The sequence below is a fragment of the Oxyura jamaicensis genome (genome assembly GCF_011077185.1).
Source record: "Oxyura jamaicensis isolate SHBP4307 breed ruddy duck chromosome 6 unlocalized genomic scaffold, BPBGC_Ojam_1.0 oxy6_random_OJ106710, whole genome shotgun sequence".
NCBI lineage: Eukaryota > Metazoa > Chordata > Aves > Anseriformes > Anatidae > Oxyura > Oxyura jamaicensis.
In genome coordinates, this window is record NW_023304047.1 from 1 (window position 1) to 70,209 (window position 70,209).

The 70,209-nt window shown below is 44.3% G+C and overlaps 2 protein-coding genes, 2 long non-coding RNA genes and 2 other non-coding genes across 9 annotated transcripts in view; 4 read left to right on the forward strand and 2 right to left on the reverse strand.

Annotated features, from left to right (window-relative positions):
* Positions 1-445: 445 nt before the first annotated feature.
* On the forward strand, positions 446-22,612 carry LOC118157582 (eukaryotic translation initiation factor 3 subunit A-like). 4 transcript variants are annotated; one of them, XM_035311980.1, is made up of 18 exons: positions 446-675; positions 1,672-1,843; positions 2,869-2,973; positions 3,768-3,866; positions 4,425-4,541; positions 4,858-5,043; positions 7,692-8,039; positions 8,592-8,696; positions 9,573-9,686; positions 9,968-10,090; positions 10,968-11,121; positions 11,957-12,141; positions 13,720-13,811; positions 17,070-17,741; positions 17,772-17,887; positions 19,241-19,415; positions 19,781-19,950; positions 21,335-22,612. In XM_035311980.1, the coding sequence occupies exons 1-18, from the start codon at positions 539-541 to the stop codon at positions 21,574-21,576; spliced, it is 3,312 nt and encodes a 1,103-aa protein (XP_035167871.1). In that variant the 5' UTR covers positions 446-538; the 3' UTR covers positions 21,577-22,612. The 4 variants fall into 4 exon arrangements, with proteins under 4 accessions (XP_035167871.1, XP_035167870.1, XP_035167872.1 ...); XM_035311979.1 differs by having other exon boundaries at positions 17,070-17,351; positions 17,382-17,887; XM_035311981.1 differs by having other exon boundaries at positions 17,070-17,300; positions 17,421-17,887.
* LOC118157586 lies at positions 3,464-3,587 on the forward strand. The gene has a single exon (XR_004746684.1). It is a non-coding gene; the product is annotated as a small nucleolar RNA SNORA19 (small nucleolar RNA).
* Positions 4,208-4,340, forward strand: LOC118157585. The gene has a single exon (XR_004746683.1). It is a non-coding gene; the product is annotated as a small nucleolar RNA SNORA19 (small nucleolar RNA).
* Positions 22,613-26,805: 4,193 nt separating the features above from the next.
* On the reverse strand, positions 26,806-28,025 carry LOC118157581 (nanos homolog 1-like). The gene has a single exon (XM_035311977.1). It carries the CDS (start codon positions 28,023-28,025, stop codon positions 27,264-27,266), a length of 762 nt encoding a protein of 253 aa, XP_035167868.1. The 3' UTR covers positions 26,806-27,263.
* Positions 28,026-47,807: 19,782 nt separating this feature from the next.
* Positions 47,808-70,209, reverse strand: part of LOC118157583 — a 23,908-nt gene continuing 1,506 nt past the window's right edge. The window contains exons 2-4 of the long non-coding RNA XR_004746681.1: positions 62,478-62,483; positions 59,924-59,930; positions 47,808-47,820 (exon numbers count right to left, since the gene is read on the reverse strand). This is a non-coding gene — a long non-coding RNA (uncharacterized LOC118157583). The remainder of the gene's footprint in view (positions 47,821-59,923; positions 59,931-62,477; positions 62,484-70,209) is intronic.
* The window catches only part of LOC118157584, a 16,095-nt gene continuing 641 nt past the window's right edge, over positions 54,756-70,209 (forward strand). The window contains exons 1-2 of the long non-coding RNA XR_004746682.1: positions 54,756-54,866; positions 69,107-69,207. This is a non-coding gene — a long non-coding RNA (uncharacterized LOC118157584). The remainder of the gene's footprint in view (positions 54,867-69,106; positions 69,208-70,209) is intronic.

The following is a 70,209-nucleotide window of genomic DNA, read 5'->3' on the forward strand; positions in this document are numbered from 1 at the left end:
AGTTTTTTTTATTGGTTTGTAGATTGAAAATCTGATTTTTTTTTTTTAAATTAAATAACCTTTAATTCCCAATTTGTAGCAGATAAGAGGGGTTTAAAGGGTTTGCAGTACATCCAAATAATTTCTTTATTAAGAAAGAAGTCTTTAATTACATGTAGCTGGCAGAACTGGAGATCACAGCTTTCAGTGGTATTAAATAAAGGTAGTCTTTGTGGAATTACAGAATGACTTGGATTGGAAGGGACCTTGAAGACCACCCAGTTCCAACCCTTATCATAACACCCACTAGATCAGGTTATCCAGGCCCCCCCCAGCCTGGCCTTGAACACCTCTAGGGATGGAGCATCCACAACGTGTGACTTATTGGTCATAGTTTTATAGTCTTTAGTGAATTTTAATTTTTTTTCCCTTTTTGTGGGGTTGCAAAAACTTTCTAAAAGTAGTGTGTGTTTTTTTTTTTTTTTAGGAAGCTTTCAAAGCAGTGGAGGATATTCATGGGCTATTTGCCTTGTCTAAGAAACCACCCAAACCACAGCTGATGGCAAATTACTATCACAAAGTGTCAACTGTCTTCTGGAAATCAGGAAACGCTCTTTTTCATGCATCCACACTTCACCGACTGTATCACTTGTCGAGAGAAATGCGAAAGAATCTCACGCAAGAGGAGATGCAGAGGTGGGCAAAGATATTTAATGTGATTTTTGATTCTGTTTCTAACCTTGTATGTTCAAAAATAAGCTAAGTTGTACCCCCAAAAGAAGCAGATCATATGTATGGCTATGAGCAGCTTTGCCTGAAGTGGCCAGTACTAATTGCCCCCCCCAAAAATAGAGAAAGGTATTTTACAAAGCTACAGTGTAAGTAATGTGAACATCGGGATCACCTTATTTAAGCTTCCATCTTTGTTACTGACAGGGAATCGAAGCAAGCTTAAGTATCTAGTTTTTGCTTTTGGTTTCTATTCTGTGTGGTGTTACCTATGCCAGTAATAGGGAAGTCTTGGGAAGTAAACTTTTGCTTAATATCTGCAAGTGTGTTTAGCCAAATGACCTTTATTTTTTTGGTGGTAAAGTATGGTATCTGGCAAGGGTTTTGAAGCATGCAGAAGCATTGGCTGCAATAAACTCTGAAACTCATTTACAGGTATTTATAGAATCAGAGCCTGGTGGAAATAAACATTGTAGGAATTCTTACATTCTTGTTCATCTGGTACTAAGGTCAACATTTAAATATTTAATGTTACTTGCATTGTAACATCAGAAGGCACCTCTAGCAATAATTTCTTAAAAAGCAATGCAATCGAAATGACTTGTATGGATTTGGAATAAAGTAAGCTTGGAAGGCTTGGAAAGGTGCTGCTTTCTGCTGTTTTCATTATTTTATACTATTTTGATATTTTACAGAGCTTAAATCTATTTTGTCTCTGTGTATATATACGTGTATAAGTAATGAAAGCATGTTATCAAAATCTTTCCTCTGATTACTGAAGAACACTGTGTACTGTATTTACTGCACAGTTGCCATCTTTTCTGTTATTGCTGTTTTTTTTTTTTTTTCCTGTTCTGCATTATGGATGCTGGGCATTCCTACTCTTGAACTGTCATGTATATGAAAATGAAGTAATTAGTATTCTCTTGGAGTTCATCTTTTGTGGTTATACTTTGTCAACAGGATGTCCACTCGAGTCCTTTTGGCCACTCTGTCAATTCCTATAACTCCTGAGAGAACTGATATCGCCCGCCTGCTGGATATGGATGGCATCATTGTTGAAAAACAGCGGCGTCTGGCCACCCTGCTAGGTCTTCAGGCCCCGCCAACACGTGGCAGTCTTATTAATGATATGGTAGGTGGCGGTGTTTAGATCAGATCTCTTAAACTCAGAGTCTTATTTTTGGACTTTTTTTTTTGTTCTAGAAGCACTGCATCTAGTTAAGGGATGGCAGTTTCAAAATTGAAATGGTTTTGTGGTTAATGGTTAACTGTAACTTACATTATAGCATGTTATAGTTGAAAATTCAGGTTCACAGGAAGGACTGTTTGGAAATGGTGATAATGAGAGGCCCAAATCCTTCTGTGCAGTACAGAGTAGTCTTTGGTGTTGTCCTGTATGTCACCCAAGCAACTAATGGCTTGCTTTTCAAACCCTGAGGGGTCTTAAAAGTGTTGTGAACCCCAACTTTTTTTTTTTTTTTTTTAATCCCTTTAAATAGAAGCCTATTTGTTTATTAAATGTAGTTCCAATAAGCTTGGGGCAGATAAAGAGTGGAGCATAAGGACTCTAGCTTATTATGATAACATCCTTTTGCTTCATTAGAAGAGAGGCCAGATTTATCTGTCTTCAGACCCTTCTGGGGTATTCACAAACAAATTAGGCATTCAGTCATAGATCTTTTCAGAGGATGCTTGAATTTCTTCCTTTCATTTGCATACATAACTTAAATTCAAGGTTTGTTTTACTGCTTATATTGATTTTTCTTCTGGAACTTCTCCAGTTTGCCTTAAAAACACAATTTAAAATGTCTGTTTTTTTACTTATGAACTGAGACATACAGTTTTTAGTTTGGATGCGAGCCTATGTCTGTGTAGTGGGACTGTAGGTCTCTAATATGTTGATGGTGGCACTTCAGTCTAAATAATTACTTTGCTGCTATGTTTTTTGTCTAGTTTCCCATTGTTAAATATGGTTAGATGGTATAGTGTACAGTTATTGTCACTGTAATTAGAAATGTTTTAATTTAAAAAAAATCAACTGTATTAAGAGGTACGTGTAATGCCTATTCAACTTCTGAAATACGAAATTCTTAAGATGTAACTATTTGTTGTATTTATTTTGAGATCTTTGTGTTTTGTTGTTGTTGTTGACGGTAGGTGAGGTTCAACGTAGTGCAGTATGTTGTTCCCGAAGTGAAGGAACTTTATAATTGGCTTGAAGTTGACTTTCACCCGCTCAAGTTATGTAGCCGTGTCAGCAAGGTAAGTTTTGTAGCTGTGTACATAGCAATTGGTCTTGGCTAACAGTCTGTTACTTAAATATCAATTTATGGTAAATATCAGCTAGCTTTTTCTGTTGCCAGAATTTTCAGTAGGAGGCTTTGTTCGGTCAAATTCCATTAAAATTGTAAGTGTATAGTGGCTGATATATGTAGCACACTAGCTTATTGAAGTAGCATAAAAATTCATTCAGACCTCTAGGGTGCTCTGTAAGGGCACAGAATTTTGGAAATATATCTGAAGGTCTTGAGAGTGGAAATGCTACTGAGTTAAATTTTACTTAAATATGAAGGAATGAGACAACTGTGCAGGTGTGCATACAAGTGGCTTGTGTAGGAAGTGTAAAAAATATACCACAGACTTAGTATCTGAACTATAAAAACTATACCCTGGTTTTTGCTACCTAAATCTAGTGTATTGGGAATTACATGAGATCTTGTTGACTGTGTTAATGTAAATTCTGCAATTAACGAAGCACTTCACGTTCTTTTTCTTTGATAGTGGGAACAAAGATATTTGAAGTGCTAAAAAGAACTTGAAGGTAAATTAGCAGTGTGGTTAATGTTGCCAGTACTGTCAGTCACCTTCATACAAAAAGCGTTAGCTATCATAAAAAGATTCTGATAAAAAGATTGACTTTGGTAAAACAACCTAGTATCTGGACACAAATGGTTTCGTTTCATGAGCTGTAAAATGGGAGTTTTTAAGGCTTAGTACTTTAATGTTGAAGTGTTAAGTGTTGGTGCAGATTAGGTAACTTTTTAGAATTTTGATAGGTTCTGAACTGGGTGAAAGACCAAGCTGAAAAGGAACCTGAACTGCAGCTGTATGTTCCTCACCTGCAAAACAATACTATTCTTCGCCTTCTGCAACAGGTATGAATCAGGAAAATGTACGTTCCTAAGTGTGCGCGAGTTAGAAAACGCTTTGGAAGAACACTAAACTGGAAACTTCCATGCTGAACTAAATTTCTTCTGTCAATTAAAGACCACTAAATACTTTATATAACCCATATCTTCAGGTTTGTACATCATTTAGGTACAGCCAAAGTAACTGTACGTAATAGTGGTTGAGTACGGTGATGCTGTCCTTTGCCTAGATTTTCTTCATGACAGATCTATGAAGTTCTGTTTAAGGTAATTCGTTGTCTTCAAGCTTTTTGGAATAAGGTTTGGGTGTGTGTTTTTTTTTTTTTTTTGTCTAGGTGTTCTCTGAAATGCACATTTCATTGACCTGCTTTCATTATAAGTGATGAGCAGTGTTATTTCTGGTGTGCTAAAGAAATCCGTAAAGGCTAATTAGCAGCATAGCTGTGTGTAGCTACTGCTGCCAGTCTCCTTTATACAAAGAAGCCATGGGGGATGGCTTTTAATCTTAGGTTACATTTGAATACAGTACTGAAAGAAAATCCTAATGTTTCTTTTCATATATAGGTGGCCCAGATCTATCAAAGCATTGAATTTTCTCGTCTGGCTACCCTGGTTCCTTTTGTAGATGCTTTCCAGCTGGAACGTAGTATTGTCGATGCAGCCAGACATTGTGACTTGCAGGTAAGTGCTGTCAGAGCACTTCAGTGAAGTGGTGAGTGGATTCATGGGTATTACGGTGAATGAAAACTAGCTGGTAGACATCCAGCACAAAGAAGATAGTGATTTTTAAAAAATAAAACATGGAAATTAAGCAAAATTATATTCAGTACTATTTTTCTTCTACTGATTTGGCATTTCCCTTAGTTTGAGAAACATTTTTTAAATTTCTGCTTTGTTGACCTCCACTGGTCATAGGCAGAGCAACAGAGAAAGCATTTAAAAGCAATAAATAATACAGTCATATTTTATTTTTCACACTTTGTTTTTTTTTGCAAAGGTTCGCCTTGACCATACTACCCGGACACTGAGCTTTGGCTCGGATTTGAATTACTGTACTAGAGAAGATGCTCCACTGGGCCCTCAGCTACAAAGCATGCCTTCTGAGCAAATTAGAAACCAATTGACTGCGATGTCCTCAGCTCTGGCTAAGGCTCTTGCAGTTATTAAGCCTCCTCACTTGCTGGTAAGTAATCCTAAATGTTCTGAAAACATTGACGAATCCTGACATTCCCCCAAGTGTGTTGTGTGATGCTTACCAGTTGCCCTTATGCAGCCTTTTATTAGTTTTGGCTCGTCTGATCTGCTGCTAATTCCAGTAATCTGCTTTCTCTGCAGTGGTAATGATATTTTAACTGTTGTCCCCTCTCAAATACTTTATCCTTGAGGTTAATATATACAAATGCAGTATGCCATGAATTCATTTGTTAATGATCAGATATCCTTCTGCATCTGTTGCATAACTGTTCTAATTAAAGTTTTCTGCTGTAGCAAGATAAATTTGTTTTGAAGTTGAGAGATCATACATGAATATTACACCAAGAAGTTGCTTGGTTTGCCTTTCCCTGACATAGGAAAGGCACTGAGCTATCTAATGATTAATTTAATGGGACATTGCAAGGATCTGAGTAGAAAAGTTGGTGCTTCGGTATATTTGCTTATTTTCAGAAGTGTGCTGCCCCCTTTTCAGAGCATTGTGATAATGATCTCTGATGCAGTTTGTCAATAATGAGCTCCATTTAATACATTGTGCATTAAGTAGAAATGTAAACTAAGAGCTTGACACTTTTTAATAATTTATTTTCATGAATGTGCGCTCTCACGTTAGAAGTCTCTATTTTTTTGACATTTTTTTTTCTTCTAGAAGTGTTTTTATGCTTCTGAAGAGCAAAGAACGGTTCCTAAATGCACCCAGCTAGTTAGTATTTGGTCATAACTAAAATAATGTCAAAATGTACACAAGAGGCATGAATTTAAATTGTTGGTTTTGCATATCAAGTTTAGAATATACCATGTAATAACTTAGCTATAGCTGGGTCTACAGAGCTACGGCTTGTTTAAAATTTTGCATGTGTTTTTGAAAATCCAGAGCCTGCTGTCTGTTATCTTTCTGGAGAAACTCGCATTTTAAAGAACCTGTAATGTGACTTCATAGTGGAATCTAAAAAAATGAACCAAAGATCCCACACCTGAAGAACTGACTTGTCTTTCTCTCTCATTGGGGCTGTTGGACTCAAGGTCGGACTCACTGATGAGCTCACATTTCAGGTTCTGCAGAGCCCTGTAGGAGCGACGTGTAAGTCACACTGGGATTGCCAGCGTGCTTTGGTTGTGGCAAGTTTAAACCTTCACTTGTCCTAAAAGAGCAGGTGAAATTTCTTTCCTTTGCTACATGCTCATGAAAGAAAGATTGTTTAGCAAATGTAGAAAACATTTTTTCCTTATCGGAAAAAAGACAGCAAGCTGTCCATATTGGATGCTCTATCCAAGTTGGAAATAGTAAGTTATATTCCTAAAATATAAGCACACAAAGTAGGACTGTATCAAGACACCAAATACTAGCTTGCTTGTGTTAGCTTAAACGCATGTTAGCTGTTTTGTAGTGTTTAAGATCAGAATATTTTCATGTAGGTTTTCCCCTAAAAAGAGTTTTATTCAGATGAATTGTTGGTTTAAATAAAATACAAATAAAGCATATTTTATCCTTAATAGATAGAAATGACAAGTAGTCTTCTACCTGACACGTCAGGTAGCTGAATAAGACAGACTTGATCATGTGATTGATACTAGCATAATTACTAGTATTAAATATTGATCTATGGGATTGCAGAAGCTTTAGAACAAATGGATATCTTTGTTCTTCACTATTCAAATAAAAACGTGACTTTTCAAATGGATAAAAACTCAATTTCTGTCAAATTTATAAAAATTTACAAAGTCATTAATTTCATATGAAGCTTTTTATTTTTGTGTTTCTGGCACCCTCATTTATCTTTAAGTGCTTGCAGATCTGCAACAACTTAGGGATGTTGGGTTTTTTTTGTGTAATGCCCTGGAAGGGGCAGATTACTAAAAATACCTCTGAGCTAACTCACATTTCACGAACAGCACAACTGAGTGCTTGCTGTGAGCTGATGAGGCTGCAGTGTTTGCTGGAGTGGTTAAAACAGGCAGCACCCTCAGCTAGCGCAGTTAGACCTTGCCAAGTGCAGAGTGTGAATCTCTACAAAGAGCTTATAGACAGCTCAGGAGCAGAATAGTGGGGTGGTCAGAAGGAAGCTTAAAGAATGGTCTATATGCAATCAAGTGCTTTTCATAATTCAGTTAAAATGGCTCTAAAACAAAACCTAAACACATTAACAACAAAGGAGTTTATGGTGGTTGATGATCTGAAGGGTATCATCCAACAAAATGATCCCGTTTCTATGAAATACGCTACATGTAGTGCTCTATATTACATATGTAGAGAGAAATGAGGTAGGTCAGGTCCCCCCTCCTTTGTCAAGTATAGAGTCTTACCTGTCGCTAGCATATATATGTGCAGTATTTCTGAACTAACTGTGAAAATACCACACCTAAAACAGGTACTGCAGAACATTGTCTGATACAGACAGCTTCTGACTCCATTTGCACGTGGTTCTGTTGAGTTGACTCTACCTCATATGCCGTGTGGAGGACTGATTAGATTTGCCCTTACAGTCACATTTCCATGCAGTTGGCAAGTTTGGGGAATAAAATTAATTTTGAGATTTCTTTGAGAAGCATTTGCTATGCTTTCTGCCCTTTTAAAGAGATGCTACATTCATCATTGTCTTATTCATAATTCAAATTCAGCAAGAGAAGGAAGAGCAGCATCAGCTGGCAGTCACTGCCTTCTTAAAGAATTCAAGGAAGGAGCATCAGCGTATTCTTGCACGTCGTCAAACTATAGAGGAAAGGAAAGAGCGTCTTGAAAGTTTAAACATTCAGCGCGAAAAAGAAGAACTGGAACAGCGTGAAGCAGAATTACAAAAAGTCCGGAAAGCTGAGGAAGAGAGACTGCGCCAGGAGGCAAAGGAGAGAGAAAAGGAACGAATCCTGCAAGAACATGAGCAAATCAAAAAGAAGACTGTTCGGGAGCGCTTGGAGCAGATTAAGAAGACTGAACTGGGAGCTAAAGCATTTAAAGATATTGATATTGAGGTAGGCAACTTATTGAAGTATTGAGTAATTTTTTTCTTTTTTTTTTGCTAGGCTGCTTGAATGTCATGGTTTTTACCAGTTTAATACTGTAATTGGTCTTAGAAACAGTCACCTAGAATTAAGAATGACAGTTTGGCGTTTAAATATTTAAGTTGCTCAACAGTGTAATAAGTTGAGCCTTAATACTGGATTTGCATGGGATCTATTTTACCTGGAGGAATGAAATCCAGCTGTTTTTATTCCTCCTTCCCTCTCCCCCTCCCTGTTGTTGAAGCAATATCTTATATATGAAAGAGACCTTCAGATCCCGTTTTGTTGTGCCTGGACTTTGTCTCAATTAAAAATCAGGATACAAATGCTTTGCAGAGCTTTAAATATGAAATAAAAGTTACCCAGAAGAGAGGAAAAGAGACTGAGTATGCTTCTGATGCATTTTTTTTTTTTTTTTTTTAAGTTATGGGGAAAACTGCAGAAGCTTAAATAAATAACTAAATCTGCACTTGGACAAAAATGTTTGCTTTATTTTGTATTGATAACTTTACTTGGCTGTAGGATCTTGAAGAATTGGATCCTGACTTCATTATGGCGAAACAAGTTGAACAGCTGGAGAAAGAAAAGAAGGAACTCCAGGAACGTCTGAAGAATCAGGAGAAAAAGGTACGAACTACTAAGGCTACAAAGCTGTGCAGGCAACATTTTAGTCCCACAACCACAACATTTAGTGGTTGTGAACTTGAGTGTATGTATTAACATTTTGAATACCATTTTTTAAATATACGAAGCTAAAAAATTAAAAGCAACTGTGTTTCTAGGATTGATGCACAAATTTGTCACGTTTATTGGAGTTGATTAGAAACTGGGCCCTTAAGTTGTGTGTGAACTGGGTTGTATTTGGGAAAACTTGTAATTGAAAAGTCTTCAGAGAAGATGAAATGCCAGGAGAAAGTAAGGCCATTAGAGGAGCTAAATTAATTATTGTATTATTCCTTACTGAAGCAGAAGAATATCCCTTGATAGAGTCCTAGCTTGCAGAAGAGGATCTGCCTGTAACTTGTGTAATTGTAAGTGTGAGGAATGTCCTGCCAGAGTAAATAAAAATATACAACCTGTGCAAGGTGAAACTACATGGGCCCAGGGCTTCTACATGTTTTCAGGAAAGAACCAGAGGTTATATGATGCTGGTGGTAATTAAGTTCACTGGAAACTGATTTGATGCTAGAAAGTTGTGAATGTGATGCCAGTTAATTCATTGTGAGGGGGAGCTGAAAATTCGCGACGCTGAGAGACTACTAGGAGGAGTATGGTACATATGCCTGCTTCTTCTGCATCCTTTCCTAGGAAGGCACTTAGGTGCCAGTGCTTGAGCCAGGTGTTGAGTTAGATGCAGCTCTGAGCTGGTCCTGTGTTGTTATGTAACAAAGAAAGATATATTGGAGGAATTTCCAGATACTGTTTTTTTTAAGGAGATGTTGATGATTGTGTTCCACATTTCTTTGCATTATGACATTCTAAAGGTATGTTATCTTTATTTAGATTGACTATTTTGAAAGGGCAAAGCGCTTAGAAGAAATTCCTTTAATAAAGACTGCCTATGAGGAACAAAGAGTACGTGATATGGAGCTGTGGGAGCAACAGGAAGAGGAAAGGGTAAGAACTTTTATTCAGGTGATAAAAATCTGTTAGCTGTAAATGAAAAGTAGAAGTTTGGCACTGTCTTTTTCCTGGCTCAACCCTAGAGAAGAAGGGAAAAGAAGTTGGTATGAAAAATTAAGTGTTAGTTTTCCGATTTTATTGTGCCAGTGGGCAGCAGCCTCTTTTGGCTTGGGTCTAAAAGAGGAAAAGATCATTTGAGTAGTGACTTGAGGTAGACTGAATGCAAATATCTGAAGTAAAATCTTACTATATAACTTTTTATTATCTATTTTTAGATCACCACTTTGCAGTTGGAGCGTGAGAAAGCCCTTGAGCATAAGAACAGACTCTCAAGGATGTTGGAGGATAGAGATTTATTTGAAGCCAGGCTCAAAGCCTCGCGACGAACAGTTTATGAGGTACGTGGCAAATGATATTGTAATAAAATGTTGCTCTGAAGTGAGGAACTCAACTTGTGGCCCAGTGATTTTTAATGAAAATTACAAACAAATCAGAATCTACAATGGCTCAGAATTATAAAACAACTTACAGCTTTAGCTATATTCTTGCACCCATTCCTAGGTATTACTGGCGATTTTTGAAACAGCTTATGTGGAAAATGAGTATCTAAAAGATAGTTTTTTTAAAAAAAACACAGTTATTAAGAGATTATTGGGTACCATATGAGCAGCCAGCTCTATCTGTAGAAGTCCTTGGACTTACCATGGTGGTGGCATACTTTAATAATGAAGCTGAGAAATGCATAGAAATTTCTTGCCTGGTTTTTATCTTTTTCTTTGAATTTGGAAGTTATTTTGATAGTCCAAGTATTTGGTACTTGAAGTTACATTTTATGTTTGCAAAATTTAGTAAATGAGACCAAGAGGGTAGGGAAAGAACAAGGCCTTTGTTTCTTGCTCTGCCTTTTGAAAAGTCTGTTTTCTGAGACAGTAGCTTTGATTATTCGGCTGTGTTGCAGTAAGAACTGATTGGAAGAAAAAAGCTGTGTATAAGTAACTGTATATGATGCTCTGCTATAGGTAACTTACTGAGGTCAGTAACCAGGTCATGTATTTACTTTCCTTAAAAATGCAAATAGATGACTGAAGTTGTACATGCTCTGTCTTACAAGTAGGAGTACATTCCATTATATCACATTTGCTGCAGAAGAAGCTTAAAATGGTAAACAGAAATACGTTGCAGTTAGTTTATTTTTCTCTGCAACTTTATTGTGTAATTGTCCACCTCTTAAACATTACAGTTCTGGTGGTTTCATGTGTGTTCTTTGTATTTCAGGATAAACTCAAACAGTTCCAGGAAAGGCTAGCAGAAGAGAGGCGTAATCGTTTGGAGGAACGCAAGAAACAACGTAAAGAAGAAAGACGCATTACTTATTACAGAGAAAAGGAGGAAGAAGAGCAAAGATTACGAGAAGAACAACTGCTTAAAGGTATGATCAAGGATATTATTCTCTTTTCTGTTTCCACAGTACTGAAGGAAGTCTTCTACTCTTCAGTCAGTGGTAAAGGCTCTGTTGCTATTAGTTACTTTACCTTTGCATTTTACCTAGTACACCTTCTGAATGCATGCATGTACAGCATAGAGATGAAGGCAGAGCTTCACAGGGGAAAGGAAAAATGAAAGCAAATGAGTGCTTCCTGCCCTCACATTCCCTCAGACATAAATAAAGGAGGAGATAAAGTAAGAGGGAGGCTAATGAAAAATCAAGTTTTTGGTTTTACTCATTTAACTTGCGTTCTGATCCCTTCTTTGCATACATCTGAAAGAGTAGAAGGGGAATATAAGATAATAAAAGATCAAGAACCCAAGACTTTGTAAACAACTCGCTTTGTGAACTGTTTTCTCTGGTAGCCCGTTTCAAAGCTTTCAGGAGAGATAAGTAACCTGAGGTAAATCTCTGTCCTACTTGTAAATTGGATTACAACTAAGATTTTTTCAGTGTGTGTTTGAATTCACGATCACAGAATATTTAAAAACAAATAAATAAATCCAGAGGTCCTGGATATCAAACTTAGGATCGTAGCAGCTGACTTTTTCTGTAACCTCTTCTAATTTAAGTGGCACGTTTGTGGTCTGTATGTCTAAGTAACACGTGGATATTGGAATGTTCTTCTTACTGTCCTATCTAGTAGCTATTGTTCAAGGTGTCAGGGTCATGAATGTATCAAGGGTTCTTTTCCTATTGCTTTGGAATTTGTAACCTTTCTTTGGATATAGCAAAGTAATGTAATTCATAATACATTCTTATTTTTCCAACTCTGCAGAGCGTGAGGAGAAGGAACGCATAGAGCGGGAGAAACGTGAGCAGGAACAGCGTGAATACCAAGAACGTGTCAAAAAACTGGAAGAACTAGAGAAGAAAAAACGTCAAAGAGAAATGGAGATAGAAGAAAGAGAGCGTCGTCGAGAAGAAGAACGAAGAGGTCTGGATGACCCATTTTCAAGAAAGGTGGGTAAATACTTGCAGGTGTGTTTTCTTGACTGATCCTTTTTCTCTAGATTATTTGGAAAACGTTGGCAACACTGTAAAATAAGAGGTTAAAATATGTGGTGGCACAAGTGACTAATAGTTAAATTATTAGCGTCCCTTTTAGCTCCTTATTGGGATCTGTAATCTGTAATAAAGCAAAGAAACTACCAAATCATCAGGTTGTTCAAAAACTAAATAAAGTCCTGATGAATGAATAAAGAGTTACACAATAAATTTTTTTTAAAAAAAAGCGACTTCCCTTTTACAAGTTAAAGTATTGGGGAATGTCATTATCCCAATCCAATGGGAGACAAAGAGAAAGTTATTTTGCAGATAAAATCTTTAATGATTTTAGAAATGGAAATGAGTACTATAAACCTTCTAAACTCCCACTTTTTTGATCCTTATCAATAAGAGACCTAGTTTTAAATTTCACCCACCATAGCCATTGTCCTTGTTCAATGAATGCCTCATTGAGTAGCACTGTGAAAACAAGCAAGCAGAGCTTGTAGAAATCGTTTTGATTGTTTACCCGATAGACTGTATTATCACTGGTATTTTTCCACAGAAGAGGTATTCTTAGCACTTGACTATATGGAAAAGCTGACTCAAGTTCTGAGAAAGATATCTGTACCATTTGAAAAATGCCACTCACAGTTTTGGAATTCTTTGTTCGCCCGTGTTTGTTGGGATCATTTACATAAGATTATTGAAAACATTGAGGTATATACTCAGAGTAGTGGATGTGAGATCTTGCCCTACTTGTGGTTTTCCCCGTATTGAAGCGTAAACTTTGGCAAATTAAAACATTTTTCAAAGAGCAGTAGCAAGCTGTAATACCCTGCTTTAAATGTGTGATTATTTGAAATCAGTTATTTTGTGTGGTTTACCTAACTTGCTGCTTATGGTGGAATTCAGGAATAAATATCCATTAGGAATACTTCAAATGGATTCTCTTTGTCCAGCAATGGGCAGAGATGCTCTTGTCTTAAATACATACATACATATATATGTATATATATAGCTCTGCCCTGTAAGCATTTGTGTGAATGCCTTGAGGTCCTGTGTTCAGTGCTATATAAACCCAGAATAAAACAGTCTCTGCTGCATGGAGCTTACAGTTTATTCAGTCACATTTTCTGATGTGATTAGAAAGCACAAAACAAAGTTTTTCTTAAATCATTTCTACAGCTGTAACACAGCAGGAAAGTGAAATTGTTATGTCTTTGTGTCATCAGCTGGTAGCTATGGCTCACTGAAGCTGTCATTCATAGACTTCTTCGTAAACTTTTAATGTATTAACTTAGCATGCATCCTACCCTGTTAGTAAAATGTGTGGCACAAAGGGATCTTAATGTTTTAAAACAGCCATAAACAACATAGTTCGTTAAGAACATGCTTTGGTTGCTCGACCTCCTGATAGTTTAGTATTCCCTACAGTGTAACAACGGAGTTTTTAATGGCGCAGCATGCCCTGAACGGTGTAACTTTATATGCTGAAAGTCTTTATTCTAATGTATACAAGAGGATGTTCCTAATTTTCTTTGATATATACAGGAATCTCGTTGGGGTGATAGAGGGGAGTCTGAAAGCTCCTGGAGAAGAGGTGGTGAGACGGAATCTGAATGGCGACGAGCTCCAGTGGAAAGGTAATTACTGGGCTCAGTCTGTGGGGGCTCCCTTTTGTTGGTACTACTAACGCTGCACTAACTGAATGCCTTTACAGTTCTGCAAGTTACCCTCTGATTGCTTTGTAAGAATCTCAGAATGGGAGGAGATTTTATCTTGGAACTGATTCAGATAACGCTCCTCCTTTATTTAGGTTAGATACATGGAGGCTGGCTGAAGGCCTTCTGCATCTGATAAACTTGCTTACTTGGTTTCTTTTTAAATTTAAAACGTTGCATCCCACTCAGACATTGGTGTCAGTTGTATAAGTACAGATCAGGGAAGGATAACAAACAGATGAAGAGTTCCTGGATGATGGAACTGTTTGAGATTTTTCCATTTAGAAAGCTGATAATAATATTTAAGACAGGTGAAAGTCAAAATTCAGCCACTGAAGTCACAGAATGGCTCACAGAACAAAAAATGTGTGCCATAAACTGAAACTAAGTTCTGAAAGACTGTGTTGAACAGAGAAGGTAAGAATATTCTGAAAGCACTTTGCACCTTTTTTTAGATGCTTGTTCACATCTTTGCTTTTTAGGTGTTTTGGATATATTCAGTGATAACGAAGACTGTTTATATGGTTTTAGAAGAAAAGGTCTTTAAAATTGGTTCATCCTTCTGCTCCACAACAGGATGACTTGTGCATAAACTATTTCTGATGATGCACGTCTATTTTTTTTAAAAGCCTGTGCTGATGAAAATACCACTGCTTGCTCTGATTGGCAGTATGTTTTATTGCTTAATTAGCCTTACAGATTAGATATTTATAAATGTCTAACCTTAATGTTCAGTGCAGCAATTTCAATCCATTACAGCTTACTCTGACTGCAGTGGAAGGAAACCAATTTGCTGTTTCCCTCTAGTAATTTCTTTTAACATATTGGAAGAGTATGATCTTCTGATAAACAAAATAGTGTTTCATTCTTTCTTTAAAAGCTGCGCTGCCCTTCTTGGTAGCAGTTCCCTTTTTCTCCAATCACAAAATCAAAAGTGGGATGAAACTCTCAGGTGAAGCATTTAACTACTTGCGTAAGTGTTTATTGCATCTGTTTATATGCTTCAGTGATACATTTTTTAAAAAACAGAACAATGCTGGTGACACATTCACTTTCCAATCACATATTCAGGTTTTTCTGAAGAAGTGTTACCTTTGTTATTACTCAGCTTCCGCCCAAATTGAGCTGAATGGCTGCTGAGGAGGAAAAATTAGGCATACTTTGGATTTCCTTTTGCCTTTTACTAAAATACTGAAAAGAATTTAAATCATCTCTATGGAATTTTAAGTAAAACAGAACGTTTCTCAGTTATTTCCTTTCTCCCAGCTTAGAAAGCTAACAAAAATAAATGGCAGTGCTCAGGCATAACTGCAGAAGGTGTTATTCTGCATTCTTTAGAAGCCCCTCATAGAACTTCAGTTGGAGCTTAGCAATAAAAGGAAAAAAGGCAGAGGCAGGGAATGAGATTTAATCTGCAGCTAAAAGTTGTTTGCAAAACTAGCACGCAGGTCCTGGCAGTTGTGGAGCAGCCAGCTGTCCTGTGCAGCTATCCCCAGAGCACTGCATTCCAGGTGATCGGCTCGTTTCAGTGCTCTCCGTCTTTTCCAAACCGTGACTCCAGTTACAAGCAAAACCGGATGACAGAAATACGGAAGAGGTCAGCAAGGACGGGCTGTCTCAGACAGCTAGCGGCTGTGTTGTGATACATAACACTGTCTCTTGGACAGCGCTGGCTTTTTCACAACTGGACTGGAAGTAGTGACTTTGATCCTTCAGTGTGCAAGAACAGTAGTTAGCTATAGGAAGCAAGAGGGGAAGATAAAACTACTGATCTTGCTGTGGTAGATACAAAGTTTTGTCAGGGAGAGAAGAAAGTCATTGCCAATATCAAAATATTACTAATACTGCAGCTGGGAAAGAAGATGTTAACATTTCCTATGTAGGAGTTAAAGTACTATGTAGGAGTTAATTAAAATCTGTTTTTTTTAGCAGAAAAAGTCATGGTATGGTGGTACCTTGTTTTCTCTCTAGAGCACAGAATATCGTTGCAGTGCTCTCAGGAACTGGGCATTTGTTGGAACAGGGAACTGGCAGCTAACGTAGATGTAATATATATGGAACTAACGGAGTCACTGAGAGGGGCAGGGCAGTGCTGCAGGCTGCCAGACCTCAGCACAGATCATTAGAGTTACCTCTTGTCTAGAAGCACGTAAGTATTTGCTGATAGCAGTATTAAGCCAAAGTAAATAGAAAAGGAGAGTTGACCTCATGCCTCTGCTATTTGTGGCTGAGTTAAGAGAAGCAACAAAAAAAAGTTAGAAACCTGTAACAGCGGTAGACACTCTGGTGCGAACTTTCCCAGCATGTTTCTGTCTAGTTTGGAGAAGCTGTTGGCATGCTCCCAGCTCCAGAAGATCTCTGCATGTAGCACTTCTAGAGGCTACTGAAACACGAGTTACAGATTGCATTGTACCAGTATCATTCCATTGTGTTCTTTGTATTAAGGCATCCCTGGTTGTTGTTTCTCTGAGATGTCTCCTATGCAGTATCGTGCAGGCAGGTTTCACATGTTCTGTGTTTTGCTTATCTGATGCTGTTTGGCTCAGTTTCAGTAAACTTTTCAAGTGGGAGTTGTGAAAGTTCCAAGCAGGAAAGGACGGGAGCTGAAATACGAACTCTAAAATTGTCACATGAGGGGAAAAATCTAAAAATGGAGGAGTCATTCCATTGGCAAATGATAGTTTAAAAATGATATTATCCGGGAACCACAGAATGGTTTGGGTTAGAAGGGACCTCAAAGGCCATCTTGTTCCAACCCCTGCCATGGGCAGGGACACCTCCCACAGCCCAGGCTGCCCAAAGCCCCACCCAGCCTGGCCTTGGGCACTGGGGGCAGCCTGTGCCAGTGCCTCACCAGCCTCAGAGTGAAAATCAGTAATAGTTTATGATTCTAAAATCGTTTTTTCTTTTAAATTAAAACTCTGAAACAACCTCGGTATGAATGAATTAAATATTTGTTCTTACGAACTTTATAAACATTTCTCTACATATCTGTTACTTCAAAATAATCCACAGGTTTTTTAGAGGAGAAAACTACCCATTTGAGTCTAAATGGAAATTAATACTGTCTTGTTTTTATCTCACAGCTCAGTAGTAGTTGTATCCTCCCTTATTCTTCCAAAACTTAAAAACATCTTCTAGATGTCACTTTCTACTTGCTTATTCCTTGTGATTTTGTAGAGACTGGCGTCGAGGAGAAGCAAGAGATGATGATAGACCTTTCCGGCGAGGGGATGACCTGCCCCGGCGGGCGGATGACCTGCCCCGACGAGGGGACGATCTGCCCCGGCGAAGTGCTGCAGAAGAGAAGGACCGTCCCTCGGTGGAACCGAGTGAGGACAGGCCACCTCGGCGCGAAGGGGATGAAGAGAGGCCACCTCGGCGCGAGGGGGAGGAGGACAGGCCGCCCAGGCGTGCCTTGGATGATGACAGACCGCCCAGACGTGCCTTGGATGATGACAGGCCGCCCAGACGTGCCTTGGATGATGACAGAGGGAGCTGGCGGGCTGCAGATGACGACAGGGGTCCCAGGCGCGGACTGGATGACGACAGGCCTCCCAGGCGTGCTCTGGACGATGACAGGCCGCCCAGGCGCGGGCTGGATGACGACAGGCCGCCGCGACGTGCTCTGGATGATGACAGGCCGCCCAGGCGTGGCCTGGATGATGACAGGGGCAGCTGGCGTGCTGCGGACGACGACAGAGGTCCCAGGCGCGGGCTGGATGACGACAGGCCGCCCAGGAGGGCACTGGATGACGACAGGCCGCCCAGGCGTGGGCTGGATGACGACAGAGGCAGCTGGCGGGCTGCGGATGATGACCGGGGTCCCAGGCGCGGGCTGGATGATGACAGGCCTCCCAGGCGCGGGCTGGATGACGACAGGGGGCCGTGGCGCAACGCCGATGACGACAGGCTATCCAGGAGAGATGATGACCGGGGGCCGTGGCGCAGCAGTGAAGATTCCAGGCCAGGTCCCTGGAGACCATTCGGGAAACCAGGTAAAATAACCTAATACGATAATCTTGCCTCCAAAGCACGTGTTAACCCAGCTGAGCGTGGAGGTGTCAGAGGGGAACCATCTCTGAAAATGTCTGCGCTGAAAATCGCACTAATATGAGCGCTCCTTTACTTGGTGTAATTAATCCTTTCCGTTTGGCTGAATTACGCAAACAAAGCACACACAGCAAAATGCAGCAGCGTTTATTGCTCGCCTCGAAGATATCTTAAGGTCACACAGTAACGCTGGTATTTACTGTATGCAAAAACAAAATACACAAGTTTAATGCTTTGATGGGAGAGAAATGATAGCACTAGATGAGCACGCCTTGGTCTCTTTCCCTACTCTGTCTGAAAGCAATGCACTAGGAAGGGCTTTGATGCATCATTCAGGTGGGTCTGGGTTTGGTAAGGTGGTTGTTTTTAGTGTACAAAACTATTCCTGTTCCTACCATTCCTTTTTTATTTTTTGCCTTTTTGTATACCTTTCTGAAAATCCCGCTGTGAGTAGCAGTTCAGACTAGCTGACCTTCTGAGGTCCCTCCTGACCTGCACTACTGGCCTGTTCTTGGATGATTTATTTCTAGTCCGAAGTCTTGCGGGTGGTGACTGCTACACCTCCTTCCTGATTCTGTTCAAAACCATTGATGATAGTTGAATGTTTGTGATTGATTTCCTGGTTCTTTTTTATTCAGACTTAAATATTTACAGCTGCCACATCAGCTCTCTAAAGCAGGCATTAATTCTGTAATTCAAGCTAGTAGCAAAATTAGCATAAGTCATGATATTTGCACTGCAATAGCTTTCTCCTTATTCCAATTTTTTTAAAGAAGGCTGTGTAATAAAGAACTCTTATTCATGAGTAAGTGAACAGCATTTCAGGGTGCGCTGTGTAGGCTCATAGTGAATGACAGCCATTTTAAAGCAGTGCTTTAAAGAGCAGCAAGTTCTTACAGATTTGTTTGCCTAAAATTTTCTCAGCTGTGGATTTTCGGGAAGGAGTCTGCAGTCCGAACCACCCCATTTCCTTCTTTCTCTACTTGCTTCGCACAAGACCTTTAGGGTGATGGCATTTTGCAGCCAGAAAACACGGGGCGTATTCAGCTCTGTGCTCAACTGACACAGGCAGTCCTGGTGTGAGGTATTTATTTCTGCCTTTAAATGAGGCAGTTTCTACACAGCTTTGTCAATGCTTCCTACTCAGAAGTGCACATTTCTGACAAGCATCTTGAGTAGGATGCTCAGGTGATCCAAACTTGAATCAGCAGTTTCTCTATGGGAAGTAAACGATTCTTTGCGTATAGACAGGGACCAGATGTCAGTCACTCACAGGTTCCTCTGACTGTTGCTTACAGGGGGATGGAGAGAGCGCGAAAAGGCTCGTGAGGACAGCTGGGGGCCTCCCCGAGACTCCAGGCCCCCTGGAGACCGTGAGTGGGACAGAGACAAGGACCGTGATGAAAACGAGAAGGACCGTGAATTCGACAGAGAGAGGGATTTTGATCGAGATGATCGTTTCAGGCGTCCCAGGTTTGACTCCTTTGTTTAAACACGTGTTGAATGTTTCTGTTTAAAAAAAAAAAAAGTGCCTTGCTGTTTAAGAAATAATGGGACATCACCTAGTGAGAAGAACAGTGGCTAGGTTGTATGAAATGAAGTGCGTTAAGGCAACAAATGGACAGTGGCATTCTGGGTTTTACTGCTTTCAAGTATCTTTCTCCCTCTGTACAACAGGACAATTTCATGTTAGGCTCCAGAAAAAGATAAAAGATTTTGGAAGTCAGTGTATTAAAAAGAGACCCCTGGGCCTGAAAATGTGTTGTAATTTATTATCACTTCTTTCTGCAGCAAAGGTAAAATGTTAACAGTTAGTCGTATGTTTTGAATGGCAACAGGGATGACGCTGGTTGGAGAAGAGGACCAGCTGAGGAAAACTCGAGCTGGAGGGATTCAAGTCGTCGTGAAGAATGGGACAGAGGTGGTCGTGACATGCGAGATCGCCGTGCTGATGACAGAGATCTACCCCCCAGAAGAGGACCACCACTCAGATCTGACCGCGAAGAACGTACGTTTGTTTTATTGTTCTAAAGGCTCACGTTTAATACAGGTCCTTCACGTTACTCTGGCAGTGCTAGGATGTGGCAAAATGGGAGTAAGTTTTATTTTCAGCCACTTTAAACTCTTGTTACTTAAAAAAGTAATGGAAAAGAAGCTTTATTGTTGAAAACTTTTCTGTGAATCTTAACGTTTCTTACTTCCTACTCGTTGCTATCATAGTAGCAGTTCGCACCTGCAGTAGAAGGATAAGAAAACTTCAGGTTTGCAGTTATCAGAGTAGCATTACATTAGGGGTGAATTAAATCCTTGTAGTTTAACTATCAAGATAAATGTCCCAGAAAACATTTCTGCCTCCTTCTCAAAACTGAGGAAAATATTTGCAAATAAGGCCTTGCGGGTTTCACACCATTAATGATATTTATTTTTGATGAATAACCTATTTTAATTATGTACATTAACCAGGTTTAATTATGTATGATAATTTATACTTTGCTGCCTGGAGGAAAAAAAAACAAAAAAGAAAAAAAAAGGAAGAAAAAGAAAAAAAACAGCAAAGACATCCAGCCTGAGATACCACATCTCCAATGCTGGACTTGTCCCGTTCAGAAGCTTGTTTGGTTTCCACCCTGAGTGTTGGTGCTCCGCGGACATGGGCGCTGTCATGCAGCCAATCTCAGAGAGCAAACTGGAGCACAACATGTCGTATGGGACTGCCAGCTGGTGGGTGGGCTCTCAGGGTGGAGATACTTATTTTAAAAAATATATCAAGAACTGTTTTGTTGATTGACTCTCTGGTTTGGTATTGACAGCTTTGTTCATACGTAGCTGGGTTAGAATTTTTAAATCCTTTTGGTGGAAATGAAGAATTCTTCATGTAGTGAAGAACGCTGAAGGCCATCGTCAGTGGGGTTGTGTAATCCAGTGTCATATCTACCTCTGATTTCAGTAGGCGGAACAGCAAGGTGCTGTCTCTGGAGACATTGAACACCTAAAGATTTCCACAACTGCTTTCAGTCAGGAATTTTCTATTTGCAGGGTTCACTCATTTCTAAGGAGATGCTTTTGTGCTTTTAATTCTGATAATATAAGGATGTATTTTTACATTAGAAAACCATGTCCATCAACAGAACATTCTTATTGCAGTTAGTGTTTTAAAGATGACACTTGAGTTGCTCACAGCAATCCTGAATCTGGAAAGAGGCTCGAGTAGTTCCTGGCTGTTACTTCACTATAAAATTAAGCTGTGCATTTGGCTGTCATCTTCATGTTAGCTCTTGGCAAGACTGAGAATCAGTAAATTGGACTGTCAGTGCTAGGCTTGCTTGTTTAAACTCTTGCAGGCTGCTGGTTGAATCTGACAAAGGTTGTTTTATTGTCTCTTGTACTTGCAGCAAGCTCATGGCGGCGTGCTGATGATAGGAGAGAAGAACGTGGGGAAGAACGTGAAGCAGTTCGGCGATCAGCTCCTGCTCCTGCTGCTCCTCCAGCTGCTGCTCCCCCAGCAGCACCAAAAGATCGAGAAAGAGATGGGGAGAAGGAGAAGGGCTCCTGGAAAACAGAAAAGGAGCGTGAGCACGCTCGTCGTACTAAAAATGAGACAGATGAAGAAGGGTGGACCACTGTACGACGTTAGGTGGATATCAAAACAGTTTAACCGATGTTTTAGCTTTGATTTGATTGAATCCACAGATTATATTTGTGCTTATAAACATTCTGAATTGGAATTCTTTAACAAATGTTTTGAGGTAACATGAAAGCATGAGCTTGAATTACTTACTCATATAGATTGATCATGCACAAAACTCACAGCAGAAGGTTGGAAATTGAATGCCAGGTTTTGAAATTTCAAATGATGCTTATTTCATGGATCATTTGTTGCTAAAATAAAAAGAAGCAAGCCCAAAAGCTGTCTTGAGTACTGCTTCTATCTTGCACCAAAACAAGCTGACCTTTTTATTTTTAGTCTTTCTTAATTCGGAATGGGGTATTATCATCACCAAACATGCGTATGAAACCACCTCTGTTCACACAGTGCAATTACTGAAAAAGCAGAGCTAGATCAATTGCCATAATTAGGAAAAAAAACAAAGGGGGGGGGATACAACCCCCCTCTTTTTACAATAGGGATCTTTGAGGGCAGGCAGTTTGAGAGTTGCATTTTATTACCTAAATTCAGTATGTTTAAATTGGAATTAAACACAATACACATGATGAGCATTAGCTACACTGGGATATTTTCTGTAGATTTACTTGAATACATTACATGAAGCCACGTTGCAGTCATTGTTCCAGTACTGTATACTGCTGCAGTGTACAACCACAGAACGTAAAGCTTCTACGATTTAAGTGTTTTGGTAAGCATATTGCGATGTATTTTCTGTTGCCAATAGCACAACTGCTTTTCCATTACTGGATAACTCATGCCTTTCAAGGATTTATAAATATTGTCATATTTAAAATGTGTGGTTTTGGAGAAGTTGTTGAATTTTTCCCCAATTCTTTGTCTTCAGGGTAAATTCTTTCCCTTTCAAAAAAAAGTGATTTGTAGTAATGGCTGTGTTGACTTCAATTTTGGGATGCAGATCAACAGTTACTGGTCATACTGAAGCCGGCACAGAACTTGCTGCTGTGTGTTTCTTCGATGATAAATAAACAACTTATGGAATTAGCTTCTACAGTGTCATGACTTTTTAGTAACTTCCCATGCTGCATTTTAATGCCAGTTTTAACTTTTTTTTTGCATGCTTATCTGGTTTTGTACTGTCTGAAGGAGAAAGTGAGAGGACCTGGGCTTGTTTCTTCCTGAGTTAAGTCTTGTTTAATTGTAGTATGTATGAACAAATGTTATGATGTTTCTCTTCCTACCCTTTTCCTGCCCTTTTCCGAGCTTTCCAGCTCCTATTCACTGCTCTGGATAAACTTGCTGTCATACACATCTATAAACTTGCTGTCATACACATCTAATCTGAGGGCCAGCTGTTTGTGCTACTGGAGCCTGTCACTTCATTGTTTTGCTGACTGCCAGGATTCCTTCAGAGCCATGGTGTTATTCTATGTATTTCTATGTGTGTATGTGTGTGCCTCATGCAGTTAGTGGGTCCTGTGGCTGCTGTTGAGCTACCTGTTGCTGTACTTGCACTGGGGCAAAAATTGCAGAATGACAGCTGTTGAAAAGGGACACCAGGAGGGCTATAGGCCACCCTCTTGCTGTGAAGTCAGACTGCATTACAGAGCCAAGTTTACCCAGGCCAGTCCTGAAAAGCTCCCAGGATGGAGACTGCACGACCTTTCAGGGCAACCTGTCCTAATACTCGACTGTTCCCACAGTGAAAAAACTTGTATTTTTTGGTCCAGCTTCTACCTGATGCTCCTCATCTTCCTGTCCTACGCTGCAGTGAAAAGCCTGATGGTATAACTACCTAGTAGGTACTGGAAGCCCCCTGGAAAGGTTCCCCAAAACTCTCCCTTCTCCAGCCTGCCCAAGCCCCCTTCCCATGGCTCCAGCCTCCGCTGGACTCGTTGCCCTCAGCTGCACTTGCTCCAGTTTGGCAGCATCTTCCTTGTATGTGTGTGCACAAACCGGAGGCAGCAGGCACACTGATGTATTGCTGAGTAGAGGGGTGCAGCTCTCAGCCCACCAGAAAAGCCCAAGGCTGGAGCACCCTAACTTGGGAACAGGAGCCTCATGTGGGAGTGATGGAAACCTTGCTAGGCCAGCCCAAGTAACATCCACTGCTCTTCCCCTCAGCCAGAAAACCAGATGTTTTATTGCAGAAAGCAGCCAAATCAGGCATCGGGTTAAGTCCATGCTGACTGCTCCCAGTCACTTCCTCCTTCATGTGCCCAAAAAAGCAGCTCTGAGATTGCTTCTTTCGTGAGTCTTCCAAAGAACTGAAGCCATGTCATCTGGCCGGCAGCATCTCAGATGGTCCCTTTGGCCTTTTTTGAACATGGATGCAGCATCTGCCTCCAGTCATCAGGGAGTTATAAAGCATGCTTACATCTCCAGTTGTGTATTTGTAATTGTATCCCAACAGCCGTATTTAGTTATGTAGTTAATGGTCATCAGACCAGAAAAACTCTTCAGGATCTGTTCTTAACATACTTGTGCATGTAAGAATTTTAGGGGTGTGTTGGCAAGACCAGGCAGCTCAAGAGAAGATCTGCAAGATGTGAGCTACACCGACATGCCCATGAATTTTTTACTGCTTGATCATTTCAGAACACCAACTACTGTGGCACAAGTTTGCCGTGACTGGCCCAGCTCTAACCAAAAGGCCATGCACATTTACTGCTCCTGCTCTTAGCAAGTCAACGCATTTAGCCGCAGCAGGATGGAGATTCTGCAAGCTGTTCCACTTCTTGCTAATCCAAAAGTCCCTTGCTGCAATTTCAGCTTTGTTAGTTTTCCACTGTTGGCCCAGAGGTTTTGCTGCATTTGCAGATTTAGCACACTGCTCTTCAGGTGTGCCCAAGGACAGGTGTATTAGACAATTATTTTTCTCCTCAGGACTGCTGCAAACTACCTCCAACACATACTGATCTATATATTGGGTGGGCCAAGCTGGCACACCTAAGGGAAGGATTTTATAGCCATCAGAGCTCTGGTCAGCAGCAAGCCAGAGACACCCTGCCCACACGGGGCTTTCATTAAAGCTGGGCACACTCACCTGACTGCAGCTGTACTGAACCATCCGCACACCTGAAGGCAGCACTGCCCTACCACAAGGCTGCTTTTTGCCAAGGCTCACAGCAGCTGATGGCAACGATGAGCTGCCTGGTACTCTTTCTTCTCGGAGTATCACCATGGAAAAGGTTCCATCGCTTACAGAATTTGGAATATTTCCCTAGAATAAAGCTATTCTCTGAGGATAAGAATTTGGGTTAAGCCAACAGCCCTAACTCTGATGTGCAGACGCCTGTAGGGTGACAGCAGCATCAGGATTTTCTTAGACCTCTTCTGTGGAGCATAAAGTAGCTTCCAACCCGGGCTGCTTTTAAATTAAGCTGTATGCTGTTCCTAGGATTTAATTTACTAACCTAAATTGTTTCCAGTACTTTAAGGAATAAAAATAAAACTGTGTGTAAGCAGTATCTTCTGTAATTAAGAGTGACAACAAACAGGCATGTTTCTGCTCACTCAGTGCTGCCAAGTGTGCTGGGGCACAGGAAATAGCTGCAGAAATTTACTTAACAACACTTGAGAAGTTCAATCTAAGACAGGCTCGTAAAGCTTTAAAGGGCAACTCAACCCAAAGAACGGGCTCCTGCTGGACAACCATGTGATTTCAGGACCTTGCTGTCAGATCTTTGCTCAGTCTGAGTGCTGTTATCTCCTCCCTGGAGCACGCTGCCTTTCCCCTCCCACCCCAGCTGGTCTTTCCAAGCTGCTCTGTTGCCTTACCTGCTGGGGCCTGGATCCCACACCCAGCGCCACAGGCAGCTCCTGGCCCTTCCACAGCGGGCCCGCCCGGGGAGCACGAGGAGACTCGGAGTCGTAGGCAGCAGGAGCCGCTGACACAAGAGCAGCTCTCTTCTGAGACAGGTCGAGGGAAGGAGCAGGCGCTGCACGAGGCCAGCGCCACCATCCGAGGCAGGGTGACGTTCTGGTGTCTTGGAGAACTCCCGGGCATTGCGATAGGAGAGTCGCTATGGGGTAGCTTACCCTATAGACCAGGGGAGGCAGGGGTGTGTTGCAGACCTCCCACGCAGCCCCCTCAGAAAACACCTGAGAGCGCTTTTCTTAGGTCTTTCTTGCTTTTATGTCCGTAAACAGTCAACTGGATTAAAATGCATATACTCATCTTCAAAATTTCCACAAGCAGCTAACAAAAATACAAAACAGAATTCTTCCCATAGCATTACACTTGAGCTCAGTTCCAATCTGTGGTGGATACAGGTTAAACATATGTGGAACAGACATCACAAAATCAAACATACCTAAATTCTACCAGCTTACAAGAGCCTGTAGTGCAAGCCCCCGAATGACAGCGTACAGCTGAAACCTCGCACTACAGGAAGGTAGCTGCCACACAGCGAGCTGTCGCCACAGTGAAGTGTTATTTAATGCAAGCCCCTTTGCATCTGATAATCAGACCTACTGCTATCTTTGGAGCCATCTGATGAAGATTTAAGAGACCACTTCCATAGCAAACCCTCTCCTCCCTCCTCATGGTTAGAGCTGTTTAAGTAATGCCTCCCAGGCCCCTTCCCAGCCCCTCCTGCACGCTCTGACTCCACTCCTGACCGTCCTCTCCCCAGCACACATTCTCCCACCCTGCTGAGCTTTTCAAGAGGAACTCACACAAATGACAGTCGCCTCTCACTCTGCAAGCTCCCCTTTCTGCCAGGACCCATCGCCTTTCTCAATTTCCAGCGAACTACAAGCCTGCTGCTGCTCCTCCTCCTGCCTCTGACTCGCACTAAAGCGGGTCCCGATCTCCTGAGGGCTGGAAGCCACACAGCCCTGTAGCAGTGCCCAGCACCAAAAACCCAGGTCTCACCTTTTGTATACTCTAGCTGAAGGGTATTTGTTAACCACACGGGCAGATCTCTCCCACTTTGCAATGAGTTAAAGCCACATTCCCTCTCATCTTAAAAAACGGAAGACCCTCCCTTCCACAGCTTTGTCCAGGTCCCTTCGGGAGCTGCCATTCTGTCACAAACACCAGCTGCAGCAGAGCCCATTTCCTGCCATACCTACTGCCTCCCTTCGCTACAGAGGGCTCACTTTGTGCCTCTGCCCAGAGTCGTCACGTTTCCAAGCAAGCACTTTGCTGCCGCCTCCTCCTCTCAGACCCTCCCTAAAGCTGCACGCTGGGCACGGGGACCCGAGGCCGGAGCTGCCCACGGTCGCGGGTGGCCGTGGGGCACTGCCCCCAGCAGGGCGCTGGGGTGGAGGGGAGGAGGTGCTGCCTGCCGCACCAGTAACCGAGCACGGGTTCGATCGCAACTTCCCTCCCGGCTTCAGGATGGGTGAAGGAAACAGCTCAGCTACTTAAAGACCCGACAAGCTGGGGGGTGGACCCTGACGAAGCCCAGCGCTGCTGATGAGCATCCTGCAGGAGCAATAACTGGTCACAGGGGGGCAAGGAGGGGGCTGGCGGCCGCTCCCCCACCCGGGGCGATGCGGGCAGCGGGGGGGGGACCCCACAGCGGGCAGAGGAGCAGAGCCGGGCAGCCCTCTCCCCAGCCTCCCCCTCCTCACACTTGGCAGGGGATGCTCTTTTCTCCCCGACCACCCGCAGCCCTCCGTAGCGGCTCCCACGGAGCCAAAGCGGGGCGCCCACACCGCGCTGGAGCCGCCCGCCGCCCCGCAGCCTAGCGGCCCTTCCTGCCCAGCGCCGCCCGGGCGTGCCGCAGCTGCTTGGCCGCCTGCATTTTGGACAGCGGGCAGTACTTGATGGTGTGGGCATTGTCCCCGCTGGCCCCGCACAGGGGGCAGGTGTAGCGCCGCAGCACCGGGCACAGGACGCGGCCGTCGGGTCCCTTGAGGATGTGCGTGGTGTAGAGGGCCACCGTCTCCTTGTTGTTCCTGCAGAAGACGCACACCTGCAGCTCGGGCTTCAGCAGCCGCCCGGCGGCCCGCGGGTGTGCCGGCAGCCGCCCCGCCGCCACCACCACGCCGCCCCAGGCGCGGGGCGAGCCGGCCCGGGCCCCCTCCGCCCCGGGGCACTCCAGCAGCACCGCGGCGGGGCCGCCGCGCCCCGGGAAGGGGCTGAGGTCGGCGAAGCGCTCCTCCAGTAGCCCCTCGCCGTGGTGGTGGTGGCCGCACAGCTCCAGGTCGTGCAGGTCCAGCGCGCCCTCGAAGTACGGCCCCGACGCCTCCTCCTCCTCTTCCTCTTCTTCCTCCTCCTCCTCGGCCGGCGCCGCCACCACCACGGCGGGGGGCTCGGCGGCGAAGCCCTTGCCGGGCCGCACGGCGTTAGTGATGAGCGTGGCCAGCCCCAGGTAGTCGTTCCACGAGTTGAACACGTTCCCGCAGGCACTGTGGCTCCGGCCGCCGTACCGGGAACCCGGCAGGCGCTCCACGGCCGGGAGGTGCCGGGCTGCCCCCAACGCCCCGCCGGGGAACGCCTCCATGGGGCACGGGGGGGCGCCGCCGCCGCAAGCCCCCGCGGCCCCGGCCCCGCCGCAGCTCCGCGCCCACCGCCGCCGCCTCCTCCTCCTGTGGGAGCGCGCGGCCGCGCGACGCCCCTTAAATAAGGGCGGCGGGGGCGGGAGGGGGGGTGCGCGCCGCTCTCCCATTGGTCGCCGGGCAGAGCCCCCTCCCGCTCATTGGCTGGGGGGGCGGCGGGGGGGGTGCGCAGGTGGCGCGGCACGTGCGCGCGGAGGGGCGGGGGCGGGGGCGGCGGGGCCGCGCGTGGCGGGGGTCGAACCCCCCCCCCCCCCCCCCCCCCCGGTGGGCCGGGCCCCTTCTGTAGTGGGTGTTATTATGGCGCCAAAGCTGCTGCTGGCACCCCAAAAACTGCTGTTAGTGCCCCAGAACTACTGTTAGTACTCTAAAAGCAGTTATTAGTACCCCAAATCCTACGGTTAGTACCCAAAAACTACTGTTGGTACCCGAAAAGCTGTTATTAGCACCCCCAAACCTACTGTTAGTACCCAAAAGCTACTTTTGGTACCCAAAAAGCTATTAATTAGTACCCAAAAACTAGTGTTGGTAACCCAAAAACTACTGTCAGTACCCAATTAATGTTAGTACCCAAAAAATTAGTGCTAGTGTCCAGAAACTACTGTTAGTACCCCAAAACTACTGTTAGTACCCAAAAAACAATTGTTAGTACTTGTTAGTACCTAAACAATTACCGTTAGTACCCAAAAAGATATTGTTAGTATCCAAAAAATGCTATTAGAACCCAGAAAGCTACTGTTAGCACTCAAAAAGCAATTGTTAGTACCCAATTACCGTTAATTCCCCAAACCAACTACTAGTACCCAAAAAGACTATTGTTAGTACCCAAAAATTACTATTAGTACCCCAAACCAACTGCTAGTACCCAGAAAACTACTGCTAGTACCCCAAAACTACAGTTAGTACCCCAAAAGGAATAGTTATTACCCCCAGAATTAGTTTTAGTACCCCAAAACCTACTGCTAGTTCCCCAAAACCTGACAAATTTTGAGGATAAACCTGAGCACAGCTCCTGAGCGTGAAGCCGGGCTCAGCCCTGAAACCACGGGGCTGAGGCCTCATGCCCAGAGAGCCCAAAGTGTCCCGTCCTTGTGCTTCCCCATGGGATGGGGTAAAGGCATGGCTGCAATTAAAATCCCGGTTAATTTCCAGCCGTGGTGAGGTGAATGTGCCACTCGGGCATGGGGCCTTCGCCCATCGCAGCGGGGGAGCCGCCGTGTGTGAGGGGGCCGCGGCCTGCTCCTTGGCGTCCTTCGAAGGCGGCTTGGGTTTGCCCAAGCTTTTCTTTTCCACGCCGTGGACACTTCAGTGGCGGCTATTTGACGTGGGAGATGTCCACAGGCTGCCCCAGTAGGCTGGGGAGTTCCCAAAAGTGCCTTTTAAATGCGGGCCTCGGCGCCGCTCTTCGTGGCTTTCTCCTCCCCGCGGGAGTACCGAGGAGCGGCTGGTTTCGGACCGCCACAAGCACTCCGGTGCCTGCTGGCAGCGGGAGGAGATGCCCTGTGCTCTTGGGCTCCCAGGCTGGTGCTCAGCAATCCCGTCTAAAGCTTTCGGCTTAACAGATGATGCTTTTGTTTGGAAAGCCGAAGTTTATAGTACAGAGCTACCCTTCTGTTCGGAAGATTGAAAGCAGCTGGTGGGACTAACACGAGCGAGCTAGGTTTTAATGAGACACAAACACGAGGCATGGAAGCAAAGCTTCAGCCCCGGGCCTCAGAGGCTCCAGCTGTGGTGCGAGAGCCCCCTCAGGCTGAACGCCCTGGGCATTCAGGGAGAGGGGTGCAGGGCTGGCACTAGAGGGGCTGGGGGGCTCCGGGGGGCACCAGGGCTTGCCCTCGTGGGTTTTCAGGGAGAAATGCGATGAATCCGCTCCAGCCCTTTTTACTGGCAAAGCCTGATGAGTTAGGGAAGTAAAAGCCAGCCTGAATCACAGCTTGGGCTCTGGGACTCTTGCTCTGAAGACGTGCTCGTGCTTTTGCTGTGTGGAAATAGTTGCAAAGCCTCGTCCCGACCCGTGCTGCACCCAGCGTGCCAGCCCCATGCCAATGGGCACCTGGCGGGTTCTGGAGCAGGGTGCCCAACTTCGTGGGGCAGACCACAGCTCTGCTTTGGCGGCACGAATGACGACATCTGTCATCTCCAGACGTTTTGGAGTTACACGACAGTCCTCAGGCAACTGCAGCAAATGTTTACACAGGCAAACGGAGCTGCTGGGGGGTGCCGTGTATTTTTAGCTGACTTTTAATTTGATTCAGCCATTGAATACCCAGAGCAATGCACAGTGTGGCGGTAGCCAGCTCTCTAAGAAATGCTGCTCCACCTCTTCGCAAGCAACTGGAAAGAGCCAAGGGAAAATAATAAGGTGCTTCCAAGAATACATCATTGCCTGGTGAAGGGACACCAGCAATTGGAAAAGAAATTAAAGACTCACGCTCTCATTTGTATTATCTCTGTAGGAATGTCAAATACGTGAAGGAAAACCCAAATTTAGGATTCCTGTGCAGTAGATACGTGCAGTGTGATACTGCCTTTAGTTGTGCCATCACGTACTCTTTTCTCATGCTATCGCTGCCGTATGTTTTGAGCTCTTATTTTCCTCGATATTCAACCAAAGCAGAAGTGTTCATGGGTGTAAAGCCAGAGGAGGCAGCTGTAGGCTCCCAGTGCAGCAGAACTAGGCGGTGGCTCCCAGGTCTCAGAGCTCACCAAACCTCCCCCAGCTCTGTAGCTGTGTCTGTTCTGGGCTCACGTGGGGAGCTGGGCTGCAAGAGCGGCATCCGTCATCTCAGACCAGCCTCATGAACACGCAAGAATGAACAGTCCTGAACAACCACAGACTGACAAGTGCCACCAGCTGAAGGACCTGGAGGGGAACCCCGAAGAGCTGGCTCATCATCTGGGGACCGTACCAGCTGGGAGATGAGCAGGATGGCGAACCCAAGCGGTACGCGATCTCAAGCAATGTGCACACCATAGCAGAAAATTACACAGAGAACCGAAATATGGCTCTGACTGACTGACTTTGGAGCACTTGGCTTTCCAGCAAAATGGCATCCTTTTCCCTGCTTCAAGTAGATCATTTTACAGCAGCTTCTGCATCCTGCACGGCTGAACCTGAGCCATCAGCAGACAGCTGTGGTCGCAGCAGCAGGCGTGCAGGGCTCACGCTTCTCACCCTTCCTTCAGTAATTCTTCAATACATAGAAATGGGCTTTTGGATGTGCTACAGGGGAGTTGAGAGGCAGGAAGTGGGCTGAGGTTTTTGCCATTTTGGGTCCCTCAGGCTCTGCAGAAGCTGGCTTTTCCCCGTGCTCCCAGCTTTTAGCCCCAACAGCAAATAAGAGAACAATCTTGCTCATGTTTTGGGGGCTGCCAGTGCAGAGTGGGGAGAAACTGTTTTTCCTCTCCCCACAGAGTTTGCCAGCTGAAGCTGAATTTGTTTTCAAGGGGTAAAATGTTTTCTGGACATAGACCGCTTTATATCTTCAAATTGAAAGCACGGCTGAAAGTGCTGGAAACATTTTCACTTTGCAAAAACATCAGTCCATTGCAAGACTGTTTTTACAATCAAAAATGTGTCCACTCGGATTATAGTGGCTGATAAACAGTGGAACCTATCAGCTCTTCTATTCTCTCTTTCAAATGCGATGAATTTAAAGAATGTAAAAGTCCCAGACCACTAGCCAGGGTTTTGACTTGTCCATTCAAACTGCTGCAGAACACAAACACAGGCCAAGAATCAAATGTTTATCAGCAGAAGCATATTTTTCCTGAGGATACAGTAACTCACATTCATGTTTCATGGAGAAGAATGTCAAAGTAGCATGAAAAATTATGTATCCTGTTTATTAGAAAATCAAATGGTTTTATGAAAACTGAAAGGTCTTTTTTTTTTTTTTTTTTTTTTTTTTTTTTCTTGAGCAATTTCTGCATTTCACAAATACATCAGGGCAGTGTAACAAATGCTGGAAGCATTCAGGTTTCTGAAGGCAGAACGAGGTTTCCCTCTTACAGCAAATCAGATTCACTTCTGTAAAGATCCTGCAAACTTGAAATAGCGCAGCAAACTTGCTCGTTTTACAGTTTTATAGTGAATTGAATTGAACTCTGCATTATTGGATGTTACTATTGGGTATTTCTGCTAGATGGATTAGATCATGGAAAGATACAGCAGCATCACTTCATTATGTGCTGTAACTGTGGCTCAGTTCATCTCTGTCTCCAGGGTGAGGGCTCCATTTCTTGTCTCTGGCGGGAAGATGCTCAGACTGCTGCATGCACCGAGATCTGTTGTGCTCAGAGGAGATGCCCTCAACCACATGCTGCTGTGCGTGACATGGCTGGGAGAGAAAGCTGGTGCCAAACTCAGCTAGAAGGGTGCAGGTCTGCTTGGGTGCTTGGGAGCCCCGCTGGAGCCGGTCGTGGCTGCGGGTTGATATCAGCGCCTCTGCCAGTCTGCCCTGGCAGCTGCGTGTTGGCAGTGCCTGCTGCCCGAGCCTCTTAGACAGCCTTGGTGGTGTCTTGAAGGTGTCACTCGTATAAATCTGGGGTGTTGCTTGGCCTTGCCTGCACGCAGCGCTGCTTCACATGTTCTTGCAACGCTGGGTAGCAAAAAATGTGAGCAACCATGCAATGCGTGCTTACCGTCAAAGACTGGTGGAATCTGTGAGGTTTCAGAAGGCTGAGAGTTTTTGAGCAGAAGAGCAGAAACGTTACGATGACTTGCAATGCAATGCGAGATCTTGTTCAGTCAGTATCACTGATGAAACCCCTGCTTACTTGAAGAAGGAGGCCACGAGTTTCCACACTGCTTCCACCACGTGCGCGCCTGCGCTTTGTAGTGTCCTCTGCAAGGTCATGGAAATCCGAGGCCAGGCCAATGAGGATAGGAAACACCAGAGACTTTCAGTTTTGGAGAAGTCTCTAAATTCATTGAGAAGTGTATTTCAAATAAAATTTTGGCTAGACACTCTACATTCCTTTGTGTATTCCTGCTCTCCAAAAATTACTGCTCCAAGATATACTTGATAGGGCTTGACACTTGCACAAGGATTTATTGCGCTGAGTTTCTGAATTGATTCTGAACCTGAATTAGCAAATGCTGGTGTATATTTCTAATAGTGACAAGGATTCCAGCAGAATTCCTGAGGTCTGCCTGGCTGATTAAATCCAGCGAAGGCTCCTGCTAAGCTCCTAGCCAGAGCCAGGGCTTTAGGATCACCGCAGATTCAGTTCTGAAGCCTTTTTTATTGTGTGAAATGTTACCAAGCAGAAGATGTATATACTAGCAGTTCCATATAAGTGCCATCTACACACATAATACAGTCAATAAATTCCTGATATATTAATTTCACATGGTGAGGATAATAGGATTTCTTCTGACAACTTGATTAAATTTGTAAGAAAAGTCCTAGTGAAAAGAAGTTATTGCATTTTTGTCAGGCTGATAAGTATGATTTAACTGCAAGAGAAAGGCAACCAAAAGATCAGGCTTGTACTTGGAAGCTCGCACTCTTGTCTTCTGTTTTGTTATTTTGTAGGAGTAAAGAGAGAGTTTCCCACCATTTTGTTTGCCTAGTGGTGCTTGTTTACTTAATCTCCGATTGAAATTGTTTTTATCATGAAGAGCAGTGATGGGCAAGAAAATAGTGAAATGTCTAAAGAATGCCGAAGTTGAGAAAAATATTTTTAATCAGTCTAAAGGGTTTATAATTCTGATATCTGTGGATTTATTTATTTATTTTTATTTGTCTTCTCAGGACTCACAGTAAGCTCCAAAATCTCAGATTTTGGTGAAAGGGGGCCTTCAGCAAAGGCTCAGCAGCCGGGGTTTTGTGGCAGACATGGCAGGGGTGCATCCCTTGCATCATGGTGCCTATACAGCTGGCCAGAACATCAAGCACAGGAGCTGTCATACACCTCTCACTGCTCTCCTTGACCCAGCTGCAGGGCTGAGTTGTCTTCTGCTGCCCCATGTGCTGGCCCCACTGCCTCTGATGCTGCCAGTGCCTTTGCCACAGCGGGAGAGGCTTCAGCAGGAAGGTCCTTTACTCCTTCAGGGTGCCCCAGCGATGCTTCAGGAGCCATTTCACAGCCCCCAGGAGCCTGCTCTGAGTTTCCAAACTCTTCTGCTCCTGTACTCTGACAAATCTGGAGGCTGACCCTGAGAGCATGTCGTTTGTGTTTTCAGCAAGAACTGTTTTGTTCAAGCCTTTGGGTGTTTTGATTTTTTTATTTTATTTTTCTTCCTGAAGGGATAAACTACTAATTATACATGGAAATTGTACCTCAAAGATCCATCTTAATAATATAATTGTAGTAGCAAAGCAACTGGTATGATTATGTGCATCATTGCACTTTTCAGCCATTAACCAGCTTTTCTTGGTTAATGAAGTTAGTAAAACCTAGAATGTGCTGTGCTGGAATATATCCAGTGGAATCTCATTATCACCTACAAGCCTTTGTAATTGGGGTGATAATGTGTAAAATGTTATATTGCTGATAAACGAGACACGATTAAGGGAGGGCAAAGTTCTGCTCTCAGGCACACACGTGACAGATCCTGGGGTGCTGGTGCGTGCTTGTGGAGTGCCTGCAGCCCCGTGTCCACCTCGGCGGTCATGTTTCAAGGCAGATGAGGTGCACTTGGAGCAAGTCCAGCAGCGAGACTAATGAGAGCTGTGACCTCTCAGGAAAGGTGCAAAGGATTGGTGCCGCCGAGGCAGAAGGAGGCTGCAGCGAGGCATGATAATGGTCTTAAATGCCTTCAAAGAAGGGAATAATCTGTTCTCCATGATCCTGTTGGATAGGACACAGAGGAATGGGCTTATGGCACAGTGAAGGCAGTTTACAATGGTTATTAGGGAAACACAGAAAGGATAATTAAGAACTGGTTTCGATTGCTTGGAATGGGGTGCATGAAAGGAGTGTCCACCATTTGCAGGAGCCAGGAGGAGGTGAGGGAGTTATGTTCAGTGAGGACTGATCGCAACATGATACTCTCCCTGTAAACGCTGGTAGTCTTCAGCTAAGTCATCCCTTAACCTTCTCTCTTCATAAGCTAAACAGATTTTGCTGCTGGATCTGGGACTGTAGTGGCTGTTTTCCCATCCTTCATATTCCTTTCTGAACTCTCCAGCAGAAGTGACACCAGGAATGCCAGGGGCAGGGGATGTCTGCTTTGTTTTGCTATGGTAGTATGCTCAGATATTGTGTATGACTGAGTAAGAACATAAAAATAGGTTCAGACCAAAGGTTCATCTGGCTTGTTATCTTGTTTCTGACAGTAGCTTGTAGTAGGTGGATACTGAAGGGTGATATTTCCCTGCATAGCCCCCTCCTTATCTTTTGCCAGCATTTAAAAATAAAGGTGCAATCTGAAATTCCATGCAAAGCCTTTGGCATTTATATGCTTCTGCTTTCTAAATGGTGCCTTACGCCTGCAGCTTTCCAGCATTTGTATCGTGTGCTGCCCAAGGTGTTAAACTGTGAACCAGAAGATCTGTATCTCTGGTAAGGTTCTGGGAAAGGATGTTTTTAACTCACGGCTGGGGCCCAAGAAGGCAGGGCAAGAGCTGGGGCCATGCTCTCTGGGGAAGGGGCTCATCAGCAAGGCAAGGAGCTGGCCAGGGCTGCCCTGCACCCCAAAAAGGCAGCAGAAGCAAACATGTGGCCCTGCCAGGCACTGCCAGAGCTTGGGCATCCTTAACACTGGCTCTGTGTCTGTGATGGTCACACTTGTTCTTGGCTGACCAGCTGCTGTGGTCCCCACGCTGGCTGTACCGTCAGCAATGCCCACACCGAAGCCCTGCTTTCTGCACTTGGAGCTGGACGGCTTGATGTGGCTGCTCCAAGGCTGATGTTGCTGGTCCCATGGCAGTGACGCTGTCCCTTGGTTATCACTCCTTGGTGTTGTGTCACCTGCAGCTTTGTTAGAGCATGATCTCATGTTGTCTTCCAGTAAAGATGTCACAGCTCTGAGCTCAGGACAGATCACCACAGAACTTCTTGGAAGCTACAGAGTGATGGTTCCTTGATTATGTTTGTATTTTGAGGTTTGTCAGCTGGTTTTGGGGTTACGTGGGGTGTGCCAGGTTAGTTTTGCACTGCTCTAGTTCCTCAGTCTGCAAAGTGTATTAGCCTCAGTGCCATGCAGCCCTTTGTTAACGCTGAGGTTAGTACACATGTCAATGCACTTCATCAGCTTGCAGTTAAAGGACACCGAGCTAGTTCAGTAGGGCGTGCTTTCTGTAAACACATGCCACAGTTTATGCGCTGCTGTCTTACTGCAGCTGTTGGGCTGCTGGGAGGATGAGTGGGTGGGGGTTTTAGACCATTCCAGTAGCAGACTAACTAAAATAAGAAAACATTGTGTGTCCCAGATTTTTTATTATTATTATTTTTAATGGAACTTCCATGGAAAATGCAAGATTTTCAAAGGTGGAGTCAGTGCTAGTAGGATAAATGGATATGTTTAAGTTTCAAGCCAGTGCTGGCAACCCAATAGCCAAAGACATACTTGCTAGTAGTGGTGGGCAAGGCTGGTGGTGAGGAAATTTTAACTGCTATCGAAGGAGGTGAGGAAAACCTTTTCTTTAAGGACCTGATAGTAACAGCAGAGCAAGGGGAGGCCAGCAAGAAAGTAGAGATATAACAGAGAAAAAACATACAAATGTAAATGCAGATTTCCAGAATGTCCTTGGACCCTGATCCAAGTTCATGAAATTCTGTTCCCACTGAAATTAATGGGAAAACTCCTGCTAACTTAATCCTTATTTATCCATTTATTGATCTCATATTATTAAGGTAATTGAGACATGAAGAGCCATACTGACAAAGTACTTAACTTTTTTTGTCTCATTATATAGGTAAAAAGAGCAAAAGATCAAAATCGTAGTCATAACTTCTCGCTGCTAAAGAAGGGTAAGAGCCGTGTGCTCTTTGTGTTGTTTGTCTTGGTATAAGGAAAGGAGGGAGGGAAAACCCCAGGGCGGGGGCCGTCTCTTGGCATTTAACTGCATCCTTTTTTTTTTTTTTTTTTTTTTTGGTATTTTTTGTATAAATATCTATTTGTTATTATTTTTTTCCAGCAATTTGCCAATTTTGGGCACCTAAAATATTGTTTGTAAGAGCAGGAAAGTAAAAATACTTGTCCACAGGTATGTTTAGTTGTGTGAAGATTCCTCTACCATGCAGGTTTCTGGAGGGATCACCTTTATTTTCTTGGCAGCTTTGTCTTGCTACCAAATGATTATCGCTTTTGAGATTAATATGAATGCTCTTCCCATTAGGAAAGCAAACATACAAACAAAAATAATAGAGAGAGAGGGAGAGAGAAAATGTGAATAAACACCATTGTTTCCTAAACTAATAAACAACTTTCCTCTAAGTTTAACACCCAAATGTTATAAAAATTGAAGTTCAATTCTACTGAAAGCCAAGATTAATGAAATGATCTTGTTCAAGGTTATAAAATAACAATGAACAGCACAGATTTGGTTGGATTTTTCTTTAAGTTTACAGTGCTCCTGAGAGCCAGGTACATATTACATGTGTATCAGAACCTAACTGCACCCCTTTGAAAACAATACACTTGTAAGCTTTTACTGAAATTGAAGGGTTTTACACAAGTGGTATTCTTCAGCATTAGAACAACAATTTTAATTTTTACGGAGACTTGTCAAGTTGTAACCAGCTCTAGAGATGTGCTGTTCCTCATGAAAACATCACAACATACACTCACCAGCGCAGAACCCAGATGGTTTTATTTAGGTAGTCACTTCGATCGTGGCCGTCATTGTGGTGTGGAGGAATGGTAGTGAAATGGCAAGCCTGCAAGAGAGGGAATGGGAATGAAAGAGGTTTCATTCATCTGCAAATGAAAAGAGAGGTGAAACCCCTTCTAGGACAGAGTTGCTTCTTGTTAGTGGAGTTTTATCACCTACCAGGAACCCTTCTTTTTGCCATTATTGGTACGGATGGCTGACAAAGTAGCTGTGTTGTTGCTGCAGCTTTCAGCAATGCCACAAAGCATCACGACACTGGCATGCAAACATGTTCAATGTGCTTCCAAACGTACTAATACACGAAGATCCAAGTTTCAGTGGAATTAAACATATAGGAATTTAGTGAATTGTTCTTAAATTCTATCCTGTGGCCAGGACTCTTGTGAATGCAGTTACAGAGTCTTTGACTTGCATTCAGACAGCTTTGCTAACAAGACCCAAGGACAGCTGCTAATGCTTTAATACGTAGAAGATCTGTATAAAGTCCAGAACTGAACTATATAGTCTGTGCAGGGTTGTGTAGGTGGTGTATTTTTCCTCTGCAGCCCAATCTTTGGAAGTTTATTAAATGCTGCCTGAAATGTCATCTGAGGGCAGGCTTTGTACCTCATGCTTGCTAGAGGTGGTGCCCTGCTGCAGATAGCTGCATCTACTTGAATGAGATTGTATGCTTCATAAAATATTCTTCACAGTGAGAGACGATATTGTGTGCTGGATGTTTATGGGATGTTTAATGTGGTTATTCTTATATTACTGACTTCTATGTCTTTGCAAACAGCTACAGTATCTTCTCGATGGGCTTCTGTTGTTTTCCTTCATGTCTTGCTGACACACTAAGAAGAGATCAGACACGTTTTTATGTTATTGTGACAAAAAGAGTTCTGTGGAAATGGCTGTGGATGCTCTGGGGAAGACCCCAGGTGGCCGGAGGTCAGAAATTATCCCACAGATGAAGGAAGGCAGCGCAGGCGGGACCCGCTCCTAGGCCCCGTGTCCCCTCGCTGTCTGGTGACGGCCATCTCGTGCCAACCTGTGGCAGGCCATCTTTAGGCAAACATCCTGCAAAGTGTGTGTGACATTAAGTCACGGCAGCTGTAGACCATTCACGCAGAGGCCGTCTGTGTGTGCCATGCATGGCTGGACGTGTGGCTGTGGCACAGAGGAAAGCTGGCCTGGCCGCAGCCTCCGCCTTCACTCCTTGTAGTGCCGAAATGCGATGGCTTTCATCCATCGGCTGCAGGCAGGGGTCCTGCCCCGGTGATGAAGGCAGGGAAATTACTTACAAGGGCACTTGGGGAAAAAAAAAAAAGCACTCGGCAGTGTTTTACCTACTGCTGTTTGAGGTGAGCCCCATCACCAAGGTGAAGGAAAGACATAAAAACCAACAAACTCTTTGCCACCCTGCAGCCACCGTCTCCTCCTCAGCCTGATTGCTTTATTGGTTTTACTGATTTCTACTTAGTTATTTGCTTTCTCTTCTTGTTTATTTGCGACTTTCTCCTGGCAACAGTGGAGAGAAAATGTTATTACATTGTTTCTTTCAGAGGCAAATCTGATAAGGGCGACACAAACTGTCAGGAGAATTGGTGGGCCGGAGGAACGCCTGACACTACTCATTTGGCTGAAGTGGAAGAGCTCGCAGACTCCCTAGTGCTGTCAGGGACTGCGGAAATCCCTGTGGCCATGGGGGTTGCTTCTTTGGGAGGTTCAGAATTTGTAAGTTCAACTGCAGCACCCTGTGGCATATGTTTGTAAACTGTGAAGAAAAATAGGAAAAAGACACTTGTGTCAGTATCCAAAGCATCTCAGACCCTTTAGTACCATTCCTACTCATGCCAAAAGGGTCCAGTAAAAGCAAACATTTGCAAAAGGTCCGGTAGGAATGCTGCAGGAGGGAGGAATTAAAACCTGGTCTTGTCTGCCCGACCTGGGGTGAGTCCCTGGAGCACATCCCTGGAGCACCAGGCATTTCCTACACAGAAATCACTTGGGCTCCGGGTGGGCACAAAATGCTTATTGCCATCCATCCCACACTGTGTCTGTGACAGCTGCTGTACTTGCTGGCTCTGCCTGCCTGATGTTTTCCAGACAGGCTGCTGTTGGGCTGGATGGCAGAGTGCAGGGAAACAATGGAACTACATTTGCTGCAGGTGCTGCAGGGAGACCCAAAAGACCTTTGTGATCCAGCTATTACATGGAGGCTTTTAAAGCTGGCACAGCAGGGCTTTCTCCAATTTAGTCTTTACATTTCACAAGCATTACTGCGACATTCATCCCACTAATACCTGAACCCATTGCATCCTCCTGTGAGAAAGGACATTTTCTATCTCCTTTTTATGGTAGTGGACTCCTAAGAAAGAAAATGGTTACAGAATTTGTCCACACTCACCTACTAGATCTGTGAAAGAGCCGAGAATAGGTTTGTTTCCCCATCTGGGCCTTAATCACGCACACAAAATATCCTACCACTATAGTGAAACAAGTCACAGTGGGCAGCGGCTTTTGTGACTCCGTGCATTAGCGCTACAGCTCACAGACCGCCCTCATTAAACGGTCACATGCTGCAGACTGAATGCCTGGCCAACCTGCCAGCCTCTGCTTGCGGGCTGGAAGGGCAAATGTTGGCACTGAAGAACTCAGCTTTCATTAGGCACTGTCTGAAATCGGCTAATCTTTTTTGACTGAGCATAGAAGCAGCGATACTGTAGGCAGAGGGGTTTGGTGCTTGGGGTACGCCTGGGGATACGGCCACATCAGAGACTGTCCCAGCTCTGCTGAAGGCATCAGAAACCTCCCACTGGCTCTGCTTTTGGGAAACTATTTGAGCAAAGCCAAGAGAGAGCTGAAACTGCCGAGCACACAGCTACTGACAGCTGGTAAATAACAATCCAATTTGGAAACAGTAAATGAATAAATTACATTTAACCTTTGGTATCTTCAGGGAACTTTGCGGTCCCCAGGTAGCAGGAGTTCAGGTCTCAACTGCCAAAGCTGGGAGGTTATGGTAAGTGATGAGCTGGTCTTGAAAAATGTCTTCTCACATTACTAAATTACTTTCAGTAGCAAGGGAGCAGTGTGTTTCCTCTCTCTGGTTCCACAGGCATGTCTTCACGGTGTGGCTTGCCTTCTTCTGACTCCCTTTTCAAGACCAGCTGTGTGGACCTGCTTTTTCACTGCTTTGGAAACCATGCCCATGGTTGTGTGTGTATATTTCTTCATGCCAGCAACTGTCTTTCCGCTTGGTTTATCAGCAGCACCTAGCTCCGTGGGGCCTCCTCCCTGCTCAGGAGCTGTCACCAGCGGAGTGACAAGCAGCGATAGCAATCTCTGCCTCTGTTGAACAGTTGCAAGGAGGCTGTTTCCCATCAGCCCAGGAGATCTCCACAGCCCTTGTGTCCACCTGTGGTTACAGGGTACTGGAAGGAGGGCTAGAATCGTCTCAACATCTCAAGTCTTCCATCATCATCACAGCATCAACAACTGAATGGTGCTCATTTTACATCGGGTCATTTACAGTCAGATTCAGGCATCACTGCAATGAGGGAGGTTTGCATAAAGGCTTCACTGCTTCCCAGCATGTTGTTAGAGATAATCTTGGTCACTCCGTGCTCTCTCACAGCACCAGGTCAGGATGTGTAGCCTGGGGTCCTGCCTGTTTGTTGGTGTGCCCAGAATGGGTGAGGGAAGGTGGGCAGAGTGGGCTGGGGTAGCACGGATGCAAGCGGTGCCATGGATGCAGGACTGATATTTCACTAGGATCCTAATTAAGTTTGGGGTGCAGAGGAAAATAACTCAAGTGTGAAAGGAGCATGTCTTAAAATGAGCATTTTGCTAAATGGATTTTCTCCTCTGGTTCACTGTTCCAGTGTAGGCTTTCAACCTCCCCAGAGCAGCTCATTGTTCACTCATTTTTTTCCTTTATTAATAAACATGCACAAGCACTTAAATGGAATAATGTGCCTTGTGAAAAAATAAAAAATAAAAAAGCAACACAACATCTTGATGTCCCAATGGGGAGAAAAAGCTGCACAGAGAAAAACAGTGCCATTCTGGCAGATTTTTGTTTGCTTAAATAAATTGGTTGCTTCCATTTAGCTCTTGGGGCTTTGCTGTGTGGGGCAAGGGAAATTTAACTGCGCCTCTTGTTTAAGGTACACACTGTTGTTTTTCCAGAGACCTTTCTTTTATTTTTTATTTATTTTTATTTTTTTATTTTTTATTCATTTTCTCTCCCTTCAGTCCACCCATCATTATGCTTTATATCTCAGTCAAATCCAGTATTAATTTTCTGAGGTTTTGTTTGATCTGAGGTTATACCAACATTTAGCAGGGGAGCTGGGTCAAGATCAGACTCGCAACGTGCATCGTGAGCAGAGAAAGATAAAATCACGTTGGAACAGATTGCAGTTTGGAATTAAAACAACAGGGAATGTGACATTGTGAAAAAATATTATTTCTGAGGTGGATGTGACTTGGGGGTTCCCTCCCTTTTTCTCTTCTCCCTCTTGTCCTCCTTGGACATTGCATGTTTGCCAGGATTTTTCTGTCATGTTGGAAGAAATCTCACCTTATCTCTGAGATTCCCTCACTCTGGGGAGTGGTTACAGGAGGTTTTCACCTGGGCAGACAGCAGGTCTCAGAGGAATCATCTCAGAGCTCCGGGGTGGAGGTCGTATTTCGTACTAATACTAGATTATGGTAACGATGCTGCTTTCGAGGATTTTTTCCTGTTAAGCGTGCTCTGTTTCCAGGTGTGTGCACATGTCTGTCTGTCCTTCCTGAGCACCAGGGAGAGGCACTGAGGTCCCGGCTGCTTCACCAGGCTGCTCCCACGGGTGCTGCAGCACACAGGGCACATATGGCTTTTCTTCTCCCCCTGGAGACTCTGCACTGTCCTCCACCCCACATCCCTCACTGATGGCAGCCGAGGAAGGCTGCCCCCTCCTCTTCCCTCCACTCGGCAGCTTTTCTGCCTGTCTTGCCCTGCTTTCTGCCACTGCCTTCCCAGGGAGGTTCTCAGGAGGCTTTGGCCATCGTGGTGAGCAGGCTCATCCTCTTTTCTGGACTCCCCTTGCAAGGGGGGAAGCAAAGGGTGTTTAGACAAGCCCAGCGCATTAACCAGCCGTGCTGCCCCACATAGCGGGAACGAAAGTGGGACAGTCAGCTCACTGCTAATTTTACACAGGCCCAGGGGGATTGTTTTCTTTTTTTTTCTCCAGGAAGGGTGTTATCATTAGTTTCTGTCCTAAAGGGCCTAAAATTAGTGCTTGTGAGAAGCAAGCCACTACTGCAGGCTTCATCCCAGCCAGCCCAGGCCTGGGGAGAGCTGGTCTCCAGCGCTGCCTCTCCGCACCCTCTGCCACGGGAGCATTTGGGCACCCTCCAGGCAGGGAGCAGAGGACCCATCGGTGGTTCCCAGCTCTGCTGGGGCTCCTGGCTCACCCGCTGCAATGCTCCATCTGCTGGCTGAGCTCCAGGGAAGCCCCAGTGTGCCCAGTGCCCTGTGCACCCAGTGCTGGGATTGGGGACCTGATCCCACCCCAAGGTACATTACCATCAATATCTATGCCTTCAATGGTCTGTCCTGCAAGGGGCTGAGCACACGAGGCCAAGCAATGCAGACTTTAGTCAATGGGTTTGTTCACACACTTAAACACTTCGTTAAGTGGTTTGCTTAATTAGGCCAGACCACACTGTTCCTTGTGGGATCGAGCACAAAGCGAGGCACGCTGGATGAGATCTAACATTTTGAAGCAAAAAGCTAAAAATGAAGCAGTCCTCAGTTCAGCAAATAATTAAGCACATGGGTAATTACTGATTTCACTCCATTCACCAGTTGTGTTGATTTCAGGAGGGCCACGTGATGCTGCTAGCTGCTCGGGTGTGTGAGCATATGCAAGGTCGGGCCCCCGGGTTAAAAGAGCATGGAGGCTGGGGAGCCAGATATTTGTACTGCATCCAGCACATGGGGTCTGGGGGCCTGTCACGCATCCCTGGGTGGTTCAGTAAGAATAATAATGCCATATTTAAGTACTACTGACTTTTAACGATGCTAAGCACTAGCCTTCCCCATGGCCTGGGCTTTCTTCATCAAGCAATAAGCTATCATGAGCCTCATCATTTAGTGAGGTAAAGGAAAGAATTTACAGTATCTGGACAAGAAAACCTGCAGCCTTGTGTCCACCTGGGCTATTCTGTTCCTAAATGTCAATGTTAACATGCTGTCTACAATACTGTAGCCCCTAATCCAGAAGGAACAAAGAGAAAACGGAGCTGCAGCAGGTTTTGTCTCAACAAGTTGGAGAGAAACACTTTTGCTCTTTTGCTGCTATTCTTTTGTCTGTTTGCTTTTCCCTGGGTATGTTTTTTTTTTTTTTTTTTTTTTTTTTCCCTTTTAAAAACAGACACAGGCCTTATCTGCTAGGAAAGGCTTAATTCCCGATATCGTTTTGTTCCCTTGCAGATGATTTGACAGTGATGTTTACAGAACCCGCGATTTAGAAAAAACAAAAAGGGAGCAGAGAATGGAAAGGCAATGAAGTGAGCTCACCCAGGAGAGCCTCCTGCCATTGCACGAAGCAGCTGTTAATGATGCCTTTGATAATGTGCCATGCTGACGGGGCCAGTACATGATTTCTCTTCTGTACCCAGCCGGCAGTGGTTTTAAGCTGATTGTGTGCGCCCTCGGGGGGGTTACGATACCATGTTTTCAAACACAGCCACCACGAAGCACCTTGTGTCACAAACAAGGCTCATTAGCATAGCTCAGCAATTAAAACCCAGCTCGGTCTGCTGTCCTGAGATAAAGAACTCCCAATTTACGGCCCGGTTGACTTTCGCTGGAGATGAATCGTCTGACAGCTTGGAGTGGTGACGTTTTGTCTCACGAGTACAGCTGTTCGCAAGGGTGATCTCTCAGAATGTGACTTCCACAGCCTAACCCAGGGTATTAGCACTCACTAATTACAGGGAAAAGCCAGGGGCGATGCTTTCCTGAGAGTGGGAACATGGCAGGCCCCAAACAGCTGGGTAGTGCGAGTGCTTCTCTGCCTCTGAAAACAACAACCCTGCTGGAGGAGAGCTTCCCCATCTGGCAAGCCCTCCTAATTCGTATAATAAATGCAAATGGTTTTTATCTTGTTTATTTTTGACTACTCTTTAATGGAGTTTAGAAGGGACTGGATGCATGCAGCAAGACGTGCGAGCCTTCTCTTTGGAACAAATGTGTGTTGTAGCATTTGATTAGTGATGTTGTGTTACAGGAGCTGTTCCCATCTTAGTCTGTTTTCAATTTCGTGTATGTTGTTTTTAGGAAAGAAATTTTCTTGTGTTTAATTCTCAGATCAGGGACTTTTTGATGTTTGATTTTGGTTCTTTTGGGTTGAGCTTATATAGGATTTTTTTTTTTTTCCTGATTAAACACTGCTCATCTTTGTACAATATCATGGTTGCCACTCGTAAAGACAATGAATAAAGTGGATTGATTCCTAGAGCAACTTTAACTTAGGGATTCCACATGTAAGAGAGATGATCGAATGTGCTCTCCAGGACCCATCAGAAGGAAACAAGGAGGAAGAGATACAGGTGAAACAGTGGGAAATCCACCAGTCCAGGAGCTCAGGGAGGAAAAGGCCCAGCACCTGCCAGAGATCAGGTCCTCAGGTGGGAATTCAGGTTGTCTTCTGTTTAGACAAATGCAGTAGCAAATCTGAACTGAAGGCTTGCCATTAACATCTACAGCCACAGATCTGTGGAGACTGCTTACATCCATTATGGTCGAAAGTACAAGAGAATTGCACCTTATAGATCTTTCAGGTTTGGTCTCCTAGTAATAATGGCAGTGGGATTGCCACAGGGGTGGACTAGGTGACAGTGTACATGTTTGGGTACAAGTGAGCTTGGAAGTATGTCCCACAGCTTGTCCCAGGAGACTGTGGTTGGGATTTGGGGCTTCTAAAATGTTGATAAGACATTTTTTGACAAGGGAAGAAAGATCAAGGATCCAGGAGTAAAAGGCTGAAAATCTGGCAGGTCTGCAGAGCGGGAAGCCATCGGACACTATGAGTGCATGTGCACCAACTGCATGGAGGTCGTGCTGTTTGCAGGGGAGGGGGCCAAAAAGGGCTCTCTAGCTAACTTCTTTTTTTCCTTTTTTTTTTTTTTTCTTTTTTTTTTTCTTTTTTTTTCTTTTTTTTTTCTGTGACTGTCTGTAGAAACCTTTTTATTTCTTATTAAAAACGACTTCTCATTGAGCTTGTGGATCTCCACAGAGCTAATTTAAGCCCATTAACAATAGTCTTGCTTTACTTAATTACCCTTTGCACAATCATCGTAGGATTCCCAAGTGTCCTTGGGCCACAGGTTGAAGACTACCTATACATTGAAGGATAAGGTGTCTGAAGGTGGTGGTTAGAAATATGGAGCACAATTTCTGAATTAAGGAGGACCTCCTTATTATTATTATTATTATTTGTTGTTGTTGTTGTTGTGAGGTAATCCCTCTCATTTACCCCAGCTTGTAACTCTTTAGGGAAAAATATCACTGTGGTATGCCCTCCCAGGAACAGGGAAGTCTTGGTGAAAGGAGGGAGAAAAAAGATGGGAAATAAGAGAAGATTCTGCTTTTTTTTTTTGTGATTCTGGTGCTGGCAGCTTGGATTAGGATTATTAAACCATTTGTGTGATTAGCAGTGACTGTTTCTTACAGCTTCTTAGTGACTTATTTGTGCCATTTAGGGGGAGCCATTTAGTGATGTTAAAACTATTTTTGGTAAATCTGTAAGAAAGAAGTAGAGTCACAATGCTAATCATGCACACAGGTCTACAGAGAGCCCAAATCCTGAAGGATTTCTCGGTGTGGAAATTTGTGGTGTGTGCTTGCTGTGCTACCAGTGTGGGCCTAGGCACACCACGCCACATGCAGGTGGTGAGATCGGTCACGCTGTGCTGGCCTCCTGGAGCCCTGAGGCTCAGGATCAGACCCATCTGACCCTAAACCCCAGCAACCAAACCTCAAGAGGAGGGAAGGATGCTCTCTACAGTGCCCTACTCTCTGTACTGCTTCTCGTGGGTCCTTAACTTCTTGGCAAACAGGCACAGCAAGGATTTCTCTCTCACAGAATTTGCAAAGCATGAAAGAAGTGAGGAGAGTCTCAGTGCTTGTTTTGCCAAGGGAAATGTGGGTAACCTCTAACCGGGTGGAGAAAGATATTTGTCATCCCAAGGCAGAGGAGGGGAACAGTGGTTTTTCACAGGAAACCAGGTAGTGTTTGCTGATGTTCCTTCATGCTGCAGTGTAGGTACTGCCTGGCAGAAATGTTTTGGGAATTAGCAAAAAGCAAAATGGAGACAAGCAAGGCAAGTGTTCTCAGCAAATTCTGTTGGAATGTGCATTTTTCTTCATTATTTTCTCACTGAAGCGTGATGATATCTGATAGAGCATTATGGATGGGGAGAAGGAAGGGTTAGCAGAGCCTGAAAACAACAAGCTACTGCTCTGGCTGAGGAAGGAAAATGGAGATTCTGGCTGTGGCAGCACAGAAGCCCAAGGAGGGAGAACTGGGCTTAAGCTTGGATGAGGGAGTGGGGCTTGCAGAAAGACCCTTTCTGGGTCAAACATATAAAATCTTTCACTTCACAGCTTTCCCCCAGCTTAACTATGCAGAAAATGAGCATTCAGATGGACACAACTCCCACCCACCCCCTGCATGGATGGCTGTGGTGAAGGTGACTGCTATCATTTGTGGTGGTTTTCATCCACGGGTTTTCCTAGTCTTTGGAAGACGAGGAGGGCTAGGAACCAGCCTCATACAGTACATCTTGTGGACACCTGGCAGAAGCTGGAGACGGGCCTGTCATCCCACACACCAGATGGAAATATTTAATTTTTCACTCCAGCCAGTTTCGTGAAGAGGTCTAGACCATTTCAGTGGGGCGGGTGCAGTAAGACAAAAAATTGCTCTTTCTGGTGGTTTTGCTTTACAGAAAGCAGAGAGACTGAGAGAGAGATTTTGGGATCCCTCACAGGAATGTGGCCGTGAAGGTAGGCGCCAGCGGGGTGTCATGTGAAGGGAAGGGAGCTTAGTGCAGTGTGACAGCCCATGGATATTACCAACAGTCCTGAATTTCATATTCCTTTGGAATGAGAAGATCAAAGAGCTGTGATTTGGAAACAGCTAGAGGCCTGTCACGGATCATTAGGAGTGAACAACAACCTTGTGTCCAGGTGAAAATGGCTTTTGTGCGATTTGGTATGTGGTTTTTGGATGGGAATCCCCACATGCCCAAGGATTAGGCACACAATGCACAAGTCCTTTGTGAGTCTGACTAAGCCAAAACTCTGCTGCCAGGTGGGATTTGCCACTCTGAGTTACATTCCCCAACAGGGAATGAGGAGAGATGTGCTCCTGGGGTGACACAGGCTGGATGGGGATGGCCGAGGGAGCTGGCACCTCCAGCTCCGGGGAGGGTGCTCAGTTTGGGATCACATCTGTTTGAGTTTCCAGCTGTGAGCTGGAAGGGCAGGTCTGGCCTGAGAGCCCTTGGAGAAGAGGAGGAGGAACAGGCACGTGGCCAGCTGTGAGTGAGCCCTACCTGCCTGGGCTCACACCGTGCTGCAGGTGGACTGGGCCCCAGGTAAAGACAAACACAGAGCTGTTCTACCCATTTATGTGATGGTTGCTTTCCTGAAGTCTCTTCCGATTTCTGCGTGTTTATGCAGTTGCTTTCTGAACCCATACACCCTCTTAGTGTTCACATCCGTGGGATTATAAGTGTGCTGATGTCTTTTACAGGCACCAGCGTGGAATGCCAGACTTTCTGGGAGATTTCTATGCTTAAGATACCTCTGGCAGGATGCTAAAAAGTGCTTAGTACGAAGTCTGAGCTCAGCTTTTCTTAGATCTGCAGGTGCTGATATGGCCATTTAATGGGAGTAAAAATAACTTAAGCAAAAGCTGTCCTTTTATCAGCCATCACTACATCTTACGTGGTGCTCTTATTCTATAAATAGATGTCATTTTGCCCTACAAATAGTCAGGTGTTTTATAAACATTGTCTTTACCAACACCTACTATCTATTCTGTAGGACTAATCTGCGGAAAGCTCAAACTTTTATACCCTATAACAGCTTTCAAGTGCCCATAAGAGCATCACATTTGGTGTAAGGTCCAGTTATGATTTTTTTAATGGATATTTTTTGGTTTCATTTTGACTTTTTTTTTTTTTTTTCTCCCTCCATTGGCTTGCACTGGTACAGAAAATAACCACTGAATTGCATTTGGCTTCCCCTGCTTCCTTTCTCTGTGAGATGAGGTTACAACGACCTCATCTACCTAAATCAATAATCTGCACCCAAATCTAATAAAGATCTAGCAAGGCCTGTAAAATAGCATGCAGCCCAGATGGAAAGGGAGGCCCTAATGTCCAATCCACTCATTAGCTATTTATCAACCATTAATGATGAGAATAGGAGTGGCGTGGGGGGAAAGGGATGAAAAAGCAAGAAAGCAGAGAACCTGCCTGAATATGAGGAGGAGACAAAGATTATAAAGCAGTGTGACTCTGGCAGGGGGGAGGAAGGTACCTAAAAAGGGAAAATATGGGCATTTACTCGCAGAACACCATATTTTCCTATACAAAAGCTGAGTGTGTCTTCGAGCTGCTGTATGAGAGAACATAAAGAAAAGCTGAAAAACCTTTGGCTTCCCACCAGCTGACCCTGCATCCCTTTACAGATCCAAAAGCATTAAACTAAAAGGCAGTATTTCCTGAAACTGAATAGTAGATCCTTTTTTTTTTTTTGTTTCTTTCTTTCTTTTTTTTTCTCCAGTAAGAGAAGAACTGCTCATCATCTCATCACAGACCAGTCACTTGAGCAGGTTTAGGAAAAAAAATGCAATTTCCCAATTATTTCCTTTAAGGCCAAGACTTCTCTTTCACTTGAGAAAAATAAACGTATGAACTGGCCATCTAGGATTTGTTGTTGTTTTTTTCCACCAAATTGCTGAAGCACAGAATCAGCCAGGCAGCTAGAGTGAGAGGAGAAAAATAATTTTTCATCACTGTTTTTTGAGCAGAAACTGGCTCTCTGACAAAATGGCACTTTTTCATACTGTCAACAAAATGTTATTTTGTATTTGAAAACTAAAGTCACTCTTATTTTATTTTTTTCTTTTTCCTTTAAATGGCAACAGTTAGTGTTTTAGTGGTTAAGAATTTTTATACAGGTGTGAGGCTTTCACACTTTTTTGGGGAGGAGTGTTAAAATTCATTGGAGATGGGATTTTTTTTTTTTTTTTTTTTTTTCCAGAGCTGTAGAGCAGTAGAACAAAAGGAATTCAGCATCTCTCGAGTCTGTGGTATGCATAAATACAGCAGTGTTCCATGAAACAATATTTCAGATTCCAGCAATGCAGAACATAGTAACAATTCCAAAGAAAACAGGAAGCAGAAATAATTAGCTGAACACGAGGAAGAATCCCAAACATTGCTAAGATACCAAATGCTTTATGAAATTGTAGCCAAAAACCTGTCTCTAAGTCTTCGTTTAATGTTCTTTGGATCTTGCTCTGCAGATGAAAAGTCAAAACCAGTTGTAGTAAGTTTGTATTCTCTTTCATGAACACTGACTTCAACTTCATCAATTAAATAGTTGCAATCAGGTTTTCCTGTCCTGTGGAAAAAAACTGTTCCCAGGTCTGTACATCTCATCTGGGTAGCGGGCACCAAAGGGAGCCCGGCTGCACCCAGGGCAGGTTTGCAGGACAGGGAGTTTTGGGGGCCAAGTCTTTTCCCCTTTCACAGCATCTCCAGCTCATGCTCAGCTGTGTGTGGAGGGAAGGTGCGAGCAGTGCTGGCCCGTGCTGTGAATGGAGGCAGCTGTGCAGCATTTTTCGAGTTGGTGTGAGGAATCTTCTGCATCCTCTGCCAGTTTGCTCTTGCTGTTTAAAACCTGAGCCATATTTTCTATTTGAAGTCCTCCAGCTTTAGCTCCCAGCCCTGGGTTCTTGTTAAGCCTTTCTCTGCTAGATTAAAGAGCCCTTTATGACTGGTATTTTCTCTCCATGGAGGTGCTTAATACCCTGTAATCAAGCCACCCTTGGTCTTCTCTTTGATAAGCTAAACAAATCCTGCCCATCCAATTTCTCACTGGAAGCAGCTCCTTCTCACCAGCCTTTAAATCACTTTGGTGGTGGTTTTCTTCACAGGCTCAATTTTTTCAGTCTCTTCTGAGACAATACACTTCCCAAAGATGCTCATGGGCTCTCTGCCTCAGTCCCATGATGTAAAACCAAAACTGCTGCCCCACAGCACATGCTGAGTTGCCTGAGGTGCTAGGAGAGGTACTGGGTTCCTGCATGGAGCTGCCAGGCTGTAGGCGTCACCTGTATTCCTTGTCCCTTACTGTATTGCTGTAATAAAAGCATTTTTATCAATGGGCCTGGCTTACCAGATGAGTGGTTTAACTGTAAGATTTCGTGTCCTTTTCCAGGGCAGCAGACTGTTCTGCCCAGCCATTAGGTTTCATTCCTGCTCCTCCAATTTCTTTTCCTGTTGCGTTTCCTTATGTTTGTCTCCCTCAGTGCCAGTCCTGGGTTTAGATTCTCTAGAAAGAAGCTCATGAAGAGGGGATGCTTCTGGTCACATTCTTGGGAGGGCCATGGAGCATCTTTCAGGGAGAGACTTCAGGAAGGGAGAGATATGCATGAGCATGGCTGGATATGGTATGGCAGAGAAGGATGTTGGATGCTGAAGAGTCCTTGGCACACACATCCACCTTTCCTCTGTATTAGTTGAAATGTCTTGAAGCTCTACTAGCAGAGGTCCTCCCGGTGGTGCTTGGTGAGGAAGGACCCCACGGTGTGCTCTGCAAATCCTGCTCCTGTGTCCTGGTGAAGCATGTCCCATGCCCTCTTTTTTCACTTAGTGCAGCTCACCCTGCTGGTGGCTGCCGTGTACCCAGAGGGGTTTGCACTCCTCACAGAAGAGGTTTGGGATGAAATGTATTCACTTCCTTCTGTGAATACGTTCAAGTTTGCACGATAAGTTTTCTTCAGCTGTCTTTCTCCATCAGGTCTGCAAAGTTTTTTTTTTTTTTTTTTTTTTTTTTTTTTTTTTTCCCAGAGCAGTAAATCAGCAGGCTGTGATTAAAGATTTAAGAAGCTCCATCATTTGCCAGTCCAAAATTTAATTTATTGAAACATCTCTAACTAGCAGGAGGCAGCTGAGTCACGTTTTGTATTTCTCTTCTCCTGTAAGGAGTGGGACAGAAGACCAGAGACAGCATGTTTAAAGGCTTCCAACGCTGCTGAGTTTATATATCAGCCAAAGACGTGTGTAGTCATTCCCCCTCCCTCTTTCAGAGGAAGATCTTTTTCATTACACAGCTCTAGACCTGTACTTTTCCATTCACTGGTTGCTACAGTTGTTCTCCTTTTGTTTCCCACAAGGAAAAAAAATAATAAAAAAAAAGAAAAAAACAGATGGCTTTGGTGTTGTTTACCCCAGGAAACATTTTGAGCATTCAGTAATAAAACTGGAGGAAATCCTTCACTTCCTTTATGCCTCCTAGCAAGTAACCACATCAATATGAAGTAAGGATGTTTTTGGGTACTGACCCAGTGTCACCGATGAAAACACAGTCATAAATACTTTCAAGATGCAGTCTTGAATCAGGCTGGTAGATGAAGAAAAGCCACTTCTGTTTTGGAAAGGAATTCTTTCCTCCTGCAACCACTTTCTAAATTGCATCGACATTTAGCAATTAACATACAAAAGCTTTTGTATCCACAGGATCATTTTTCATGTCAATAAACACATTCCTTTGCTTTTTGGTGCAATGTTTAATAATTCTCATTTCCTATAGTGGAAAAGAGCCCTTGTACTGTATTTGTATTACACAATTTACATGGAAGAAACAAAGCCATATCTGATCGCGGTTATTAAATTAAGAACATTTGCATAAATCCCCCTTTTTTTCCCTAATCTGGTTTGCTGTCAGTAAACAGTGCGCTATCTAGGTTTAGCAAAACATTTGGTTTCTAGCCAGGTTTTTGGCTTTCCCCCTGTCCTTTTTGAAGCTCTCTTGGCAGGCGAGGTCTGCTTCTCCTAAGCTACCTGTCACCACACACGGCAGCTTCCAGCTCAGACAACGATCAGTTGCTGCTCCCAGTTCAGGGGCTGAGCTGTCAGTAAGTCGCTGCATCGCCGCTCCGGGATTCGGGACCTGTCGCTGTTCCAGCTGGGGCTGGGGGCTGGCAGCTCCTGCTGGGGGCTCTTCTTACACTGCAGAGCCAAGCAGAAAGTCCTCTGCTCCTTGTCTCCATGCAGGGAGTGTGAGGGGACAGCCGTGGGGTGGGACAGCGGCTTGGCACTGCCCAAATGGGATAATGATGGGCTTGTCTCCGTTGGGGCCCCCTGTTTCCAACTACTGTGGTTAGGACTGAAGAGAGAGGGTAGAGAAAACAAATGAGGAATGAACTATTACTTTTTACTTTTGCCTGGAAGGGGGTGTATGTGTTGAGAGAAATGATCTTCAAGGGTGTGGAGGCCTAGCCTTACAGATCAGGGGATATGTGTGCCTTAAAATTTGTGTGCCTGGTCCATGACTTGCTCCCCATGTACTCCGAAACTTCTCCTAAGTCTTTTCACACCACGAGCAGCCTGCCGTGGCTCAGTGTAGTTTAAGCAGTGAGCATTGGTGCCTGCTCACCCTTCTGCCTGCAGCTCGTGGGTGCACACTGAGCATTGGTGGGGGTCTCCCGTCAGAGCGGTGCGAGGTGAAGGGGCAGGCCTGGTGGGGAACAAATACACTAAAAACAAGGTCAGGAACTGAAGCAGGGCACCCAGTTTGTTGGTGCAGCCTGATTTCATCCCCTCCAATAGCAGTTCATGGTTGAAGGAAGGGTCTTTCCTTGCCCAGTACATTGCCAGACTGCTCGGGGCTGACTCAGGGTTGGAGAGGGAAAGGGGTGAGGCATCGCAGAGAGCAGGCAGGAGGGGGAGAGAGAAGGGGGCTTGGGATGCTGGGGAGCTGTAGCTTTGGGTTGGCCCTCAATAATGAGATCATTAAACCCCTCATTTATCCCCCTTCAATCAAATATGAAGCAAAATTAGAACCTTTGTTTGTTTGCCATTGTAGAGAGTAACCAGTGGGAGGATCCTGGATTCAGAGAGCCAGGCACTTAACGTGAAAATCAGTTTAGTGCAGTAATGTCATTACGTTTTATTGACCAAGCGTTTCCACGAGTGCTGAAAGGGGGTCATTGGGAAACCAGGATGAACGAGCATGATGTCAGTTGTGAATCACATCCTGTGTGCGCGGAACATGCCAGCCCCAGTTACCAGCCCCACCAGGCAGAGGGGCCTGTCTGTCCTACGGCACGCGTGGGAGCTGAGGCTGCTGTGATGAAAGGTTTTAGTGGGAAACTACAAAGCCATATTAGAGGAAACGCTTTCAATGTATCTAAATCAAGATGTATGGGGTTTTATTTCTGCCTGTTACATACCCCTGAGCTCTTTTGGACCAACTGATAGTCCTTAGACCAAGCTGTATTGCTTTGCAGTTTACTTATTGCAGGCTTGTGACTTAACTGTTAACAGAATAATATTTTCCCTCACATGCAACTTATAATTTGTTGGATGTGCATTCAGCTCCTGTCATGAATTAAGCTCCCAAAGAGGTGTGCCACTGCTTTCCAGGCACTTACAGCCTTCAACTGGCTGTTGAGCACAGCCAGATGCAAAGCGTTAGCACAATTGCTTGCAAATTCCTTTTCTCTCACATCCACACTCAGTTAAGAACTGAAATACAAGATCACTGTGACAGCAATAAAGCATGCTGTCAGCAAGACGTGTAAGTTACCTGGAAGCTGAATTCCATTTACAGGTGTCAGGGAGTTTGCTTTATGCATTTTTTCCTCAAGGATCAGCTTCTGTGATTGATTGTATTTGCGTCACATGAATCTCGTTTTCATTTCTGGCATTTTTATGAACCTTATGAAGGTGAGAGATATTGAACTGGGAGGTTTAGTAGAATGGTTTTCAGGTAGGAAGAGTAAGACTGGAAAAGATTTCCCGTGTTTGTTAATATTCAGCTGGGCTCGAATCTTTAGGTCTCGGTACTTTGCACTGGAGGCAATTCCAGAGCTTGTTACTCATAGGAAACTATTTTGGTATGTGTGTCCGAAGACATCAAAATATTTCTCATCAAAACCACCTAGATGACTTTTCCCACACTTTTGTAATTTTGGTTGCGCTGAACATGCACAACATCAGTGATCTTTGTACACAGGAATTCCTGGTGCCGTATGTGCTCATCCCCCAGGGCTAGTGAAATGGCCAGGGCGAGGATCTAAGCCAGAGCTCGGGGCCAGAGAGCTGGGGCTGAATTGCATTGCAGTAAGTAATGGTAGATTTCGCATTTAAACAACACTTCTCATTCAGTGCCAGAAGTGATTCTCTTGGATGTTGTCCTTGCTGTAGTCACATACCCTCATCTTCATTTAAATTGGGTAAATCACTGACTTTTCTGGGGAGTAGAGAAAGGAGCATGTCTGAAAATCAGGTCTCTTTTACTCTCATTTCTAGAATAGATGCAAAATGCTAGGCTCTAGGTAGTGCAAATAGAGCTGAGGGTCCTTGAAGTGAGGGGTTTTTGTCCTCACAAATCATCATTAATGAACAGCATTTGTGCTCCCCTTTCTCCTGCACTCAGTCTCCTCCCCGAGACCAGCAGTGACCTTCTCCCCTGCAGGACCCGCACCAACCCCATGCGGGGCAGAGATGGGGGCTCCGTGCCCGCGTTTGCTGCCCGCTGCTGGTGCTTGTGCTGCCAGATCCAGACCATACATCTCCCACAGTGACATTTCTCCTCATCCATTTCTGCCTTTAAGCAGATTATCATTTTCTCTCACCGTTTCTGTTTTTGGAGAATTAAAGGAGATTCTTGGAAGGGTTTGCTGCTAAGATTTGTGTGTGTGCACGTATTGGGGATTTATTTATTGTACTTCTAGCCACAAACAGTTTCATGTTTTTGAATTACTGCTCAGTCTCATTTAGTTTGGTTGTGACCTTGAGCCATACATTTCCAGGACTCCTGCTAATGGACCTTTTAAATGATGGCAATGAAATACACCAGGCCTTTTGATAAGGGGACCGTTGCTACATTGCATATTATTTTAATGTTATTCTACAAAATAACCATTACAATATCGTTATTATTTTTTAACTCTGGTTTTATTTTGTCACACCAACATTACAACAATCTACATTTAAAATATTTCCTCATTTGTGCAAAGCACATTTCTCTGCCAGGGGTAATGAAATGACCAAGCAGTGACCCTCATTTTTATGTTTCTCCTACTGTGAAGAGGAATTGAAGATGAAATGTAGAAGCTAATAGCTGTGCAGCCCCAGTGAATCTAGCAAATCTAAAGAGCCCAGCCATGGGATACATTTAAATATTAAAGCAGTTTTTATGTGCTCTAAACAATATTTGATGCATCTCTCAGTATGCTTTAATCTGGCTAAATGGTTATTGCGTTATGTGTCCTAGCTGTAAAAACTGTCGAGCTCTTTTGTGGTCAGGGTACCTGTCCCTGGTGCAATCTAGGTTGTACACGGGCAAACGTTAAGGAACAATCTGCAAAACTGATCTCAAACAGGTTCACGCTGGATGGAGCAGGGTGCTTATAAGCCATTCACATTTATTTAATACTTTCTTTCTGATGTGTAACGTGTTGCAATTGTGTATAGGGTAGGGAGGGTGGTGGGTATTTTAAGGGGGAAAATGGGAGCCTTTACCTTTGCCTGCCTACAGCATGTTTTTGTGTGTTTGCACGGTTGAGATGTCTTCTTGCCAGCCTCTTTGCTGAAAACCAGAAAATGCCTTTTTTCGTGTGGGATTCCTCTGCTTCCCATGCACAATTTCTGATGTTCTTCCTGGGGCCAGACCCTGCCTCACACAAGTGTGCCAGGGGCTGCGGCTTGAAAACCTCGACTTGAGGCTTTGGCTTGGTTGCTGGCTTCTGCATAAAGGCGAGTGTCTTCATTTCCTCTGTGCCTCGGTCTGTTTTGGCTGGCACCTTTGCTTCAGAAAGCAAAATGCTTGCTGGAGGCTGGCTGCTTCAGCTGACGGAGTGTCTCCAGGTAGGGGCATCTTGAGAAAGTTGTCTGCATGAATCACGATGGGCACAACTGAACCTCCTGCAGGTCTGGGGCTTTTGTGGGAGTTATTTGGGGCTTACAAAAGCACACATGGAGGTTTTCCTGGTTTTGCAGCCTTTCTGACAGAGCTTTCTGGTGTCCATTCATGCCTAAGCTCACGTTGTGTTGTTTCCCCGAGGGGCAGAAATAATTTCTTGCCTCCTTTCTAGCTGTTTAATTCATGAGACGTGTAAGAAACCCTTTGCCGTTGCTCTTGCTGTCACAAATTGGTTGAAATATGCCAGTGACCTCAAAAGTGAGAAGGATGCATATAAAACATAATTACTCCCAATTTCTGTAGGAAACCAGACTAAATATGGAAAATACACACATTCAGCTTTTTTTTTTTTTTTTTTTTTTCTTTCCCTATTTTTTCTAATAAAACCCCACCACCACATCCCCTCTTTTCCCTCCTACCCCTGAAGGAAATTGCAGCCCACCACACAGGGTGGTTGCAGTCATGCTAAGGGGACAGAGCACTTAGCCTCTGGGAATGAGGTTGCTGAATTATCTCGAAGTCCTAGCTGAAATTACTTTAGTGATCTCCTTCTAATCCCAAGTGAGCAGTGATCCATATTATAAACCCTTTACAGATAATTTGACACAGTTAGCAGATTCTGCCTCTGAGACCATCTTGTGACTGGGAGGGAGAGAGCGAGAGCTGAAGATGTTACCTGGAGAGAAGAGAAGGCATTGTGGGCATCCCAGGGCAGGGATGACTGAATCAGCCGTGTGGGGAAGCTGATGTTGTCCAGCTTAACCTGGGCCAGGCCTATGATTAATAAAGAAAGCCTGGTTTATCCACAGTCAAAGGGAATGTTTCCCTGCTTATATGCCAAAAATTAAAGCAGAACATTGCACACAACTCCGGTGCAGGTCTCTTACGGGCTCTATTACCTTTGGTCTATCCAGTTTTCCTTAAACAAAGCCATTTCCCGATTCTTGTAACCGGCCTTCCTATTCATAAGTCAAATGGAATGATCTTTGTGGGTATGACTCTTTTATGATCTTGCTAATGAACTTTCAGTTTTATGCTTCTTGTCTGATTAGTAATGCCAGAGATTTAACCAAGCAGAGATAATTCATTAGTCTGAGCCGTGGCTCCGAGGGCATGGTGTCACACCCGCCCTTCCCGCTCCTTGTGCTCCATTAGCTGCTCTGGGCTCTGACATCTCCTCCATTTCTTTCTTTTCTGAGGGAAAATGCAGAAGTCTTCTGCCTCCTGCATGCATTGGTCATTCTTGACTCATTGCCAGTGAAATTCATAGGATCATTTTGGAAACTCTTGGATGCTATTTTTTTTTTTAAGTCTAAGAAGTTTCATGCAGATCAGTGGCAAGAGAAGAAGCCTTTCATGGGCTCCGAGCTGCAGTGTAAAAAAAAGATGAATGACTAATTGTAGCTTGTGGATGCAACTGTGATTATTTATGCTACAGTTCCTTTCATTTTTTTTGATGCTGTATTAATTTTCAGCCCTTACATTTCATAAATTAAATATCATTTAACTGTCACTTAGGCAGTTGTCGAAGTCAGTGTATTGCAGAGAAGAAATGAGATTTCCTCATTGTTTCTATGAGAATGACTCTATGCGTGGCTCAGTGTGTTGGCTTGATCTTGTGCTCCCTGTTTGCCGGTCTTGGGGTTTATTCCTAGAGGTGCTTTCTGGGGCTGGGAAGCAGATGCTCAGTGCTGGTGTATGGGTTAGTGGACCGCCAACTGGCTGCACTCATTGGCATGTTGTACCAGTTCTGAATATGAACCTGGTCCCCCCCGTTGGTTGGTGAATAGGCAGCAGCTTGTGTGGTGGGGTTTCACCTGACAGAGCACCAAAACCATGGAAAGAACAGGTCTCCTTCCCTCTGGTGGATGGGTGAAACTGGTACAGCAGGGAAGAGAGCTGGGGGAAACGAGGGGAGGCTCATGGAGAAAGCGGTCGTGTGCAGGGAGAGAAGACTTGCAGGGGTGAGGGAGAGGCCTGTAACCACCATTGTCAGCATGGCACGCACCATAAGCAGTGGGTGCAAATCTGTATTCCTTGTGTACTCACAGCCACCACTGCCAGCCTGTCGTTGACACAGCCGATGCAGCAGGTGAAGACTTGGGGGATTCTGTGCAACCCCCCCCGTGCTTGTTAGCCCCACAAAAGTCATCCATTTTGCAGAATAGACACCAGTGATTGTCTCGTGCTGTGGGTTTTCCTTCCCATATACAGCGTGCAGGTGTTAAGGGACATGCCAGACAGGAGATGTCAGGATCTCTTTGTGGTTATTTCCCTGCTGGCTAACATGTGCCCTTCTCCCTTCAACTGCTGTTGCTACAGAGGGTAGGCAAGATCTAATTAAAGACAAGGAGGGATGGATCTGCATATGTTGCTTGTGTTTGGGGACTGTCTGGCTCGGAGGAGTAATAATTGGCTACAGGGCCTTTCACCTCTGTGGCATGGCTCTGAATGCAGATCAGCCCAGACAGTGACTTTTAATGTCATTACCATGTGACAGCTGTTTTCCGTGTGAAATTAGCTGGTCGCCTTAATGCTCTTCCTACAGGAAACCAATATCGATAATTACCACAACAAATGGTGCTATTAGCACCCTTTAAAAATATATATGATTTTAATGAACATGCTTCAAGTATACATATTGACATGTGTTGTAACAACACTGAAATCAATATCACTCCACTTAGCTCCGTAGTTAGGACTGTGTATATAAATACATGCTGTAAGTAAGTACTGGGGGTACAGTAAGATGCACTAGTAGCATCTAAATTGCAGGACTATCTTAGCTCACGGAAACTCCTTTTGGGTTCCCATCCATTATACTGGGCCTGTGAGCTTGTAATGCATTTGAAGTTACTGTGTGACTATCCCCTAAACATGTAAAAATCACAGTGAAGAAGAAGCATCAACAAAAAAGGTCAAGGTATTCAGGGAATAGTTCTTCTTGGTAAATGACTCCCATTTCCACGGTCAGAGCTGTAAGGAGAGATACCTCTTATTAGACTGATAGAGCTGAATGAAACAGATAAGCACATGGGCACATGGACTCTTTTTTCTTTCTTTCTTTCTTTCTTTCTTTTTTTTTTTTTTTTTCTTTCCCCTGTGCCATCTCTAGATTAACTCAGCAGCCCAGCTCTTATTAAAAGCTTTTGCACTTTGCCAGCTGTACCTGCTTTGTCTCAAGAGGCATGGTACATGTCCTCCTGATTTACACCATCCGTGCTGGTGGCTGTGGTCTGAACTGCAGACCCTTGCAGAAGGAAGTTTTTGCCATTTGCTCTGTGGGGATAAAACAGCCCCATGAGAGACACCAGGGAAAAGAACTGTGGTGGAAGGTTGACCTCAAATTCTTCACTTGAGCCCTCTGATGCCTCTCAGAGTTGTGTTCTTCATCATAGCCCTGACAACAGCACTGGTACAGCTGTGAACTATCGCCTCTTTCTCCCACCTGAGGGGGAAGCTAAACAAGAGGTTGGGAATTTTAACTAAATGTGTTACAGCTGGAGAGCAATGCCACCAAAGCTAAAATCTTCTGTGGAAAGGCGTTTTTTTTTTTTTTTTTTTTTTTTTTTTTTTTTTTTTTTTTTTTAAATGAGCTTTTTGCTGCATGTCCCTCCAGGACCAGGGAGACAAAAAACACCTCCAGCAGCAGCCCATGTCTTTGCTGGTCACTGGCAGGCTGGGAAACCTGATTCTGTGCTACTGCTCTTCCTTGCTTGGTTTCACATATTTCTGCAAAGAAGAACAACTCCAGAACAAGAGGCTTGCTGAGAAAGGCACTGCCTCACTTCACTCTGAGGGGTGAAAAGAAATACCTGACCTCTTGCTATTTTCCATAAAGAGGAATTCTTTTCTCCCAGCAAGGCCTTTTCAAGGTGACCAAGGGAAATGTTCTCAGCCTGACTGTTCCTTGCTTATGGTCTGTGTAGATGTTTGACTTGGTTGATCCTGTAGATTTGGATGCAATGCCTTCCTCATCAAAAATCTTGTAATACTTATATGCTCATACACTATTATGGTGACTTGCTCTCCTCAGGTCAAAAATGATTACACCCCTATAATTCTGCAGTCCCCCATAATACATGAGGCTCCTCCTACTAGGTAATGAAACCATTATTCACTAGCAAATTGAACATGCAAGACCGCGACTTTTATAAACAGGTAGGGTGTTATCTGTTAGGGAAGAGAGCCTCCAGGCTACAACAGAAGAGCATCATTTACATGAAATGAAGGATGTTCCTGAGATCCTGGGATGACATGATAGCAGAGGTTATCTTTCATTGCAAGGACAAGAAGAGTGGCTTCTCAGGCTCAGCTTCTTGGGGGTCTCCAGAGTGTTTTTAAAATAGGTTAGAGAAGTATCTGTCAGGAGTGATATAGCCTGAATTCCTGTTCTTCACCCGCTTTCTGGGTAGGAAGAAGACCTCCTGAAGATTGCCCCAGACCTCTCTTGTATGATTCTGTGATAGATTCCTTCCTGGACAAGCACAGGAACCAGTCTCAGCCAAAGGAGGTGGAAAAGTTGCCTAACACGGGATTACACAGCAAGGATAACTCATGGATTAACTTGTGGCTGTGCACCTGCTAGCAGCAGACCATAGAGCAGACTGCAGACAGCTTTTACTGAGCAAAACCATCGTATTGCTAAGGGACCTTCTTCCACTCTGCAGTCCCTGCTCCTGGAGTCCTTTCTGCACTGTCCTTAACCTTGCTAGGAAGTAACAGTTTCAGCAACGTGTGTGGCAGCACTTTGGTGTTGGGGCTCCTTGGTTAGCCCTTCGTGCTGCCCTCTGCTGCGACCCCTGTGCTGCCATGCACCTGAACCTTGAGTCCTTTATAAGGCCTGGCTGACAGGGCCCCACAACACAGGCATGGAGGAGATGTAGTAGGTTGAGAAATAGTGAGCTGTACAATTGACCTGGGCTTCAAAATGTCTGATTTTACAGGTGAAGTACATGGTATGGTGCTCGGAAGTAGAGGGGTGGTGGTTATTTAGCAATCGGGAATGGAAAGAGTGTCTTGTGTAAGGAAAATTTAGTGACAGGAACGGGAAGAAGAAACCCAGGGACACGTGTTACTTGCAGAGGTACTCTGTGTCTCAGCAGGGCAGGGGCCTTTTCATTCCTGCCTCGTGAAAGAAGCAGCCTGTCCTACTCCAGATGTGTTTTATACCTCCATCACGAACTTCTTGCTGCATGAAAAGCAATTCCCTCACAAATGGCCCTTCATTAGCCGTGGGGTCATGTCAGAAACAATCACCGGTGTATTGCTGATGTGGCCAACACGTCTTGTGAACTCTCTGACCCCAGCAGTCAGCAGGATTTCTTTATGTGGAGCGCTAATACGAAAAGCATTAGCATTAATGAAAGAGCTCTCGACCTGCTTGGTGAGAGGGGTCAGCAGAAGTTTACAGACACCTTTGCCTAACATTCCTATCATGTCTTGGGTCTCATCTTGTTTTTCACAGGCTCTGATTAATAATATAATTCACAAGTTCTCCTATGGTCTTTCAAGCCAGCAGGAATCCAGAAAATCTGGAAGCCACCCTAACTGCCAGCCATCACCCATGTGGGGCTTGGTCAGCCTGCTCACGTTCACCCGCTTATGGAAGTGCACCAACTCATTGCTCTGCTGGAAGGCAAGGCAAGAATGGATTTACTGCAGCTAACTTTGAAAGATTTGTTGAGAAATCTTACCCTCCTACTTCTCCCGATATTCCAGGTCAGGAACATCCTCAGTGAATGGAATGGTAGTTTTCCTACATCTCTCTATCCAAAACTTTCTTCCCAAAGGGTGCAGTGGTACATGTTGAAGGTCCTGAACAGTCCTTAGCAGTTACAAAGAATATCTGAGAGGAAGAGAGCAGATGATACAAGGAGAGGCTTTTGTGCTCTTCACTGTGCTCCCCAGGTGCTGAAGGGGACCCGGCTGCCATAGCCTTGCGCTGGGAGCTGAAGGCTCGGTGGCTCAGGGATCTCCCAGCAAGCTGAGCAGGGAGAACACTAGAGATCTTTCTAAGTGAATGGCAAACCACTTTCACCTACAGCATGGGCTACCTGTGTCTATAAAGATGTGGGCAAATGTAGGTTGGAGTCTTGCATACTTTTGGGATTCCCGGTTCTGGTCTTTGCAGCACCAACTGGTGTATTATGTTTAATTTCTGCCACCTGCCTTATGCCAACTACAGCGCTCATTTAAAGCCTTGCTGAGAAGTTGGGAGTGGAGAAGCTATCAGTAACTGTTTTGTCATCTGTACAGAAGTGGTGGGATGTGCACAGGTAGGAACAATGACTGTGGCAGTCTCAAGACAATAGCATCTTTTTGTTTCTCGTCTGGAGCACTCTCCTGGCTGTCTGGCATCTCACGGAGCTGGTTACATTTCAGAGAAGAAATATGTGGATGCTTGCCCAAGCTATGGGGCTAAAAGTTCACTTAAAAACAAATGGCATTTCAGCTGTCTGACTCTTTGTAGGAGATATTTACTTACCCCAGGAAGGTGATTGTATCAGCTAGCTTGAATCTTAAGTGTCCTTACCGGCATGCTTTACTTTGATGGGAATAATTTGCTCACTGTGATCTCTCAGTTAACTTTCCTTTCCCGATTGAAATATACATTCGCTAGGATGGGGTAGCCAAACCTCAGCTTTGCTGAAGATGCGGGACAAGAAAGAGAGATGGTGATTCTGGCTCACAGGTCAGCCTTGTGGTGAGGCTGCCAGGACTGCCTGGAGCACAGACCCTTTGTATGACAAGTGTGGGGCTGACACATGCACCGTCCTCTCAAAGTCCATATCTACGTTCAGCCTCCAAGAGCTGCAGCTCTTCCAGGACCACTTACAGCAGGCCAGGAGGGTTGAACGACAAAGCATGGAAAGTGGGAGTGCTGAAATGCCATGGACTTCAGCTCTTTGATCCTTGTTGCCCAGCGTAATCAGATCTCACCTTAGAGAAAGAGAAGAGGCCGCCCGGGGAGAGGTGTGGAATATTTCATACCCCAGTTCGGGTAAACATTAGCTTCTGTGGGAGTAGCTTTATTTCTGGATTTGTTATGCTTGGTTTGTCTCACTGGCTTTAAATATTTGTACAAGCGGCTAGAGCTATGCAAACTGTGCCTAAAGGAAATGTGAAGCAGAGGACAAGAACTGGAGGTACCAAAATTTGTCATTGTCCTAACTAAAAATATTATGATGGAAACTGAAGAAATGTGGGAGAAGCACAGGGAAGAAATTACTTTCCTCCAACCTGAGGAAGTGAATGTCCGGGGAATGTGTTAGCCTGACAGAGAAGCTAGAAGTGAAAGCCCCTGTTTAAACAGGTTTATAATTTACAGTGTCTTTGAAAGCACTCATTTATTTGTGTTTAGACAAACCAGTAGGTAAGGAGAACACTTGCAAAGTTACCGCTCAGACATGTTGGCTTCTGCTGCGGTATTTATTGTCAACATTTACCTTGATTTTTTTGGTAAAGATTTACAAAAAGTACAGTAGCATTTTAGCAACTGTGCAGATCTGGTCAATATAGCCTCCGTCCCATAACCCAGGCCCTGAGTGGAGTTACAAATGCTCGTTGCCATTCACACGAGGCAGTGCCATTCACCGCTCCTACCGTGAGCGAGTTTGGGCAATGGTGCTGGGATTAGAAATGCCTAAGCCTGGGACACGCCACCCTACCGACACACAGCTTCCTGTCTCACATATCAGGTCACAGGACTACGCTCACAAGTGTCATAACTCTAGGTGAAAACAAGTAGGTGTTTTTTAAATGAATTGATTCTTTCCTGCCAGCTGCTGTAGTTGAAGACAATGCTTACTAAGAAAAATATAGTACTGCCAAATGGAAAACCCTGAAGAGCGGAGACCTCTTGATATGCAGGGAATGGCAGTGGTGGGGAATATTTGCTTGGAGTGCAAGTACACTGGGGTCTGCCCATGCTAAAGAGATGTTTTATTCCTGCTGCCTCCTTAACTGCTGCTTAAAAACAACTCAGCCGACAGTACTAATGGCATAAGCCTATTAGGGTGAGAGAGAAATGAGGGAACAGGTTTCCTCTAATGGCATTGTTCTGTAGACTGGTACCTGAAAATCATTTCCAGCTCCAGTTTTCTGAATGGGCAGGCGTGGGGGGACCACTCATTTTGACGTGATGCTAATGAAGCCTAGCTGCTGAGTTCATTCCCTGGAAGAAAGAGGAGAGGTAGCTGAGTGCCAGGATTTTTGTGTTCATGACTCGGCTTGGACATCCCAAGACTTCCCTCTACTCAATGAAGAGCTGCTTTTGTCTTCTTCCCTGAAGCCAGTCACTCACCAGAAACATAGCCAGTGCCATGTCTGAAAATTGTCTTTCCAGTGTAAGCGGAGGGATAGCAGTCAACCAGGCACTATTTTAGGGCAGTGCAGAAATGAAACTCCCCCCGCCTCATTCCAGTTCCTTGGGCCATCAGTTCTACCGTGTGAAACTCTGTTTTGATATTACTCATGGTTTCGGCTGGTTGGTTGCCTCCAGACTGTTCACTCATTCCTTTGATTGCAAGCAAGCAGAAATCTCATTCAGAAATAGGAAACGTTTCCTATTGTTTCATGAATGCTTAAAGGAAATAAAGTTAAAATATTCTGCAGAGCGAGGGAAAGACTTAACAGCCTGCCATCCCCTTGGAGCGGCATGTGGCTTGTTCAGCTCCAGGAGGAGCCTCAATTCATGCCCCCAGCTCCCTGAAGTATTCACGTGTTGTAAACTGCTGCAGACACTTCTGCGAGCTGGCAAAACCAAAGCCTGCTGAAACTTGCTGCATATGAGGGTAAGATATTTTCCATCCCTGCTCTTGCAAAGCAGTATGTCTCGGTGGATGGGCTTCGTTCACTACTGTACGCGCAAATACTCCTCCTAGGAAAACATGCAGGCTTCGGCAGACAGCACCTGACAGAAAGGACTATGTCTTTTGCCTCTCTCTTCCAAATGAATTCGTGAGCACAAGGAAAAAATGCCTTCAGGAGGTTTAAAAATAGTTCTCATAGCTGGAATATTTTTGCCATATTTCTACATAACCTTATCCACTCTTACTCCCCTGTTAAAAAGTGCAGCTGGAGAAAAATAACAGAAGCAGCAAGTGCTATCTGAGAACTATTTAACGTGGTAGCGTTGTTATCTAACAGGATTTGAAAACGATATCTTGGAAAATCTTAATTTTTAAAGCTTCGTGTTCTGGCAAATGGCTTGCTAGAGATTAGCACTGCAGTTATGCTTAGAGCACAACGTGCGTTATTCCCCGATTTTCCCTTTCATATAGCACATTATGCTAATCGCACTGTACTCCATTTTTCAATAAAAGGTCAACAGTGCACTGTTTGTGCAGAATGTGCAATTTAAACTTCATGTCTGTCATTAGAGATAATCTAGGTTTGCTGTATCAAGTGAGGTTGTCATAGAAACTAGACCTGAGATCTCTGTTTACAGCCTTTGGAGAATAAACACTTTGCATTTATTTCACTGAAAAATAGGCGAACAATTAAATAAGGTTTGAAAACAAAACCATAATGGCCCAGAGAGAGATGTCATTTATCAAAAATCAATATATGTTATGCAGCTGGTAAACTCAAAGCATTCAAGCAGTTGACTGACAGCAATAGTGAAATATTTCCCAGGGGGGAGTAAGAGAGTAACTGATAGTGTATCATAATGCCTGGAGCAGAATTAATTTAAATTTGCTAATAAGTTTTGTTCCAGGAATTACAGCACTGAAGAATATTTGTTTAAATTGTGCTTTATGTCAGGTAAGGCGCCTTTTTTTTTTTTTTTTTTTTTTTTTTTTTTTTCCTTGCTGGCACTGTGGATGTTTTTCATAGCACTGGGAAGCATTTAAGTTTTTTAATTTTTCTTTTCCCTATAACATTCTTGATCTTTCTATCATAACTAAGCTTTTCATTGTGGACTGTAGCAAGGTTTATGGGCATCCTAAAAATATCTCTGGTATCTGCAGCTTCATTAGTGAGCAGAAGGGCTCCAAGCTTACACCAGGGCTTTAACTTGCTCTTTCTGTGACATGTCATTAACTTGTAGAGCCCACCTTTGCCAGGCAATGGTATTTAGCAGTGTTTCAGAAAAGGATTAGGGAAGTATGTGGACAAAGATGGCTTCTGTTGGTATAGTACAGTAAAATCACTGAGTCTATCAATCTCTGCTCCTCAGGGCATAATCACATTGCCAGCTGGGTGTTTATGGAGGGCTTTTGTCAATGGCATAGCATTACTCTGCTGACAAGATGAATTATGTGGATTGTTTGTCTTCCGAAGCATCTAAATATTGCCTGATGTCCACACATACAGTCTCTTAAAAGCATGAATGGACGGTTTGTCTACCACAGCCTTAACCTCAAAGGTGCATCCAAAACAGGGGGGGGGGCATTGACAGCTTTTGAAAAGGTGAAACAGGAAAATGAAGCAAATCTGGACACAAGACAGAAAAGCTGGCAGAACCCACAGCTAAGACTAGCTGAACAAAAAGCTTTTAATATTTTGCTGTGTCAAAGTAAGCGCTTCCCTCCCAGCAGACAGGTCACCTGGATTCTTCCAGGTGGGACGTGACCACACTCTGCTTTTGTGGTGTGGGGCAAGAGGGTGAAGCCTGGTGCTTTTCTGTGGGTGGAAGCTGCGCACAGCTCTGTTTGCTCCATTTCTGCCAGCAGTGAATGTGATCTGTCCCTAAGAGTTGACTCTGTTATCACATTCTCCTGGGAAACAAGAGGACAATTTTGCAAAGGGTCACCTTTGTTGTGTTATGTCACTGGGGAATTCGGTCTTTCAGGGCTACATAGTGCCCTGTGTCCAAACCCTGAAATGACAATTGCAACAAATACAGGCTGATGTTCTGCCATTTGTAAGGATTCAGCTCTGAGAAGCAGCCCTTGTTTTTTAGTGGAAGTGTTTTCTTACCAACACAAAAGTGCTTGCACAGTAATCTGTAAATGCAGTTTTTCTACCTTTTCAGAGCACAAAATCTTCCCGTACTTGACGTGTTTGCTCAGCAGCACAAACTTCCCTTCTAATTATCTGCTCTATTTGTGGTTCTTGACCTCAGCTGCATCAGTAACGTGGAAGGTCTGCGAATCAAGTCCTGGCTTGCTGAACCGCCATTTGGACAATTTTCATGATTCAATATAAAGTGAACCTGTGCTAGCAGGAAGATGGGCCTTGAAAAATATTTTCTATTATGCCTGTGCTGATGTCGGGTGGCTGGCATTGCACTGGATGGAATAACGAGAAACCCATCGACCGTAATAAGTTGTTTATCCAGGTCTTAACTTCCCTCAGAGGTTTTCCTGTAACTGTGTCATGTTAGCACAGGGGCCCCGAATCTACGGACACCTTCAAACAGAGAAGCACAAGCAATGGCAGGGGCTCATAGGCAGCATCTACACTTGACTGAACAGCCTCAAAGGTGTGGATAACCCCAGGGGACATCTGCCAGTGTGCCTGCAGGCTGGGAGCACAGCCGTGTCGGTGAGCAGTGTGGGTGTATTCCTGGAGCTGTGGGTGCTGGGGGCTCCCTGACCTTTATTGCACCAGGTTTTAATGCACTCTGCTTGTCACACTTTTGTTTCCACATGTCACAAAAGCTTAGGTTGGTGGGCATATCATGCCCAGACACCCCTTTCAAATGAGGAGACACTGGCATCAGGGCTAGCTCCTTGGTCTAAGCAAGGTGAACTGAAATGCATTTTACATGCCCTGGAGGGAAATCTGTACTCTGACATTGTCTGTGACAAAAGTCTCACTGATTCTGGAGAAGAACAGAATTCACCTCTGTATACACACTGCGGAGTGTGGCATTAGTCTTCGGTTGGAGAAATGACTGCCAAGTTGGAGGGAGCATTCTCACATAACCTTCTGTTATTAGGTTTCTTTTATAAGTATATGACCAAAAAATACTTGGCCTGTCAAAGTTAGTTGAGAGGCATGCTTTCCAAAGGCTTACTAGATGGGACTCAATTTTGAGCTACACTGCGGTTGGTTTTTGCTTATATATGAATCCCTTTGGCCTTTATAGGAGGGTGAGCGGATATCCAAGTGTACCCTAAACACCATTACTGTGTTTCCCTGCTGGCATCATTTCATTTTCTTTTGAGTATCTACAGTCATGTTCCCCAGGTAAATGATTTTCCTTGTAATTCTTTGCATGATAAGTGCTCCATTGTGCTCAGTGAGATTTTTCCTTTTCCAGTTTCAGGTGGAGGGAGAGCACAGATTTCTCAGGCTGTCCTGGTCTCGTTACGCGATGGAACTGCTGTCTGCTTTCAGGAGTTTTTTTCTGCTTCCACATTTGCACTCGGCTTGTGCTGGACTGGAGTATGTTAAGTGAATTCTATCTGGGGCCATAGATTTTGTTGATGTGGCACTTATGAAGTCTGAGGTACTTTCTGCAGTTATGAGTGCTTTTTAAATCCCACAGCAAGCTTTCTTTCACAGACTGAATGAAAAATGGAGACAGGCTATAGCTACTTCATTTGCACACTTCTCCAGGCCTTTTGAGTGGGCTCTGCTTAAGGGATTTTCTGGCCTTATCCTCTTGGTGGGAACATTTTGGCATGGGTGCTGATAGGAATAGGGTCTGCAGTGCCACGCTCCTCGGTTCTAATTCTCAAAGGTTCTAATGAGTTTTAATTTCTGAATGTCTCTGTTTCTTTATTTTTTTTCCATGTTTTGAATATAAAATACACCCCCCCCGCCGCCCCCCCCCCCCCCCCCCCGCCAAAAAAAAAAAAAAAAAAACCCTTGGAGAGAATTTCAGTTTGTCAATAGAGTTTTTTTCCAAGAGAAAATAATTCAGGACAGTCAGTGATCTGGCAAAACTGGCATCTGTGAACGGAGCATACCACAGAGCTCATATATGACCCCGGAGCTCAGCAGTTAAATGGTTCAGTCCCCAGCCTGGGCCAGCGTGTTTTGTACTGACACTGCAGGGAGAGAGCTATGGGGGAGGAGAGGGCAGAAGCTGCTCCTAATGTTTTTAATTTCTCATTTACTATCAGGCAGCACCATATGGAGCAGAATGGGGCGTATAGAAGAAAGAGGGATGGATGGCATTTTTCCCTTGAGCTTCTCGTAGAAGACAAGGAAAGTGAATTCTCTGCAGGTAGCTTGAGCCTTGCC

Bases quoted from the DNA above. Each gene is read 5' to 3' on its own strand.
- LOC118157581 (XM_035311977.1), bottom strand. From the start codon at position 28,025: ATGGAGGCGTTCCCCGGCGGGGCGTTGGGGGCAGCCCGGCACCTCCCG.
- LOC118157582 (XM_035311978.1), top strand. From the start codon at position 539: ATGGCAAATTACTATCACAAAGTGTCAACTGTCTTCTGGAAATCAGGA. The intron at 4,542-4,857 runs GTAAGTGCTGTC...TTTTTTGCAAAG, and splicing joins CCAGACATTGTGACTTGCAG to GTTCGCCTTGACCATACTAC. The intron at 8,697-9,572 runs GTACGAACTACT...ATCTTTATTTAG, and splicing joins TGAAGAATCAGGAGAAAAAG to ATTGACTATTTTGAAAGGGC.